Source organism: Pelobates fuscus, chromosome 13 (genome assembly GCF_036172605.1).
Source record: "Pelobates fuscus isolate aPelFus1 chromosome 13, aPelFus1.pri, whole genome shotgun sequence".
NCBI classification, from domain to species: Eukaryota; Metazoa; Chordata; class Amphibia; order Anura; family Pelobatidae; genus Pelobates; species Pelobates fuscus.
The window spans coordinates 27,962,694-28,026,533 of record NC_086329.1 but is presented as its reverse complement, the minus strand read 5'-3'; the positions used below and the strand labels follow the sequence as shown (position 1 = coordinate 28,026,533).

Genomic DNA, 63,840 nt, shown 5'->3' with positions numbered 1-63,840 from the left:
TGCCAACAATATATGTACATCGTCTTATAGCAAGTGGACAAGGAGGCTGTGTGATTGACAGCCAGGAAGGTGTGGCTATGGCTATAGAAATAATGTATCATACAATAAAAACAAGGTGTTGGAAAAAGTGAAAATCTGGTGCTGCTATCACCTATGTGCACCACTCAACACATATACAAATAAAACAAAGTGAAATATAAACAGGTGAGAGCACTCTAAAATATTTAAAAGGTTTTTACCAATACTTCATAGGACTTATTCCTGAAAATGAGATAAAAAGACCATAGGGTAATACAGTAAAACACTAATATTAAAACACCTCTTATTGGTCAAACTCACATTTGTCTGAGTCACTTAAAAGCTGACTCAGACTAAACAGCAGAGAAGAGCATCTGTATTGGTGGATATCTGTTCAGAATTCGGGATACTTCCTTTAGTGCCACACGGAAACCACTCCAAAAGACCCAGGATGCAGGATCACTTTAAGGTTACTTTATTGCACACAAATAACAAATTCTCTAAAAACAAGATGAGTCCACCAAAAATATCGCCACCTGACGCGTTTCGGCGTTACAGCCTTCTTCAGAAGCGGTGAATCACCGCTTCTGAAGAAGGCTGTAACGCCGAAACGCGTCAGGTGGCGATATTTTTGGTGGACTCATCTTGTTTTTAGAGAATTTGTTATTTGTGTGCAATAAAGTAACCTTAAAGTGATCCTGCATCCTGGGTCTTTTGGAGTGGTTTCCGTGTGGCACTAAAGGAAGTATCCCGAATTCTGAACAGATATCCACCAATACAGATGCTCTTCTCTGCTGTTTAGTCTGAGTCAGCTTTTAAGTGACTCAGACAAATGTGAGTTTGACCAATAAGAGGTGTTTTAATATTAGTGTTTTACTGTATTACCCTATGGTCTTTTTATCTCATTTTCAGGAATAAGTCCTATGAAGTATTGGTAAAAACCTTTTAAATATTTTAGAGTGCTCTCACCTGTTTATATTTCACTTTATAGAAATAATGTAATTTAAATCTTAAATAGCAAAGAATTAAACCGTGAGACAGCAATGGGGTTTTGGTCCTAACCTCCATGTTGTAATCTGCACCACTGTGCGGTGATGGCTAGCGTAATGTGTAACTGAAATATATAATGACCCAAGTCATGTTGTTGCACTTTGCAAGTGACTTTAAATTCGTAATTTTTCCCTTTAAGCCAGACAAGACAAGCATTTTCAGACCATGTTATAAAAAGAAAACTTGATGTTACTGTTGCCAGGGACCCAAAATTATGTACTTGGCGTGACCCATTCTTCAAACAAGGCTCAAAATTTCCACTCCACCAGGCATTGGTGAATGATTATTTTTAGCCCTGGTGACTGTAACCTTGATTCTCCAGGCTTGCGGTGAATAGTAACATTTGAAGCCTGACTAGGGGTGTATCATTTAAAAATTTACGCCCAGCTTCAATTTGAATGTAATAAAGATTAAATAAATTTTGCAATACCCCCAAATTATATCTCCTCAATATCGGCTTCCATTGCACTAGTGAAAGGAGTGATACCAAGTTTAATACTTAAACTCTGTTGTGAGCAGTCATGAGAGACCTATGTTGTTTGCAAATGGACCCACTTAACTCTCAAGCTTTTCCTGGACTGACTTTTGGGTGCACACTTATGGGTAAAGAAGCTTGAATCTAAAGTTTAGAATGCATTATATGTGAACATTGCAAACGTACATTTAAAAAAAAAGTAAGTTTATGTAAAACCAGTAGCAATTAAATTGCTTGGTGTTAAAGGCACACTATAACCACTTCATCTCTTTGAAGTAGTTGTAGTACCTTGAATCCCTGGCACCGTACCGTCAAGAAAATACTGTCGCTTAGAGAATACAATTTCAGAAAGACTGTATTTTAAGTGATATTTTTCTCCTATAAATTCTTTGGTATTTATGACTTTGTGATTTTCTAATGTTTTAATTTTGATCTATATGAAATAAATATTGTGGAGACAAACATTAAAAGTACATCTGTCAGTTCAGACTAAATTTCCTTTATTGCCAGGAGTGAGATTGTGCTTATCTTGATACACTTGTTTTATATTTAACTAATTCTGTTTGGGATTCTGGCTTATGTTTGTTTGGCCCTAAACATATTGAGTAGCTAGAGAGGTTTGTGCAATTACATTGTTACACCTATAACGATATCAAACTTAGACATGTCACAGAACGATTACTTATTAAAGCATAAAAAATTATCTTTATTATGTTAATGTTTATTTTATTTCGCGAATTCAATTAGGATTAGTAGTTCCCAATTTTTAGTATAAACTTTAACTATGATAATTGTATTTTTAAAACATTTATACATCATATGACCATTTTCTATGCTTGATTAAGTATTTGTGACCAATCAGATTTAAGACGATGTTGTATATAGTTTACGCCAAATCCCTGGAACGATGGCGATTTGTATACAATACATACAATGTCAAGTTTCAGCGTTTGTTTGTTTTTTTATTTATTAATTTTAGATCACATATTAAATTCCATCCTTATCGCACAAGAGTAACAAGTTAACTGTTCGTTGAAGCCCTTAAATAGATTTTCTAGGCACTATATAACCCCTTTGTGCCACTGAAGTGGTTATAGTGCCTGGAGTCGAGTGGCGCCTTACCTCCTCTCAATCCCCCTGCTGGGTATGGGTGCTATGGTTAAGATGGAGATTACACTCTACCTTGGCCATACCAATTCATACCAGCAGTAGGAGCTGTGATACACTTTCAGCCATTCACTGTCACCCATCACTACTCAGGCTAATGTTGGAAGCGTTAACCCGAGGAGTAGAGCGGTACTGTGCTACCAGGGAGCCATATTTTATAGTTTTAAACCATTCATAAAAAGTTTACACTGAATGACAGGACAGTACCCAGGAACTCCAGGCACTATAACCACTTATTCTCATTGTAGTTACAGACCTACCAACTATCCCGGTGTAAATGTCTTATTTTTCTAGTTTCGGATTAACACTGTCAGTTTGTTCATTTAAGAGAAAGCAATAGAACATAGTCACACATGACCAAGTGTGCTAAACATGGTTGTCTGGTGTCTTGCACTCAAAAACAAAATCTGGTTATGGTTGTAAAGTTGCCAAAGGCTTTTTTTGTTTTTGTCTTGTCATTAGTTTTGTTTTTGTGGATAGCCCAATCTCTGAATGTAGAACACGATGCAAAACTATGTCCATGGCTTTTTATATAAATAGGCACATAAAAACAAACAATATACACATATATAAAACTGTACACCATATACATAAATTGGTTCAGTGACGTGTAGCAGCACAGCATCTGCTAAAACCATGCAATGCAACATGGCATCTCAGGCTTTCTAAGCAGAATAATCCAACAAGAATCACAGGCTTTTAGGCTACCCTGGGTAATAGATGCTGTTGAGAGCTGGAGCTAACGTTTCAGTCGCTTTATAGATGTCACTGATTCTGTTATGTACTTACTACAAAGTTAACATTTTTGTTGACGATTCCATCTTAGATCTGTTACTGTGTTTAAGAATGCTTGATTGCTGATCAGGCAGAGCAACAATAAACAAGTTCATCCTGTAGTCTGACTAGCAATGCAAATGACAGGGTGACAAACTAAGAATTAAATGTATTTCTGAATTATACATCTCTTCTACTAATCCTATGACTTACTGGAGAAATGTGTAAACACAAGCTAGGTTTTGGTTATCTTTTTAGATAGCTGAAACCTGACGTACGCCCTTGACTGTACTTCAGCACATGACTATGTATCAAAGGAGACTCCCTGAAAACTCCAGAGTATATTAACACAAATTCAGCCTGAAATGGTATATACACTAAGGAACACGGAATGCACCATACAGAGTAAACCTTTCTGAATTCTAGCTCACTTGACAAGCAGGGACTCAAACCACCGTAGCCTGTTAGCACACATAATATGAATGCAGTTTTTGTTGTAAGACATGGTGGTTTCTCCACTCCTAGCTAGATTTACCAGTTAGAAGACGTGTGTACACAAAAAGATGGTTTGTGACAAAATAATTTAGTCATTTAGCCGCAGCTCTTGCCTTCGCGCTAATTTGCAAATCCAGCAATTGTACTTGGTAGACATCCAGTCTCTGACTTGCAGCCATGCTTATTTTCCGGGCGGTTCATTGTCCAATACATACTTTCGAAGCTCTGCCCTTAAAGTTTCAATTCGTCTCTGTGCGTCTTTCAGTTGAACCTTTAAAGCTACGTTTTCTTCCTGCAGAAGTGATCGTTCCTTTAACATTTGGAAAAAAAAGAATTCAGTTTAGATGGGTACTAGACAGTGGTGGTGGTGGTGACCTCTTTTAAAGCTTTTTGCAAAGGATTTTTATTGTTTCTGGTAATTTATTAAAACACTGTATTACAGCTACCCCTGAAAATAAGGTCAGAGTGACCATTTTCAGGGATACCTCCAATAATTTTTGTTTGACACCATCTCATTTGTCATACTTTATACAATATGAACATGGAACAAATAGATCTGACATGCTATGCTTTGTCTTGCAATCAATTATCACAGCATCAGAAATGTACGTAGGCATGTATACGTTTTAGAATATGTGCCTGGTGGGAAATTAGAAAAGTCTTTCAATGAGATACCTTGCTAATCGATATGTCTGGAATCTGCTGATGTTTTAAGGTAAGCAAAATGCTAGCGGATCGTAAAAATTTACAGTAAATATAACAGTTTAAAACCCGGGAAAATCCTTTAAAGGAACACTCTAGGCACCAAAACCACTTCAGCTCATTGAAGTGGTCTGGGCGCACTATCCCTGTCCCCTTAACCCTGCAATTGTAATTATTGCAGTTTTTGATGGGACTTAATTGCAGGCTATAATAGCAGCATAAAATGTCTCAGACTTTTATATCTCATCCTTTTCCCGGATTAATTACTGTGCATAGCTATAAGCTGCAGAGCTGCACAAGTAACATGGGAGGGTTTAAAGGATACCGATTTTGAGAAATGCGGGATGCTGCTGAGTGATGAACAGTGCACAAAAGGAGGGTTTAAAGGGGCATTCTGTGCACCATGAAGACTTCAGCTGCATCTAGTAGTTACATTTTAAAAAGGCCATGGGGTTGTGCCCCACTTTTTTTGTTTTCCCCAAATCGTTCAATTTGAGAGAAAGAAAAGGCACACCCATGCCATCATAATCATCCCCTCTCCAGGTAACTTGAAAATACAAGTTTATACTTTCACATTATCTGTGTCAATTCCACCCAACCTTAAGAGCTTGAATGACAGAGTAAGATCAAGGTATCTAGTTTATCATGAGTCAGTGTCATACCTGCTCCAACTCTTGAACCATTGATTTAGCGGCTTTCCCCTCCTCTCTTGCTTTACGAATAGAGTCCTTGTTTTCCCATTTGGCATAGGCCTTCTTCCTGACAAGTACTGGACTGGGACAAGGTGATGGATTTGGGCTGAAGGATGGATAGAGGTATGTAGGATCCGGTGATTGGTTCCAGCAGGGTGAGGGTATCTGTAGATGTGGACTTGTTGGCTCAGCATCCGTCTGTGTCTCTTTGTGATTTCCAGATTGTTGCAGCCTCACAGAGATCTTCTGGGAAGAACTTCCCATGAGCACGAGTGTACGGTCCTTGCTGATCTCATTGTGGTCATTGTCTCCATTTACGTATGAAAAAGATTCCTCATCAGCACCTACGCAGTCTGAGACATTAAACAGTATGTTAGAAATAAGGTTTCTAAGCTGTTTTTCTGGAATTGTAATTCAAACTTACATTTAAAATTTGCTTAGTTCTTGCATGTTCTAGAAAAGGTGTAGGCAACCTTCGGCACTCCAGATGTTGTCCAAAACATCTGGATTGCCGAAGGTTGCCTACACCTGTTCTAGAACAATGAGATGCATAATAAGAAACAGCCCACCTTTCATCTACCAGTTTTTAGCAGTTGATATCTTAACCCCTTAAGGACCAAACTTCTGGAATAAAAGGGAGTCATGACATGTCACACATGTCATGTGTCCTCAAGGGGTTAAAAACATAATTTAAAAATTGTACCATGAATGCAAAATACACTCTCTCAACTAAAAACTTAGATCTGCAAGTGTTTCAACTAATATGTCTATATAGTCACTAGGAATGAAGACGCTCGCCAAGAACCTACCTCACTGACTTGTTTTCAGCTGTAGTGTTTTGTTTTGTCTTGTCTTTTTATTTAATGTGTCTGCTCATTAAAGTAAAAAAAAAAAAAAAAATACGATTCCGTGTCACATCCCAGACCTGATTCTTTAGATATTGTGGATATGCTGGTCCTTTAGGTATGCTCAATGTGTGCCAAAATATGAACAGTCTGTGCTATTTAAGTAGATATGACAAGCTGGTTGTCTGTAAATCTTATCTTGTAGCAAATTTCTCCACAGTAAAAAAAAAAAAAAAACTTAACACATTATTCTCTCAGCATTTTACCAACATTACTCATCTAAAGAAGAGAGGATGTTCTATCCAAATGACTTACCATTTGGGGATTCTTTGCTGCCCATAGGGAAAATATTGGTTTGGCCATTCTCGGTAGAGGAACTGCTGTCTCCCATAAAAGGTTTAGATCTTTTATGGCATTCAAACACCACCAACTCTTTGCACTGTTTATGGCAATTCATCCCACAATCTGAAGAAATACAAAAGATATTGCAGTTATATCAGTCCTTTTGCTGCTCTATACAACAGCAGCTGTTACAATGAGTCCATGGACCCTGGCAAGAACATCTAATGGTAGAAATTGTGTAGGTCTGTTGCGTTCTATGTGGATTTAAGAGAATTCAAATACAGTCACTTTGAGGTTTTGGTTTGAAATTGACAACTCTCAAATGTGTTTCTTGTCCAAGTTTCAAACCAGTTGTCAAGAAGCACATATGGATAGAGTGGCAATCAGTACCTGAAAGAAAGCAAATATCTCTCTATCACTACAGAATACCAACCTTTGCATCGGTATCCTTGCTTGATTACGCCCCAAAGCTGTAAGACATAAGAGATTTAACAATATTATCATTCTGTTATACATGTGTTTAAACTCAGACAGCAAATACTTCTACCATATTTGTATGCCCGTATGTAACAAATAATGCATGCTAAACCCCATTCAGACTAAAGGCCAATTGCACTTACACATAATCGGATAAATAACTGTATAGCCCAGATATTTTAGAACTACAACTACCATAATGCTTTGCATGCCTTTAGAATGACAAAGCGTCATGGAAGCTGTAGTTTAAAAACCTCTAGGGGGTCTACCTTTTGGGCATTTCTGCTTTATAGAAATCTGCAACCTCTACATTGTAAAGTCATTTGAGCAGGGTCCTCATCAACCGATTGTTCCTGTAAAATTTTGTAATTGTCTCATCTATTGTACAATTTCCCTCTTAATAATATTTATTTCTGAGAGCTGTGGGATAAGCTGCTGCTATATAAATGGCAATAATATTTATTTATATAGATATGTCCAAAGCATGTGCAATTTTTAATTACTTTGGTGAATATAAAACCAATAACCCACCAGAATTTGGCTATTAAAAGGCCACAATCACAGCAGACCTAAAGTTGCATGACTGACAGCATTCAGGGTTGGTCACTAATTGGGGAGTGTCAGCGGTTCAAAACTGGCATTAAATTTGAAGTTCACTTTTAATTCAAATTATCTGAATTTGAAACTACAGAATGTTTTAGATTGGCTATTTTGGCCTCCAATTTAAAATATACTTTGTACACTGTACTAAATAACAGTTTCTACAGAAATCAAGATATTTTTGTCCTGTAAACCATTCTGGTTGAGCAAGAAATCTTGGGCTGGGTTGGTAAGTAAAGTATTTTTAGATTGATCAGTAAGCCCTCAAATAACAGACTACACAAATAGCCTGTGTGAGCCTAGGTGAACAAAGCACTGTGATACACATGAGTTCATAACATAATCACCTTTGAAGAGGGTTTGTTACTTCCCCTATTAGCCTACTAAACAACAGGGGAGCTTTTACCCAGATGAGGAGTGCAGCAAAGGAAAGCATAAGCCACACAGACCACTTTTGAATTTGGACAATATTAGGGACTTGGTGTGCCTGGGCATCGGCTTGAAAAGTGCCTCTGCACTCTTGAGTATTCCGGTTATGGCATGAATGCTAGTCTACTCCGAGTATGCTTAGATCTATGGTTTTTAAATTAATTTGCATTATATGCCTTGGCTGTGCCAGGACAGCCTAGCATATGACAAATGAAAAACCATTATATCTGCCACTGAGCAAGGCACTATCAGGTGGCTACTGTAAGAATACTACTAGAAGTCCAGATGACCCTACAGTCCTTTCTGAGCCACTCATGTTTATAGTCACTAAGTATTAATGTTTGTTACCATAATCTATCTGCACTAATGTGATAATTAAGAGCTGTAGTACTGGCTTGACTCTAGAGTAAAACTAGGAACGAAATTCATTATAAAGGACAACCACTTGTTCTCAGCATTTCCGTAACCCAAAGCTTTTATTGCCTTAGGTTTATTTCCTTAAGTACCAATGGTAATCAGTGCCATTATCCCAATCTAGTCCTTGAAACACTTTCCCTATTTTTTTAGGGTGTACAGGGCATGTAGAGTCGGCTCATGGTAAAGCATTGTTTGTCCCTATACACCTAATTATTATGACATAGGTCTGTGGTACTTAACCGTTTTCCATAAGGATTCAGACTACTAACACGGCATTAGTTTGTTGACCTATTGTTCAATTCACTCTACAGCCCATTTGTCAACCGTTATGGTATACAGTAATTCTGCCGTCACCATCATCACACTCTTTCCAGTATCAAAGGGTTCTTTGCTACACGTAAAAAGGTAATGACCAGGTTAATTTTCCAATTTGCTAGAGGCATGATGAATTTAAAAGGCCTGTTCCAGTTCCCCCCTCAGCCCATATTTGTCAGCATATACACCCATTGAACAAGTTGCAAAAAAAAAAATAAAAAAATAAAATAAAAACCTTATAAAAAAAATTAGACGTGTACTTTATAACTGAAAGTAATGATGGGACGGGTATGTTAAATTCCTTGGAACTAAACTTGGTAGATCTTATTACGGGGAAACATATAACGCTTGAATACTCACAAATCCAGCGCAGTTGTCACAGAAGGTTGGGCGTAGATATGTGGTCTCTTGAAAGTTATGGAGAAATCCCAGCCCAAGTTTGGAACAGATAGAGCTGGCTCGCATAAAGTATGCGGTGATCTCTGGTCTGCTGATCAGGCCCTCCCTGTAAAGATATGACCATATGATAGCAGTATGTGGTTCGTCCTCCATTGCATTTTGTTTTTTTTGTTAAGTGTCTGTCTTTTTAATAAACCTATTCACAATGCTTTTCTATGATATGAATTAACAGTGTTTAGCATCATCATGGTGTGTGATGACAGTGAACTTAAAGGGACACTCTACTGCTCCAAAATCAATAAAAAAAATCACTGTTTAGCAGATATACTCCAAATGAAAACTTGCATGTGTATAATTATGCATTTTTTTTCTTTTTTGATGTATCTAAAACAGCTCACAAAACCTCTCTTGTCTGCTGCCTTTGCAAGCCCTCCCCTTCTAACCCTGCCCTGACTTTCTGCAGCTGTCCAATCACAGACTTCCCAATGCAGCTCAATGAGAAGTCATTGCAAGGCTCTGGGCAATTGCTGCCTTGCGTTCAGTGCAACTAAGCTAACCAAACCAGAAAGTAACAGGACCTGGTGTCTGACATCCAGGAGAGGTGTAACCAGTATAATCAAAAAATATATATATTTTTAAGTGTAAATTTCTATTGAAATCTGCACTTTTTGTAAAATTAAAGACCTTTGCTTTTTGATGTTAAGGAAGAAGCACCTCTACTGAAAGCCACCAGAGTCATGTTTTGGGCTCCTAGCATATAACCACTACAGCGCTGTTCGCTAACTTTTTCATTTCTTACCTGCTATCGGCCGAGCCCCATTTACTGCATGAATAAGAGCCAGAAGCTTTTAACTCTGAGCCAATAACAGTGATGCAACACTTCGCTCATTGGCTGCGAGTGAGCAGCTGATGCCTTCAGCCAATGAACTGAACCTGGAGAGCCAATGGAAGCTCATACTAGGCGCTCTCTGGCACAAATTGTATGACTACTTACATGTGTGGGGGAAGGCGGGGAGGTGCATCTGTGTGCTGTAGTGCTTATAGTGTTTGGGGTGTTTCTTCAAGATAAAATAAATCTTTGTTCAAACCGTTTTTTGAAGTAAAGATCACTTCAAACTAAATTATAGATCAAGCTAATCTAGATATGATCAAGTTCGATTTTTCTAAAGCATTAATGACTGAAATACCGACTACAAACGATGAACTGCTCTTATTCACTGAAATAAACTCGTCTATATATCAGCGAGTTTCTTTATAGAACACACACACCTCACGATAAAAGAAGGTTGACTCCTAATATTGCATGTTCAAACTGTAATTCTGAATATTAACCTTTTTTTTTTAGAAGATTATATATTAAAAAGATTATATGACTTTTAAAGAGCAATTCTAATATAGATTTTTATTATTTATATAGCGCCAGCAAATTCCGCAGCGCTATTCTTACCTGTCTTTATCCATGACGCAGAATGAGAATGGGAAGCTGGCTGCTATTTTTTCAAAATCTTCCTGAGATATGTATCCATCCTGATCCAGGTCATAATTCTTAAAGACAGACTGAACAAAGTATAAAAAAAGACAGAATTCATTATCCACCTGATAAGGTCTGCAGGTTGCTTTATCAGTCAATAAAGGTGTATGATAGTACATTGCAATGGATTTTCATGAGATGTATTTGATAAACAACTTTTTTAATAGTCAGTATCCGCTCATATTTAAACAAGGAAATGATGGGTTAAATTTGGCGACATCCAAAATTACCTAAACCATAAGGTTTCTGAACGAATAGATCTGAAAATTTTCAGATGCACTTGTTTTCAGAATGATAGCAAATGAGGGACTTGTTTATTAAGCAACGGAAACCACAAAATTAAGGAAAAAAATTGGGTCCCCCCTTCACCTCCTCCCCTCCCCCTTAATTTTGTATTTTTTTGTTGGATTGCCATAATCCAGGGTATGTAATTAGGGTGCTGTTTAGTATATAGCTCTCCTAATTTGGAACCCTTATGTGGGATTGCCCTACTTAGAATATCAAATAAGTGCACAGAATATTTGGTATCCTTAATTTAGGGATGCGGTCTACTTAAAGGGACACTCCAGGCACCCAGACCACTTCAGCTAACTGAAGTGGTCTGGGTGCTGTGCCCCTATTGCACTTAGTGCTGCAATGTTTACATTGCATCTCTAAGTTTGCCCTCTGTGGCTGTCTATCAGACAGCCACTGGGGGGTGCTTCCAGATTCATAACAGACTTTTGGTCAGTTATCGGACGCTGGATGTCCTCAAGGACCTCCAGCATCAGATTTTCCCCATAGGAAAGCATTAAATAATGCTTTCCTATGGGGAGTTACAATGTGTGCACACAGCCATTGCCGCACATGCGCATTGGGTCTCCCCCACCGACATCAGAAGCATGGGCGGAGCCCTACCCAGCGGCAGTGGATTCAGGTAAGCAGCTGAAGGGGTTTTAACCCTTTCAGCAACATAGGATAGGGGGCGGGAGGGATGGGGGCACTGCAGGATCCTGCAGTGCCAAGAAAACGGGTTTGTATTCCTGGCATTGGAGAGTCCCTTTAATAGCACCCTAATTTGGTATCCTCAAACCAGTAATCCCACAGTAGTACTAAATTAGCTGAGCATCAGTGCGTCAAACACCTCCTTGGTTTAAATCTTATGGTTAAATAAATCTGGGCACTGAAATTGTATAAATGTTTCTTTCTAAGTCATTGTATCTTTTGTTTATGTTGGGGAGTCCAGGTTCCCTCTAACGGTTACACTTCAATATGTAACTGCCTAATTTGTGGATTAATATATTTATCACAGACAAGAGATAATCCCGAGAAAGATGGAGAGATAATGAAGTCCTATACATTCTAGACTACATACATGTACTGTGTATACTGGGTTATCAGGCAGACAGACTAGAACATGGTACTTACATCCACCATCTTCTGAACATGTTTGCTTATTGTTTTGGGATCCGGTTTAGGGGACACTCCCGACGCCCAGACTGCCATCACTGGTGGCTTGCAAGGTGTTGCTGGCTGCATGGAGAGACGTCAATGAATGAACACATTCCTTAGAAAGCCCAGTACAGCAAATTATAATCTCATAAGTAACAATTGTATATATTTTCTTTCTAAATACAGAATAAAAGTATGTTTTGCTTTATACATAGTTGTAAGCATCATGTCTAAATACTCATGCATTACCAGCAAAATTTGGAAGTGCTAGAAAACGGATTCATTATGGAGACGTCAAAATGTTGCAAGGAATTCTGGGTATTGCTAATGAACAATCACTATGCATCTTCCCTTTAATAATAACACAACTTGAATTGTCAATGTTGAATTATCAGCTTGTACAGGAAACTCATACTGTACTGCAAATGGCAGACTTTTTTTAGAATATGCCAAGGCTATAATGTAATGTGATAGATCTCAGTTTATAACAGTTTGTACAAGTGAGAGAACACTGTTGGGATACAGCTACTATAAATGTCTTCTTTTCACACTCATATTTCACCTCATTCCCAACAGATGTACAGTCGTTCCACCAAACTGGGTCAGGCAAGAGTTCTTGCGATTCTTAGATAAAATGAACTACACAAGTCAAATAAAGGTGGCTTAACCCTTCAGAACGAGGGCGAATAGAGGCTATGGTTTTAGAAAGAACACACCAATGAACCAAATGGATAAAATGTTGACTATATTCTATGAGAATCTGTTTTTCTATTGCCATCAATATAATTATGATAAGTTTCATATGAAATGAGATTTCACATACTGGTGCTCGTTGATTCCTTGGCTCCCGTGCATACGATAACTCATACATTTCATCTTCGGTGTAATATAAATCCAGAGAAAGCTAAAAGGTACAACAGAAAACAAGGATTAGTAAGATTACACCAGCTTTCCATTGTAGAGCTATTAGAATCAAAGGATGGAAGGAAGGTTGGTCTTTATATAATCAAGTCATGTAATAGATCCTATATGCTTTCTGTTATACTGAGGGATTTTTCATCCAAGACCTAAGGATCACAAGTTAGTGTGCCCTGTCACCGGGGGGGGGGCACTGGTTTAGATCATTAGTAATTTTGATACCAAAGCTACCGAGCCAGAAAAAGAGCAGAGTTGCTTTTTTCCAGGTATTTTAATTTAAATGTGCAATTCCCAACATGAATAACCCGGTAAATCTCCATTCTTGTGTGAGTAAAAGGGAAAGGCATTGGTGTCTTGAAACTTATCCCCTGACTCACTTTGAAGAAGTTACACAAGACTGTAAGAGCCGAAGGAAAAAGGTGCAGGAGAATAGTCTAATTTTTGTAAAACTCTTGCCAATTGACAGCCAGTCAACATGACCTAGATTGTTTTAAAAGGGCACGGTCACCGTACCTGCAAAATTTGTATTTCATAAAGATAAAAGTTGAAATTCTAACTCCGTCAGTGATGAGTATTGTTCCTCCACTTGACACTAGGCGGCACTACCGCCATCAAGAAGGGTCAATGCCCAGCCATCGCCAAGGAATTGGCTCTATCGCACGTGTAAGAGCACAGCTGAAGCACCAGGAGCAAAAGAGTACAGGCAGGAAGATGATGGTGGTGCCCGCGAGAGACATGTTCAGGTAAGTTAAAATCACCTTTTGTAATTAATTTTCACTCCTCACATATACATATTTATTTAATACAGGGATATGTAAACATAATCTGAAAATCTCAGGAAGTGATAGTTTCCCTTTAAAATAGGATAAATGGTGGCTAAATAAAAATCTCCGTTCTTCCCCTATCCTTTCTCCACTTTTATATTTGCAGTTTCTTATAACATTTGCAGTCAGAAGAGGCCACCTACCCTTCTGTTAAAACTTTCCCAACTCCCTGTCTTTTCCATGAGACAAAGTCCCCATTTCCCCAGTTATGTCTTTAGACTCACTGTGAGTAAATGCACGAGGTCCATGTTGGCATCCAGAGGTGGAGGAATGTTTTGTAGCTGGACGAGTTCATTAATATGGTTAAACATAGAGTGCAGCTTGAGCACATTAACCTTCTTATCTTCCAGATAATCTGGCATGGCTTCATGCATTGAAATGAGGTCCTTCAAATGTACCCCAAGAATGGGAATCTTGAAATTGTTGCACTCACTGTAGGCTTTCCGGTAATTGTCATAATTTCTACAGGAGGTCAGCAGATCGGTCATCTCATTAAGGACCTGTAAGGGATAAAGTTATTAGTTAGCCAGGTCACATTAAAAAGCCAAACCCCAAGAAAAGATTTGTTGATGGGACACTTGTCGACAGCCTTAAAGACAAAACAACATACAAAGGTCATGAGTTGAATTCCCGATTATGTTGTATTGCTAACTATACATAACAGTTTGTACTGTATGATCTGAACCTGACAAGCATGTTATTGGTGAAATATTACACTATTTACATGTAAACCTTGACAAAACATGCTACCATCATGTATATTTAACATTTGTCGAATCCCGGTTGGACGTACCTTGCTGACTTCATGAGGTATGTGTGCACTGGTTTCCTTGAGTCTGGAGATAGAACTGTGACAAAGACCTCCAACGACCGCCATCAGGGTGTTGAAATTCTGTAGCTGTTGCAGTTTCTGTGAAGAGAAGTCAAATATCGTTTTCAGAATGAGAACACAATAAGAACACAGTAAGAGTGACTGGTATTAGAGGCGATACATATCTGTCACAGACCTCTCTCACAGCTCAGATATTGTCCAAAGAGCTTTTCAATAAGGTAGGGTGAGAGAAATCTGGTCCAGGCCAGAAGGTGGGAAATTAAGGGAAACGTGTTATTTGGGGGCGTGGGTATATGACATCTTTTACTTGACTAGGGCCTTGGCCATGCTAATTGTGATAGTGATAGAGACAGACAGAATGTTTTTGTTTTGTTTTTTTTAAATAAATACAGGTTTGAAAATACCACAACTCCAATTAGATTTGGTGACTATTTAATCTATCATACAGATGAAAAGAGAAGAAAATACAGACCAGTCAGAAAGATAAACATAAAATGTACACAAGATACTCAGAGATAAGACAGATAAAGAAAAATTAGAAGAGTTTGTGCAATGTGTCAGGATTTTACTATAACACTCACTTGCGCCACGTGAATGAATTTGGTGAGGACCTCAGCACGAAGCTGTGGAGTTGGTCTGCTCAGAACCATTAGCTGAACCCACTGAGAGATTCCGTTACACAAACCAATAGAGCGTTCCATGGTTGGAATATCTTTCACACAGCCATTTGTGATATAGTTCTGGAAATCAGAAAACTGATGGGACAAAAAAAAAAAAAACAGAAAAAAAATTCTAATGAGATGTGACTTCACAAGAATGGTCAGGATTTCAAACTAAGGATAAAGTAGCCAAACTGGAAGAATATTTTTTCCAGTTGAGCTATTATGATCTTAAATCTGAAATTCTATCATTTGTTTTATTAGTTGTTGCTAGTGTGCTTGTCACAATGCCAGAAGCAAGGTACATTATTAATAACAGCGCAACAGACATGTTACCTATTGGCTTACAATCAACAACAGAAAATGGTCACTCACAGAGATTCTGCGGAAGGATTTATACTCCAAATAGGTCAGATGTTCGGCCAGTTCTTCTGGCTCCAGATGGTCAAACAGCAGAGATACTTTCCTCTTTTTGCTACAGTTGGGTTTCATTCTCTGAGTCAATTTTCTAGACCAATCACGAGAGTTTCTAAAAGGCAATTCAAAAACAGAGAAACAGGTTGTCTATTCGTATAACTACTCCACACATAGGAACTCCACCTTTTCAGTATCACAGAAAAATCACTCACATTTGGGAAGTGTCAAGCAGACGCCAGTGAGACTCATCTCCTTGGTTTTTCACAAGGTCTTGAAACTCCTCCATAGTCTGCGTGAGCTTAGAATCCACCTTGAACATGATCCAGAGTTCCGTAAGCCAATATCTAAAGACAGTAACCAAATAATTATTTAGCATTTTTCAAAGCACATGCTGGAGAGGATGTAGAAGACATCACCAACAAAAAGAATCTTCCTATACAGAAAAAAAGTATAGAAATAGGATACATTACATATATGGGTTTGTGTGAGCTGGCTAGGGATTCTCATTTCCTTAAACCAATAGTGTTTAAAGCCACTCCAAAAAGCCTACATTTATATGGTTCATTGGCACTCTATGCAATTTTTCAAATGTTGAACCGTAGATGGCCTGGGCTGTCATTGTCAAATATTGTAGAGTTGTTTAAAAACAGAATTAGATCAGGAATTCTAGACGACTGTACAGCAATTAATACAAACTAAAAACACACACATCTTAATACTGATTAAATAAGAATAATATTTGTGTATTCCTTACCTTACAAAGTAGCATATTTTGAGACAGAAAAGCAGCGCTCTCTTCTGCATAGAATCCTGATATGTTGGGACATTAAGTTAAGGGAAAACCAATTGCATATATAGTTCATATAAATATACTCACATCTTGCCTGAGATATATATATATATATATATATATTTAGAGAGAGAGAGCGCGCTATCGAATACGTTAAACATACACACTATATATCAGATGCAGATCATATTGACTTAATAATTTCCTTGATAGGTATCCAGATTCTGTAAAATCTTAATTTTTAAAAAATAATTAAATCCATATGAATACTATGTTCTATGGCCTGGTACACTCTGTGCAGCCTCCCTTATACAGGGATGTATAAAATAAGCACAGATCAATCAGAATCCAGGTGTGTTTGTTTGAATTATGTAGGGGTCAACATGATCTCGAAATATTTATTAAAAATATAAAGAGGTCATCAGGGGCGGACTGAGAACCCTCAGGGCCCCCGGGCAAAATAAATCAAGGGCCCCCTTACAGGCCCCACCCATACTCCGCAGCAAGCGCCACCCATGTCCTGCCTCCATGCACCGCCTCCAGCCACACCCTACACAATCTTTAGACACAAGGAACAAAAGTGCAATAATCCCTTCAAGGCCCCAGTAGAGACTACAATTGAGGGCTAATGGGCCATGGAGGGGGGTCTTTCTAGCAGAGGCTATCTCAGTGTCCTTTAGAGAGTGTGTTAGAAAGAATCCCCTCCAGGCCCTATTAGAGACTACAATGGAGTCTAATAGGCTTGGAAGGGGGTCTTTCTAACAGAGGCCATCTCAGTGTCCCTGCTGGAAACAGTCGCCTCCAGGCCCCAGTAGAGACTACAATTGAGGGCTAATGGGCCATGGAGGGGGGGGAGCATTCTAGCAGAGGCTGTCTCAGTGTCCTTTAGAGAGTGTGTTAGAAAGAATTTCCTCCAGGTCCCATTAGAGACTACAATGGACTCTAATGGGGCCTGGAGGGGGGTCTCTCCAACACTCTGGTTCCTATTCACAATATAGCAACACAACATAGCTGATACCTAGGCCAAGTTGGCTCCTCTTACCTTAATTACTGTTGCTGGCTGGCAGTCTGTGGGCTTGCTGGAAGGCTGTGGGCTTACTGGCTGCGGCTGGCAGGCTGTGGGCTTGCTGGCAGGCTGTGGGCTTGCTGGCTACTGCCGGCAGGCTGTGGGCTTGCTGGCTGCGGCTGGCAGGCTGTGGGCTTGCTGGAAGGCTGTGGGCTTACTGGCTGCGGCTGGCAGGCTGTGGGCTTGCTGGCAGGCTGTGGGCTTGCTGGCTACTGCCGGCAGGCTGTGGGCTTGCTGGCTGCGGCTGGCAGGCTGTGGGCTTGCTGGCTGCGGCTGGCAGGCTGTGGCTTGCTGGCTGTCAGGCTGTGGCTTGCTGGCTGCGGTTGGCAGGCTGTGGGTTTGCTGGCTTTAAGCCTAACTGGTGGCCTGTAGGCTGGCTGGCTGTCTACTGGCCAGCCTGTGGGCTGGCTGGCCTGTGGGTTGGCTGGCTTGCTGGCTACTGGGGCACTCGTAGATTATTCAAAGAAATAATCCATGCACAATAACCACTACTACTCTGTGTAGTCGTTATGGTGCCAGGAGGGCCGGGCCCCCCTCCCAGGGTAAGTAGTCAAACCGTTTAAGAACAGTTTGACAACTTACCTGGGGTCTGCTGGGATATGAGGCTGTAGTAAGGTATAGGAGCAGTGGTGCAATGTGTAAGGGGTGCAGTGTGTGTGAAAGGTTCAGTGTGTGTGAGGGGGTGTAGTGTGTGAATGTGTAGGGCAATGTGTGTACGAGGGGGCTGTGTATGTGTGTGGCAATGTTAGTATGGGGGGCTGTGTGTGTATGGGTGGGCAGTGTATGTGTGTGTGTGTGAGGCAATGTGTGTAAATGTGTATGGTGTGTGTGGGGGCAGTGTGTGTGTATGGGGGGCAGTGTGTGAATGTGTATGGTGTGTGGGGGCAGTGTGTTTATGGGGCTAAAGTTCACTCTCACCACTGCGACCACCAGGAAACCCTGGTGGTCACAGTGTTGAGAGTGAACTCTAGCCCGTAGCTCCAGGGCTAGAGTTTACTCTCGCAAGAGCCGTAACGTTGCCGTGGTAACCGCGGCAACGATCTGTGCTCGCGCAAGAAGGACCCAGAGGAGCTGCAGGCTGAGCTCCCGGGTCCTCTCTTCCTCCCTCCCCTGCCGGCTGCCCGCACGGTGCCAGCGGACAGGGGAGGGGGCAATTGCCCTCCTCTTACTCCCCCCTCCCCCTCTTCTTACCCCCTTCTTACTCCCACTCTCTTCTTACCCCCTTCTTACTCTCCCCCTCTCCTTACTCCCCCTTCTTACTCTCCCCCTCTTCTTACTCCCCCCTCCCCTTACTCCCACCTCTTCTTACCCCCTCCCCCCTCTTCTTACCCCCCTCCCCCCTCTTCTTACTCCCCCTTCCTCTTTTTACTCCCCCATCCCCTCTTCTTACCCCCTTTACTCCCCCCCTCTCTTCTTACTCTCCCCTCTTCTTACTCCCCCCTCCCCCTCTTCTTACCCCCTTCTTACCCCCTCTCTCTCTTCTTACCCCCCTCCCTCCTCTTACCCCCTCCCTCTCTCTTCTTACCCCCCTCCCTCTCTCTTCTTACCCCCCTCCCTCTCTCTTCTTACCCCCCCCCTCTCTCTTCTTACCCCCCCCTCGCTCTTCTTACCCCCTCCCTCTCTCTTTTTACCCCCCCTACTCCCCTCTCTCTTTTTACCCCCTCTCTCTTTTAACCCCCCCTCCCTCTTTTAACCCCCCCTCCCTCTTTCTTTTAACACATCTCTTTTAACAACCCCCCTCTCTCTTTTAACCCCCCCTCCCTCTCTTTTAACACCCCCCCCTCTCTCTCTTTTAACTCCCCCCCCTCTCTCTTTTAACTCCCCCCCCTCCCTCCCTCTCTCTTTTTATCCCCTCCCCGTAGCGTGGCCGAGCTGCTCTGCGTCCGCGGTGCCGGCCGGAGTGATAGGAAGGTGCACACACACTGAGTGTGCACCTTCCTGTCAGTCCGGCCGGGTACAGGAAACAGAAACTCCTGTTCCGCGCGGAACAGGAGTTTCTGTTTCCTGTACCCGGCCGGACTGACAGGAAGGTGCACACTCAGTGTGTGTGCACCTTCCTATCACTCCGGCCGGCACCGCGGACGCAGAGCAGCTCGGCCACGCTACGGGGAGGGGAGGTGAGAAGCTGCAGCCGCCTGAGCGCTCATAAGAGAGCGCTCAGGCGGCTGCAGCATTTAAAGGGGCGGCCGGGCCCCCTGATGGCGGGCCCCCCTCCCGGCCGGGCCCTCGGACCATGTCCGAAGTGCCCGACCGGTCAGTCCGCCCCTGGAGGTCATACAAGTTTTCATGATACTTTCATATCACAATCTATTTCGGAAGATTTCCGTATTTCGGTTAAATATGTTTAAAATTAACATATTAATGCACACTTATATGACAAATGCCTGGACCTTGATCTGTTCGTACAACAGTCAGTAGTTTTATGAAATATCCACAAATATCCGCAGTAAGTGGAGCATATTCTGATCCCATTATAATTGTACCAAATTGCTAAATTATTTTAAGAAAATAAAAACATTTTTAAAAACAAGCAACGCACACAAATACTGTACATTTTTAAGTGAATGAATGGAATGCAAGCAAATTGTGGGATATTCCAAACACTTTTAATATCATCCAGCAAAGAAATGGTTCAAGATATTGCCCATGATCTGCAATTAAAAGGATATAATGTCCGGAGCCTGCGAAGCAAGTCTGAAGATGGGATCAGGAATCCATGCATTGTGATCAGGATTTGTAGTAACTCACTGCTCTGACACACATTCCCATCAGTATCTGAAAATATAAAGGGATAGCAGTCACATTACGTGGTACATGAACGACAAAGCACACATTGTCAACATATTAAGGAGGAACGGTCTCCTTCACCACAATTCCAAAAAAGAACCAAACTTTGTAATCCGTAAGCTCTAAATCATTGCTACAAGGTGGATCCTCAAAGGTACTTTGTTTATTAAAAAATACACAACGTAGTAGAAAAAATACTCGCAGACCTCATAGGAAATCCTAAATCCTACGTGATGAAATCCTAAATCAGGTAACAAAAATCTGAAAAAAATCAAAGTTCTGGTTCCAAGTACCTGTGAGAAGGCGGGGGGGTGGGGGAGAGAGAAGTAATTGGGTTCTGAATGTATTTAGCGTTCACCCCAACGCTTTCTCAGCAGTTTTTTTTCGACTGGAGCGTGCGGATTACACAATGTGGTTCTTTTTTGGAATTGTGAAGATGGGATTTGAAAATATGGAATCTGCACCAGAAGCCCACTGTGTACAGAAGTCATTACTAGAGACAAGTATAAAACAAACTTACCTCCACTAAATTTCAGTGTGAGCAATGAATGAATATTCCCGAGATATTGCACGCAGACATGCGTGGCATATTTTCTCAGGATCCCAACCTTACAATTTGCACACACAGAAGCACGAGAATAAGTTCATTTGTAACAAACACATGGCAGTACCAGGAGAGCCATGCTTTGAATTCAAATGTACATACAGTAAAAGAAAACATTACAAAAAAAAAAAAAAAATCAGCTATTTATTTACAAAATATTTTACCAGGAAGGATACATTGATATGTCTCTTGTTTGTAAGCTTGATATAGCATCATTACCTCTGAAATGACAGTTTAGTACAACACAATCCTCTAGAGCCTTTTAACATTGATGGCTCCTTAGAAAACTACTGTCAGAGTTCTCCCTTCCTGTTTGCACACTTGTTTTGGGTGCTGCGTAGCTGGCTGGTATCTAGAGTAGTGACCTCCAACCGTTTTTGGAGCCAGACACACTTCAATGAAAGAAAGAATTGATGCATCATTTTTTTTATTCTTCAAATCTACATTTTATGGACTCCATTTAACCTTTTAAAGTCCAGATGTCAATGTTTTTGTGGCACACTTTCATTCAGGAAGCCACATCATATTGGTTAAAACCCACTGGTCTAGACAAGGGGACACTTAGCAACTTTAAGGCTTCCCTTGCTATTCTGTTTAACATCTGTACAACACCGGGACAAAGTGATAAGACTTCACATCCTCCCTCGGCTGCCATGATCGAGTGGGAAAAAAAGGATCCAACTCTTTGACCTTTTTTTTTTTTGAAGTATAGAGTACAAACATCTCAAAGGTCAGTCATGCAGATGTCCATGGTTATTAAAAGCAAAGTGTGATGAAAGAGGTGATAGGATTAGTTGTCTGCAACAGAACATTCAACCAGAACAAATCCATGCCAGCAAGCCATTCTCACAACCAGAAAAAAACATCTTGTCAAAGTAACTGCAACAGTGGCCTTGGCTTGCTTGACTTTGAGTCACAAGAGAAGACAAGGACAGTGTCAAGGACAAGGACCGTTCCTCCAGGGTCCCCCCACCTCCTCTGCCCGGCCCATCCAGTTTTATTTTGTTATGTTCCAGGTATCGGGATAATAATTCTTACATTGCCAACTGCATTAATATTTAACCTTCCTTGCACCAGATCTCGATATGCACACCTCCCAACAAAACAGCGAGGATGTGGTAAGGTGCAAGACTGGTTTGAGAACTTTTAAGGGCCTCACCAAATCCTCGCCCTTTTAGTTTGTTGGATTTATTTTCCCAAACCTTTTTTTTTCCCATTAACAATATTTGGAGGAGTCGAACCGCCACATGGCCAAAATTTGTCAGAAAATTTAAAGCCTTTTTAAGGATGGCAAAGTAGTTTGGCGAAAACAAAATGCTTTGGTTGTGGTCAAGTCTCAATGTGCAAAGAGAAGAGAGCTTCCCTCGTCTTACAGTCCTCTGTACACCGTGCACAATTTTAGATGCACTGTCCATGGGGTAAAAGGATGTGAAACAAATTGGAAGTAACATAGAAACATGGAAAGTGACGGCAGATAAGAACCATTCGGCCCATCTAGTCTGCCCAATATTTCAAAATACTTTAATTAGTCCCTGGCCTTATCTTATAGCTAGGATAGCCTTATGCCTATCCCACGCATGCTTAAACTCCTTTACTATGTTAACCTCTACCACTTCAGCTGGAAGGCTATTCCATGCATCCACTACCCTCTCATACTTCCTGATATTATTTTTAAACATTTGCCCCTCTAATTTAAGACTATGTCCTCTTGTTGTGGTAATTTTTCTTCTTTTAAATATAGTCTCTTCCTTTACTGAGTCCCATGTATTTAAATGTTTCTATCGTATCCCCCCTGTCTAGTCTTTCCTCCAAGCTATACATGTTAAGTTCCTTTAACCTTTCCTTGTAAATTTTATCCTGCAATCCACGAACCAGTTTAGTAGCCCTTCCCTGAACTCTCTCTAAAGTATCAATATCCTTCTGGAGATACGGTCTCCAGTACTGCGTACAATACTCCAAGTGAGTTCTCTCCAGTGTTCTGTACAATGGCATGAGCACTTCCCTCTTTCTACTGCTAATACCTCTCCCTATACAACCAAGCATTCTCCTAACATTTCCTGCTGCTCTATTACATTGTCTGCCTACCTTTAAGTCATCAGAAATAATCACCCCTAAATCCCTTTCCTCAGATATTGAGGTTAGGACTCTATCAAATATTATGTACTCTGCCCTTGGGTTTTTACGTCCAAGATGCATTATTTTGCACTTATCCACATTAAATGACAGTTACCACAACTCTTACCATTTTTTACATTTTTCTAAATTATTTGCCATTTGGCTTATCCCTCCTGGAAGTAGTGTCAAAGTTAAACACAGATAAGCAGTGACAATTCTTTAATGATTCTGCCTTTTGCAGTCAAACCGTAAGAAACGTAGCCCGAATCCTACTGCAATGTAGCTACTGGGTATTTAAAAATGCTCACAGAGCTTCTGCAGGAAGTCACCGAGCTCTTTCACACCGTTCTTCAAACTTCCTCTCCACCTTTCGTTCTCTTTTTTCACTTCACAAGAAGTGGCTTTTAGGAGACACGGTAAACTGATCATGTATGAAAAAACAAAAAAACGAGGAGGGTTAGAGTAGCAGTTAATATTTCAAAAACATCTCAATATAGTAGTAACGTGCATGGAGCTTCATGACTAAGTATTCAGCCAAGGCTCCTAAAGCCCAGTTTCTGGGTGTCATTAAATTTACATGCTGTTCAGGTCTTTACTGATGGGAAGTTACGAGTTACAATCTGGAAGCAAAAATAGATTAACATTCATTTTTCACACCATACCTTTAACGTTAAACTTTAAAAGGCGCAAAATTGTTTTATGAAGATATAAAAGTTAAAGAGTAACCTTTCTAAACTACTCACTAGAACCCCCATGTGTATTTATTTTTTTGTCATGTGACTAACTGTGGACTACATCAAATGAATTATGCAGTTTCTGAAAGCAAGCTGTCTGTTGAAGGTGCAAAATAATAATTTTGTAAGAAACCAAATGGTAGAATGTGGTGGTGAGTATTTATGCAAGGCGATGTATTAAAGGGACACTATAGTCACCCAGACCACTTCAGCTCAATGAAGTGGTCTGGGTGCCAGGTCCCCCAGGTTTTTCAGAGAAACTGCTATGTTTACATTGCAGGGTTAATCCAGCTTCTAGTGGCTGTCTTCCTGACAGCGGCTAGCGGCGCTTCTGCGACGCTGAATGCGAAAATCGCATTCAGCGTGCAGAACGTCCATAGGAAAGCATTGAGAAATGCTTTCCTATGGGCGTTTTTAATGCGCGTGCAGCTCTCGTCGCACATTCGCGTTCCACTCCACTCGGGAGCTGGCGTTCGAGGAGGAGGTAAGGTCACCGGCGCAGAGGGAGCCTGGCGCTGGATTAAAGTAAGCCAAGGGGGTTATATAAGGTCAGGAAAACGAGTTTGTTTTCCTGACACTATAGTGATCCTTTAAAAGGGATTCAGTGGGGAAAAAAATCCACACAGAGCTGCAATACATACTGCTGAAAAAGTCCATCGGGATATTTCAAGATTAGTTCAAAGTCATGTAACTATTTAATTTGACTTTTTTTAAATGATTGCGGTTTTCTTTTCTGTTTTTTCAAAGGGGATTTTATTTGTCTGGTAAGTGGCAGCATCTAAAAATATACTCTCTTTATCTGCTCTATTTTAAGTTCAAAGGGACAAAGAGGGATACTTTCATTTTAGGAGTGTAAGTGGGGGTGTGGCTGTTCTGAGCTATTTTGGGGGACTTACTAATGACAATTGATAAAATATAAATGTAATTTAGAGCAAGAACAATGTATCTTATTTACACAGACTGATTTCTAAACACGTTTATTGTAGTTTAAAGACACATTACTGGGAGCTTGATTGCTGTGGAGCTCTGTTCTACACTCAAACACTTTTCGTTTTGATTTGAGCCCAAAATAGGGACTGTCCTATCCTAAATAGGAACACTTGGGAGGTGTGCATTAATTCAGCTGGGAGAAAGGAGCGCAATGTCTCCCCACCCAGTAATTCTAATGCAATATAAAAGACACATAACACTGTGGTATTAATGAAAATAATCCAGTTTCAAGGGGTTTTGGTGTCCTGGTTTAATAGGATGTCTCTACATTTGCCCTAGTGTTCTCCCTGAAAATGTTCCCAATGTATCTAGCCCTGCAAAATAGCCCTGCAAAATTTGCTGGCTTTATAAAAAAAAAAGACAAACAATCTATGCCAGATGTGGTTTCACATCTCACAGCATCTTCCAAGCCAAGTGTCTTTATTTTGGAGGGACAGTCCTGGTCTGTGAACAAAATCCTCCGTTATTTTATTTTCTGCCCCCAGTGTCCCTCTTTCCTAAAGTTCTGGATTTTCGATGTTGGTGGGTATGTTTTACACTTCACGGAGGACCTGAGACGCAGTTGACCAGATGGATTTTAAATCTCTGCAGACATTGACCCCTATTAATGAAATAATGGATTATTTTCTTCTGTTACATGTTATATCAGACCCATGCCATAACCCATGGAGATGTTCTCCGACGCTCAGAATAATCAGAGGGGCAAATTCTGAGCTATTCTGAAAATAAAATGCCACTTAAGCACATTAATCTCTTAGAGCATCACGTAACGGAAAGTAAAAGCTAAATAAAAGAGCAGTTTCTCCATTTCAGTTCTTGTATTCTGTCAGGTTAGCAGCGGGTTTCCTGCCTCTTTTCCATTCAGGGAAAGTTGTTGTATGAAGTCTAATGTGGTTGCAATTTTCCTCCATTTTCCTTCAGAGTGGCAGACAATGGAAGCTTGCTTTTGTTAATTTTCTTCCCACATTTCCCTGCACAGAATCAGTCCCTGGGGGGTTTCAGCTCTCCAGGTAACAAATAACCCCCCCGCCCCCCCATCTTAAAAACAATACCCAAGGACCGTTATTAACTAGCAATATCGCAGAGTACAATTTATTTATTTATAAAATATTTTACCAGGATGGAAGAGAAATGTGACAAGCGATTATTGTTGTGACAAAAATCGCACATGAAAATTAAATGTGCTTTACGGAGATTTATTGATCATGCAGCACATTAAAAACTAAAATCTAACACTTTATTCTAGAACAGTGAAGACTATCTTGGTATCCTAAATGTCTCAGAATTAGGTTTCCAGCGATGCTTGGCCAGCAAGGCTCTCTGGACATCATGGGAAATGAAGTAACCAAACATCTAGGGGGGTGGCAAGGTTTGCCCTTCCCTGCCACTACAATTAGGTGTAGTAGTTATGGTGCTTAGATTGTCCCTTTAAGATTGTTAGAATACTGTGACTAAACAGTCTTACATTCTGCCAAGATCAAGTATGTTTACCAAAGAGTTATAAAAGCCACTAAGACTCTAGGGCTCCCAATTAATTAGAGAGCATCACTCATTTCAGTAGCTGGCAGTCACCAAGACTTTGAGAACCAAATATCTCACAAACAATCTAAAACAAATCCAAAAAATGTGGCTAATGTACTAAATAATATACTTGTATATCTCTCACCCACATCCTAGTATACTATATACACTATACAAACCATGCAAGCTTACAATCAACCAGCCGCCAAAAAATAAATAAATAAATATATATTTATTTTAAAGAAAATGGCAATGTTCTAGTAAAATACAATTATGGTTATAGATATAAACCCAAAAAGGCAATAAAGCAGAATTCTAAAACCTACAGTGCTTCAGTTATTTGGATTCTAGAACTACAGGGACCTGATTGCATTCACAACAGGGTATGTCAAGAAAATATATATATATATCAAACCACAAAGGAAGAGCGCGCACCTGAAAGTTGAAAATGTAAAGTATTTAATGATGAATCTCAATGAACAAACAAAATAAGGAACCTGCACTTATCTGGTCCTGGTACATCCAGACCTATGGCTGGCTAACTCCACTCCAATGGTAAAACAATAATTGTAGTCCGGGCACTATGGCTGGCTTACTCCACTCCAATGGTAAAGCAAGAAATGTAGTCCAGGCACTCCGGATCTCTTATGCGGCAGTTTTATTTGAAAATCAGGAAAAACATGCAACATTTTTCAAGTCTGAACACTCTCTCTCGAAACGTTGTGTGTTTTTCCTGATTTTCCAATAAAACTGCTCCATAAGTGATCCTTAGTGCCTGGACTACATTTATTCTTTAAGGAGCAATAAACCGGATCTGGGAGGACAGTGTGGAGCAAGAACGAGACCTGGATGACATCTTCATCGAAGGCCCCCCCTCCCAAAGAGGTCATTGTCATCCAACCTGGTCTCAACGCAAACCCCACAAGATTGTAAAAACGTTTATACAGCATTGTGGACTTAGATCTTAGGATGTAAGGGACCTCATATTTTAATACACATTTGATGTATCCCTATTATGTCTTTACTAAACCTGCATGCTCTTTCTTCTGGAATGTAACCTATAAAGTGATAATTACACCTTTTAGTGTCATAAATAAAGTTTGCATAAGTACAAGTATAAGGCAACGCCTTAATTCCTGGTAGCAGGAATTATCTTTACATTATGATAAACGCTCCAAACAAGTGTGGTATTAAACCAAGATGTTCTAATACCTGAACATGTGGCAAAGGCCTTTTCTTTATCACAACGCATCTCTCGGTTATTAATACTCAGTAAGCCATAACCACAAACATCTCCTTCGCAATGCCCTGCTCATCTTTCTCAACTAACCACAAATGAGAAGACCTACTAATCCTTCACAAGTGAGCTGCAGACATCAGGACTATTGCCACAAGGAGTAATATATCCTCATTCAATGATCTTATTGAGCACACAGTAACAGAGATTGTAGAACCCTCCAGAGTCCACAGATAATGAAACATAAATCCTTACAGTTTTGGTGTATAGAACATGCCCCTGCAGTCTCACTGCTCAATTCTCTGCCATTTAGGAGTTAAATCACTTTGTTTATGAACTCTAGTCACACCTCCCTGCATGTGACTAGCACAGCCTCCCTAAACACTTCCTGTAAAGAGTCAGCTACAGTTTATCCATCCTTTATTGCAAGTTTTGTTTAATTTAGATTGTCTTATCCCCTGCTATGTTAATAGCTTGCTAGACCCAGCAAGAGCCTCCTGTATGTGTTTAAAGTTCAATTTACAGAGAAAGAGAAAAAAATGTTTAAGGTAAATTACATCGGATTGAAAGTGAAACCAGTTTTTTTTTAATGCAGGCTCTGTCAATCAGAGTCAGGGGAGGTGTGACAAGGGCTGCATAAACAGAAACAAAGTGATTTAACTCCTAAATGGCAGTGAATTGCGCAGTGAAATCTGAGAGACATGATCTACACACAAAAACGGCTTCATTAAGCTAAAGTTGTTTAGGTGACTATAGTGTAGCTTTAAAGTACACCACTTCAGCAAAGTATCATCTTGAAGAATGATGGAGCGTTATTAAGAACAGGCAAGTAAACCAACCTCTCAAACTATGTGGGCTATTTACTGGGCATCTCTTTTATTTCACAATTAATTAAGTCTGCTTATAATTATTCCTCGTGTTGAAAAATATCAAAGCCACCTCATTCTGGGCTTAAAAGACGCACAACATGGGTATTTTTCAATGTATGTGTGACTTTGGACAATTCATTTGTTATGAAAAGAGAATAAGAATATTGTATCCATAAAACAAAAATGCCACTACAAAGACCAATTTATAACCACAAGGTTACGTTTATATCCTCCTTATTTATTGCCACATTAATTAGTCCAATGTTATGACCGTATCAATGTAAGTTCCTCAGGGAAACATTTTGATAGACGCCCTAAACTAGCAGAGGTCCCTGCTTGCCTCTATATGATATTCTACCCAATGCATATATAATGTTAATTGCTTCAAAGACCAATCAACAAAGTGTCCTAAAATAAAACACTATTGATTAGGCACCGATGAAGTGTCCTGCTTCAAAAAGAATCTGGAACTGCGACATTTGAGTTCCGTATTCAAAGGTTGGTGTGAGATAAAAAGATCTCAAATTATAGAACAATTTGAACACATACAGATGAAGTCTTATCCAGATCCCCAATACAACCTAAATTGGTCTCCTATAGCTAAAGCAATTATACAAATGTCATGTCAATGTAGTACTAATTCATTTCACTTAATATCATATTATGCATAGGAGTCTAATTACTAGTCCCAAATTCCGATTTATATATACAATTTGACCAGTTTGATGCATGTAGCGAAGGATACAGGTTTCTTAAAATATTGAACAAAACTCTTTATCATGGTACCCAGATTTCCGCTTTGAGGAGAGGTATTTATATGAGATCTATATCCGCACTGAAATCAGCGATTCTTGGTCCTAAAGGGGCTACGACAAATGATGGCAGTGACAATTACAGGTTTCCTTTAATAAAAGCAGGGCTATATAGTGCTATCAGAGCTAAACACACAGGATCTCTCATACGGACAGAACGTGTTTTGAAGGCCTGATTGTGATTTTAACAAACATTGGCATGTGGTTCTCAAGGGGTTAAAATAGACATAGATCCTCTTGCAGGATGCATTGTATTTTTATGATACTTTGAAGGATGCATTTCCTTTACAAGCTTCCTCTTACAAGTAATTCAGAGCAAGCAGTGTGCTATATAGTCTTTTCTAACTCTGCTGTTTCTAGAAGTGGGTTGTAATCACCAAAGCAACAGCTTTAGCATTGTATTGCTGCTGGAGAGGACAAGATAAGTGTTGCCTTGTGCATGGTATAACTTCTATCTATCAGGAAAGAATCCAAAAGGAACAGCCACGATTAGAAAATGGAATTCTCTCTCAGAACAAAACGGACACAAAATTCAGGGCAGCACTTTACATGTCATGTCTATCAGTAATCAACATGTGGAAGCGGTGTGTGTGTGTGTGTGTGTCCGGCACGCATGGTGGCTTTTGCAAGCCTTGAGAAAATTGGTCTTCTTCTTAACTCTGTTTAGATCAGAGAGATGTTCAACCCAGACAGATTCGTCATTATACATTTTTAAAATGTGATAAATATCAGCAGTCAAAATATCGAGACAGCAAATGATGAAACAATACGTTGACTCAAAGCGTGCTCGAAGCACCATAACAACTCACTGGAGACTTCATCCAATCCAACTTTGGGGGCACAAATAGGCTGAAAGCACTGCATTCACCTGCCCCTTTCAGTGTTAGCCTATCGTATACTCTAATGGTCATACAACTTTGAGAGTCTAAGTCCATTTCTGTATTAGCCAAGTCTCTCCAGAGGGGCTAGGCTTTAGATGCTGAGAGAGACCCATTTTTGGCAAACTGCTCAAAAACAGTTTGACACTAACTTTTGATGCACCATAACCACTAGATCTTCTTGTAGTGATTAAGGTGCAGAGTGCCCCTTTCTAGTAAACTTTTTAATATGAGCAAGGTCGTCATTAAATCTAAAGGTCAGAAATTAGCCAATCAAATGTAAGACCATTGTTAAACTTGTCCCTAGAGAGCCCTAATCTCTGTTTGACATTCAGGGTTTCTCTAAATAACACACAATCCAAAGAGAAATACAGTGTTTAATTAAGCAATACATTATCCAGACATTAGGTGACCCTGAGGCTCATAAGTTGTTCTAATGCCTGTAAATCAAATTATGTTGTGGATAATTCTCCCGTAACAATGTTTCTTTGCTAATCACTGTTAAATTGAAAATGCAATGACATACAAGAAGATAATGGTTTCACTAGTGTTTAATGTAAACAAGACCAAAAAAAAAAAAAAAATGAGTCAGGATTCTGAAGAAACTCGGCATATATGGTTGTTGCTAATCTAAAACAACTATCATCCTCAACCATCGCACAACTGTTATTAAACTTTAAAGGGACGTCTCAAAATGTGTCCAATCAGGACCCACTTAGGAAACAGTAAAACAAGGTAAACATTACTTTGTGAATGAGGATCCTTTGTTTTGCTACAAAACTATATCATTTTTTGTTTATCCCCCAGCATTCTAATCATAAAATTACAGCCAACACACAGATTAAAATGGATCATCAAAAACTCACCAAAGGTTTGAATACATATCTGTATGAGGTCATCCAAGGTGGCTCCTTTGGAAAGCTGTCCAAGAGGCATCATCACCCTTAAAGGAGTGACGGTCGGCAGCTTGGAGTTGGATGCAGGCTGGAGGATATGCTTCAGCTCCAGAGCCAGTTTGGGGATGGTAGTACAGCCATGTGCAGGTCTACTGAAGAAATAAAAAAAGAGCTAGACTGAGCATCACAGCAGCACTTATAGTGGTGTCATTGGACAGGAGGAAACCCCTCCAAATACATGATAGATAGATAGATACTTGGCACTGCCCTCTCCGAGTCACTAATATAACTTGATTTGCTCCTAGACCCGCATTGAATGTATATAAAAGAAAAGGGGTGCACTCTTAGGTCTTTTTTACCATGTTTAATTCAAATAAATGAGTTACATATCACAGAATATCCTTGATCAAGATTTTCACTCGTTCTGGCCTTTTTTTCCAAGACCGAATAGTGCACTGCTTTTCAAATATATTTCGAATTCGAACATTTAAAAAAAAGTTAGATTAAGTTAAAACACAACAATTACACCCTGCAGAAGAATATTTTGCTTTCCAAAGCAAACTTTAATCATTTATTTTATATAATTGTAAATAAGAAGAAAAAAAAAAAAGCTATAAATAAATAATAATGTATACATTAATTGTACTCTAAATTAAGCTATACCATCCTAAACCAAAAAGTCAGGCAAAAGACAGTGGATGGTTATTGGAGAGTGTCTGCAGCCGTTAATCTGCAATGGTAGAATTAGAATACATTGGATAATAAATGGTATAATTAGCCATTGAGTAAAGCATGACTGTCTGCAAGCACCCGACCTGAATAACCTTGATAAGTACAAACTATCTCAAAAGTAGAGTTTTTGCCAGTTGTTTGATTGGTTTTTACCATCTGTAGGGAAATGAAAGTTGCAAAACATCTCATATCTGCTTTTATTTATCTACACAACTTTCAATATTAATCACGAGAGTTATTTGCAATAATAGACGTGTTCTGCAGAGACCAAGCAAGGAAAATAAGTAAATACATTTAAAAAACAAAAATCATACGGTCATGTTTAGTGATGGCGAACATTTGACATGTGAGATGCCATAGACTATGTTTTGCTACCTGTGTATCTCATACCTCCCAAGAGTCCATAATTAGGAGGGACAATCCCTATTTAAAGTCCAAATCCCTCTTATGTTATAAAGTTTAATTTTACTAAGCTAGAATGCCTCACATTCTCACACTCGAAAGTGATTTTATTGAAGACACCTAATTAGTGGTATGTAGAAGTCATATTTAAAAATTAAATAAACCTATATTAGACTGCAAGTTTAAATGCAAGGCTGCAAAAACTTACAATATTTGTTTACTTGCCGCACAAACTAGGTTATTAAAACTTTATTGTCCAAAGCATTACAGAATTTATCAGCACTATATAAAATAATTCTAATTCTATAGAATACAACTCTTAATATTAACCCCTTAGTGACCAGAACGTTTTTACATTTTCTTACCGTTGAGGACCACGTCTCTTTTTACATTACTGCGGTGTTTGTGTTTAGCTCTTACTCATTTACTGTACCCACACATATTATATACTGTTTTATCTCGCCATTAAATTGTCTTTCTAAAGATAAGATACCATCATATAATATCATTTACTATAAAAAAGATATATAAAATATGATGAAAAAAATTTGAAAGAAATACTTTTTCTAATTTTGACCCCCAAAATCTGTTACACATCTAATTTTTGTCCTGAGTTTAGACATACCCAATGTTAACACATTCTTAGCTTTTTTTTGTGCAAGTTATAGGGCAATAAGTACAAGTAGGACATTGCTGTTTCAAGATATATATTTTTTAAATTTATCAATAGTGACATTGTAACACTGTTATCTGTCATAAATCTCTGACAGATCTCACACCTCACATGTACATATTTTTTTAAAGTTGACAACACAGAGTATTCAATATGGGTATGTCCATTTTTTTTAGTAGCCACTTGGTCACAAACACTGGACAAAGTAAGCATTTATATTTGTTTGTTTGTTAAAAATGCAAAAAACAATTATGAACACTAACTTTGGCCAGTGTTTGTGATTAAGTGGCTACTAAAAAAGACTGAACATACCCCATTTGCAATACCTTGGGTTATCTTCTTTTGCAAATGGTATGCCATCATGGAGTAATTCTCATTCCTGGGCTACCATAAGCTCTCAAAAGCAACATAACCAATCTGGCAAATTTCAATGTGAAAAAACGGAAAATCAAGCCTTATATTTGACCCTGTAAGTTTCAAAAACTCTATAAAACCTCTACATGGGTTTAACCTCTACAAACATTAGTGTTTCAAAACAGTAAAACATATCACAACAATGATATCATCAGTGAAAGTGCTGTTTGTGTGTGAAGAATGCAAAAAACGTCACTTTCACTGACAATATCATCGCTGTGATAGGTTTTACGGTTTTACAATATTTGTGTTCAGCGAAGTCTCTTGAGTAAAACAGTACTCCTTCATGTACAGGTTTTAGGGTGTCATGGAAAGTTACAGGGTTAAATACAGTGCTAGCAAATTAAATTATCTGGCTTTCGGCCTGGGTGGTCAGGCAGGTCCCTCAAATTGCAATCAACAAAATTAATTATGTAAAAATATTACAAAAATATGCACGTAGAATTTAAATATATATACATATTTATATATTTGAAGTCTACGTGCAGGCCCGGACTGGCCATCGTGACACAGGATCTCCTCTGCCGATCTATGCAGGGTCCGTGCTATCCGAGCCTGGGCCCTGCTGCATTCCATGACGGCCGGTGGGGAGATCATAGATCTCTCTCACCAGCCCACTTAAATAGACATGCGGCTGGGGAGGGAGCAGCTCCGCCTGGTTCATCTAGCGAGACCTGGAGTGTTGCCATGGCAACGCCCCCGATCTCGCTAGAGTTCACTCACCACTAGCTCCATGGCAGCACTGTCCCTCCCTCCCAGGCTAAAGGTAAGAAGGGAGAGGAGATACAACACTCTCACACACATAGCACCAGCGGAGGAACAGCGGTGATCGGGTAAGTAAGAGGGAATACCACGGACGTACTAGGTACTTCCGAGGTCCTTGAGGGCCGTTTTTGTCGGACGTACTTTGTACGTCCACGGTTTGGAAGGGGTTAAAGAACACTATAAGGCCAGAAACACAAGCATGTATTCCTGACTCTATAGTGTTAAAAAAATACTCTCTCACCCTTCTTGCCCCCCTGAATATAGTAAAATCATACCTTTATTCCAGTCTGCTGCTGCTTGCTTTGCCCCTGATCTGTCTCCTTGGCTGACATCATCAGAAGTGGTGATCTCAGCCAATCATAATGCTTTCCGATAGGAAAGGAGGCAAATCAGGGGCAGAGCCAACACAAGCCTAACACAGCCCTGGCCACTCAGCATCTCCTCATAGAGATGCATTAAATCAGTGCATCTCTATGAGCAAAGTGTGTGTTCACTACCCCAAGAAGCATCTCTAGTAGCCATCTGAGGAGTGGCCAGTGGAGGTGTCCCTAGGCTGTAATGTAAACGCTGCATTTTATCTGAAAAGACCGTGTTTACTGCAAAAAGCCTCCAGGGACTGATTATACTCACGAGAACAAATTCAATAATAAGCTGCAGTTGTTCTAGTGACTATATTGTCCAGTTAATTTCAGACGATACTGAAATTTGGATTTTTCTAAAAACCAATTGCTCCCTGCCTCCCCTCCAAAAAACAAAACAAACCATAAACACACCAAGGTAGATAAAGTGAGTTTAACAAATATATTACCTGGACATTGCAGGCATTAAAATAATACATGAAATATATTACATGAATAAAATAAATAAAAAGTTATGGTATAAGGTGTTTTTAGAATCCTGGTGTAATACGTTTTTAAGATCAGTTAAATCTAGCATTAATGGTAAAGGTTTTTGTTTACCTCCCTCACTATGTGCAATTATCAACAACTAAATGCTAAATACATATAATAGCGTAAATTTAATACAAAGTCTGAAATTCTAATGGCAAGGTATTTTATAAAAAATGTAGGCTTATGAAAGCCCACGTTTCAATCACAATAATAAATAAATAAAACATAACATGCCTTTTCACAATGGTCCATATGTATCAAAACTAAACATGTGCTATCATGGGACAACATGATACATCTTGAGAGATAGTCTGTTGGTTATTATGGCAATTTCTCTTTATTTAACACTTTGCCCCAGACTACAACCTCTTCTCCCCTGATAAATGTTGCTATATAAGAATAAAGTGTTTAACCAAGAAAGGTACATTCAGATTATTCTGGTTTCCAAGTACATCCTGGGTATGTTCCTATTATCCAAATTAAATGGTACTCATGTGTAATTTCTTCTTAAGAATCACCTTACAACGCTCCTAAGATACGATTTTGGTCAAACTGGGCTAGAAAAACCGATCCAACTTAAGCAGACATATTGTTTACAAGTTTCTGGAATTATTCTAAAGTTTGTAATTACTATAATTATTATACTAGAAAACAAATCTGCTGCTATGTTTGTTACAGCAGTAATACTATAAGTTGTTATTCTCATTTCTAAACGTTCTTATCCTCATAAATGTTTTTTAAACCAGCTTCACTGTCACAAAGACATGAAGCTATATTGCAGAGTCAAAAGTAAACAGACACGACAAGAGGTGGCCAACTGCTAGGAGCAGCTGTCATTCTCTGTGAAACTTGGATTAATTAGCTGAAAGTAAGCTTCTGTTTCCACATACTCCCTGCTGCCAATTCTTTAACACCCTTCAGACATTGGTTTGATGTATATTTTATTTCCCATTGCCTTCCTGCTCAATAGATCCCATTTCTGGAAAACATTCTAAAGTGCGGCCCATAAGAGTTTAATTCATATTCTGTAACGCAATGTGCCTTTTGGACACATCTAGTTTCATTAAACATAAATTTCAGCATTTTAACCATTTACCATTTCCGAAAAAGTACTTGATACCGAAAAATGCATCCAGAGATGACTCAATTTATACTCTCCCCCATCTTTGTTGGTTATAATGCTAAAGCCAATAGAGATATACATTTCTCTTCCAAAAGCTACTACTACTACTACTACTACTACTACTAATACCTGGAAGCGTGTTGAAATTGACAACTCACCCCCCTCTTTTCAAACAGTAAAAAAAAGTTTCAATGGGTCCCAACATTCCTACAGTCAGAATAGAGGAGGAGTAAATGGGCTCTACCGTTTCACTTTTAGAATTACATTAGCAGTCCCGTGATAAACATATGTGTAACATCGGATGGCGAATCTGGAACGGGACAAGATATATATATATATATATATATATATATATATATATATATATAAATAAAAGAAAAAGAAAAAATCCCATGCACTCACGCTTAGTAGTTCCTCATTAGCCGGGTGCCAAAGCCTGGACTCCAAAGATGTAAAGAAATGCCAAAAGGTAGCTGCTCACCGGTCTTTTAAAATTCAAATATTTTATTAAATCACATTAAAATCTGCAACTAACGTTTCAGCCCCCGCTCGGGATTTTCATCAGGGTCAAATATGATAGGACAACCATATTTGTCCTATCATATTTGACCCTGATGAAAGTCCCGAGCGGGGACTGAAACGTTGGTCGCAGATTTTAATGTGATTTAATAAAATATTTGAATTTTAAAAGACCGGTGAGCAGCTACTTTTTGGCATTTCTTTTTTATATTTATATATATATATATATATATATATATATAGATAGATATTACATATATAGAATGGAGCATATGGCATTTTATAATAAAACATGTTTTCGATACCTGAGAGTGAAAGTACTGCATTAAGTCCAGATTTAAATAAATACTCTTTGAATTGATTAACTACAAACACGTACATATATCTCCAAATGGACATATTCAGGATCAATTTGGCATTCGATAAGTGTGACAAAGTGACATTTTTAAACTGTTGCTATATCGGAAAACAGAGGTACCATTCATCAGTAAAAGTAGTGGTCTGTGGTCTTCCATTGTTATATAAGCCAAGTAACCGGATATTAAAGAATGACAAAGAGGATGAGAGATTCAATGAACTGATCAAGAGACAGAAGTACTATTCATAAGTAAAGAAAACCGTGATTTGAAAAGAAAAAAAACAAAAACACATGCTAGGTTACAGTAGCTTATAGTCTTTCCCCAAATTCTTCCCTTATGTTCAGTTAAGAATAAATTGTGATTATTTTGTCAACAGCCTATATTTAACTCTATGCATTGAAGATTTAAATCATACCTGCCAACCCTGTGTGTATAATGTACGATTATAAAAATACTAAAGAAAAAAAATATTTACATTTATCTCAATAAACCTATATGTCAACAGAAATTGTACAATATGCTTGATTTATGAGAATTTGCATTCCCAAAAATACCAGAAAGTTCCATTCAAAATACTACGGAGCAGTGTTTATTTTCAGTGTCATGCCTACAGCAGCACTTTATCAAATGTTCCCAAACACATCAAAAGGATTGCAGCGCATTGGATACCATATAATCTTGAATATTTCTGCAAGGAATGAATGACTAGAAGTTAATGTAAGCTGTGGGTTCATAAAAGAAAATGAGTGAAGAGTTGAACTGAGCTGACTTTATTAAAAGTTAAAATACAGAAGGATGGACATAAAGGGAAATAAATAGAAGGGACGCAGCTTAAGAATATGTTGGCTAGAGAGACGATTGAGGGAATGAGGCAAAAACAAGTGGAGAAGAAGGAGGGACTAGAATATAGGAAGGTTTGGGGATAAGTAGACAGAGGGCCCTGGTACAACGGAAAGGGTGGTAAAAGGAAACTGCTATAAAGGGAGGAGGGAATTTAAAAAAAGTTAGGTAAGAGAAGGGAGATGGCATTAACAAGGGAGTGTTAGTGGGGCATCCAGCTAAGAGACATGGGTGGATTGCAAAGAAAGATATGAAAAGAAAAGAACGATAATTAACAGTAGAATACGGGAAGAAGCATATAGAGCAAATATAGATAAAGAGAGACAATAAGTATTATCCTGCCGAGGGCTTTAAAGTTAAAATAACACTCCAAACACGCTGAGCTTGTTGAAGTGCTGGATGTGTACAGTGTCCTATTTGTTTCATTTCATAAAAGTGCAATTAAATGCGAAGACACACACTTCCGCAAACACACTTGTCTTTGACAGACTACTCAATACATGGTAATACAGTTTAGTTAGAGTCACGAGGAATAAGCCAAACTAGCAGCGTCTAGGATAACAGTAACAAACTGGACTGAAATAGACGACATATCACTGGTCCTTCCAGTGGACAGGTTTGAGGTACAATAGAGAGGAAATGTAGTCAAACACAAGCCTAGGTCTGGATAACAGAGAGACAGCAAAAACGAGAACTAGCCAGAATCAGGTAAACGTTAGATCAATAGTTAAAAAACTAATGTCAGAAACGGGTTACAGAGAAACTTAGAGGCAGGAACTAAGCCAAGGTCAATACCAGATATGTAACAATGAAACAAGGAATGCACTAAAGGGTACTGAGAACAAACACCATGCTAGGGCACAGTAAATGGGGCCAGAGGAGTTTAAATACGGTTATGTGTGCTTTGATTGGTCCACGTCATGCCTGTGACCCCAGAACGTGTGTGAACAGGGACGCCAGACTGACGTGGACCAACCTGTGCCAGGAAACAATGTTATATCCCCTGTGTGTCTTTAAGAACACGCTCCGTAAGCAAAAACATTCTCAGTGCTGGGATTTGAGCCACACAAACAGTTATTTCATTTGGCACGAAGTCCATGCAGAGGTTCCTGATCAGTTCTAGGACTGGGTAAGTATTGTTACAAGAAGTCTGTGATTGGACAGCCATGCACACACAGCTGGCATGAGAAGAAGCCTCTGACTATTTCCTGGCACAGACAAGAAAGTCTATAACGAGGAAAAAGGGGAGGTCTTCCAGTAGCTGCAGATACTAGATCTGCAGCTACTGCAAGCCACAATTTTATATACCCACAAAGAAACCATGCAAAAAAAATATGTTTTCTTTGTTGGTATATTTACTAAATGTTTTTTTTGTTTCTTTTTCTTTGATGGAGTGTTATTTTAATTCCAGCTCTGATGCTTCATAGATTGTCTAACTTTATCTGCATGTTTATCACCTGTTTAATATTATTCAGCATTCACCTGATCAGAGTTCAGCATTCACCTGATCAGAAAAGCTGTACTGGGATTTATTCCTTTTGTAAAAAATAACCTCAAACACAAAGTTATGTCTGAACTCAGGAAACGTCTAATAATATTGGCACATCATTGCCATGCCAACCCCACGGTCATACTGGCATATCAGTTCCTTGTAATAGGAAAGGCAAATAATTAATCACGCAGAACAAACAGATATAAGCACCCGTGCTAACATACCTTTCGACATTTCATACGTTATATGTTGGAGCATTTAGGATGTGTGACCAAGGTGTGTAATAACAGAGAATTAATTGTTCAATAACATAACCAATCTATACATTTGTATCATAAATTCATCCCAGTAACATTGTATCCGAATGTATACATCTTAAGCCCATACAATTTCGGCATCCTACTGCATTTAGGCTTAGTGCTCTAGTATTCTTATTAGCATGTACACAATGCCAGAACATTCTGCACCACCTTACAATTGCATGGAGGGATATAAACACTGCAAATAAATTACAAGTTTAACAGGATCAGAAATAGGAGGTAATGAAAGGAAATGACCAACTCCAGAGAGCTTTCAACCTAGAGGAAATGTGAATAAGACATATATGGAAATGGAAACAAGAGGAATAACATGTCAAAGGGGAGCAGAGATTATAACATCCGTGCAAAAGCTGTAGAGTGAAAATGTGAGTGAGAGTGAAAGTCACAGAAGAGCCAGTAGTGTGGAGTGAGTCAGAGGACACTCTGGTGTTAAAAGGACACTATAGTCACCAAAACAACTTTAGCTTAATTAACCCCTTAAGGACCAAACTTCTGGAATAAAAGGGAATCATGACATGTCACACATGTCATGTGTCCTTAAGGGGTTAAGCAGTTTTGGTGTATAGATCATGCCCCTGCACTCTCACTGCTCAATTCTCTGCCATTTAGGAGTTAAATCACTTTCTTTATGCACCCTAGTCACACCTTCCTGCATGTGACTTACACAGCCTTCCTAGACACTTCCTGTAAAGAGTCATTTAATGTTTACACTTCATGCCATTTAAGTAGTCTGGGTGCACTGTCCCTGTTCCCTTTTGTTTTTGAGAATAAGACTAAGACTGTCTCTAGTGGCCGGCTACCAGACTACTGCAGTTTCACGGAGTTTGACTTTGTGAAACAACACTGGACATACAGGGTCAAGCAAAATCCCATAGAAAAGCATTGAGTCAATACTTTCCGATGGAGAAGGCCTAATGCACGTGCTCGATGTGCCCCCCAACAGAAAGGTTTTTATTTTTTTTATTTTCATGGGGCAGAGGGATCTTTTTATTCCCAACATTAAACTATTCCTTTAAACTTTTTGAAGAAATATGTTTAGACGGTGTACATAAAGCACATTATCATGAGTAGAGTTGTAGACCGTTTGTAGGCAGATATCCGGATTTTTATTTGGAAAAGATGCAAGGTTGCCAAGAGTGAGTGTAAAGAGAAGATGGCTTAAACTAAACGCTGGGGGGGGGGGGAGGGGGGGAGAGAGGGTTCCAACTGTAACAGGTAGTGGAGAGGATGAGGAGAAAGAAAAGTAGACTATGAACAAGTGCTGAAAGGGGCAGTGAAAACAGGGAAAAAAACTCTCATGAAGTCTAAGGTGTGACTGTTTTAAGAAGGAACATATGACAAAAAGCAGCAGTGAGGTTGAGAAGAATTAATAGAGCATAACGACCTTTGGATTTAGCCGTGATAAAATGGCTGTGTCACTTTGGCTATGGATATTACAGCAGAATCCACGGAGCAGAGACCAGATTGGAGAGGGATGCATTTGAGAAAACAGATTTGAGACAAAAGGGAATCGTGATACGGCTTGGTAGAGAGAAACATTAGCTCAAGAGCTGACTTTTTTTGGATGGCAATGACAATTATATATGTTTGAGGAAATGGGGACAACATCAGAAGAGAAATATAGATTAAATATATTAGTGGAGGTTACAAGGGGGGAAAAAACATTAGAGTTCAAAGGAAAGTAATCAAGGGGATACCTGATGGGTGAGTTGAGAAAAGAGCAAAATCCTATACTGGCTGTGGAGAAGGAATTTAAAGGGACACTACTATAGTCACCAAAACAACTTTAGCTTAATGAAGCAGTTTTAAAGTATAAATCATGTCCCTGGAGTTTTATTACTCAATTCTATGCCACTTAGGAGTTAAATCACTTTTGTTTCTGTTAATGCAGCCCCAGCCACACCTCTCCTGGCTGTGACTGACACAGCCTGCATGAAAAAAAACACATAGGTTTTATTTTCAATCAGAATTATTTTAAGTTTTTATCTCCTGCTTTGTAAATTGACCTTTAAACACACACAGGAGGCTCCTGCCAAGGTCTAGCAAGCTATTAGAAGTGTGGGAGGTAAGGAATTCTAAATTAAACAGAATTTGCAATGGGAAATTTTCAATGAGCTGAAGTGGTCTGGGTGCCTCCATTGTCCCTAAAAATAGTGTAGTGAATATGGAGTATGTAAGCCATCATTAAAGGTGGTGTTTTATTTCGCACACCACTTTCATATCAGTATTTGGTTTGACACATGACAGGAAATTAGAGTAGCTTTCTGGCAACATGACAGGAAGTCAGTGCATCGCCATAGTTACACGTGTAAGCAGGAAGTAAATATTGGGATATTTGGAATCCCAACTGAGAATGTTAATATTTGATTAAATATTGAACCATACACCTTGTATATTTGTAAACACATTATAAGTATAACAAAATAATTTGTATAATACAGTGTTTAATCTCCACAAACTAACTTTGCTAAATAAAAAAAATCAAGTTTAATAAAATATTTTAGCAAATATGAACATACCCATTGTCAAGATGAAATATTCAGCAATCTATCTTCCATTATCAATTATTTACTCTGAGTATCAAAATGTGTTTTTCAGTTATTTTATTTGCTTGTTCAATGTATAGCACTGCAATGTGTTATTAACCCCTTAAGGACCAAACTTCTGGAATAAAAGGGAATCATGACATGTCACACGTCATGTGTCCTTAAGGGGTTAAATACCCCTATCATTTTTAATGTCAAATAATTGAACCAAAACAGACCATGCTGGGTTTAGAGCTTAATTGGCCCGGTACTGAAAATCATGATGGGCCTAATTACAGATTTTTTTATCATTTTTTTTTATAAGGGAAACAAACTAGTTTTCCTGACATTATAGCTTCCCCATTGTGCGGCGCTGAAGGGGTTAATAACCCCTTCAGTCACTTATGTCCCTGGCCGCTGGCTCAGCTCTGCCCACGCTCCTCCCCTGCCGATGTCCACCGGCGGGGGAGACCTGATGTGCAGGCGCAGCAATGGCCAGGCTCACATTAGGATCTCCCCATAGGAAAGCATTATTATGTCTGAGCGGATATGGTCTGGGTGCCTACAGTGTCCCTTTAACTAGAATGTCCTAAAATAACTATACTTCCACAGGTGTTCCACAACTGATAAAGTAGTCTCAATTTGGTACCCGTGTCTTGCCTGCCTAGGTTATTTGTTATCCTGTTTCTTAGTACTCCAGAAAAATCTCTTACTTTGCAAATGTTGTCCCCCATGAAAGCAATAGGAGAAAGCATGATGCTGCCGAGTGTGCTAGTGATGCACCGTGCATAGGTGGAGGAATGTCAGTAATTTATAGGAGGAGTGTCTGAGATATATTTATATCCTTGGAATCAATATAATCGGAATCCCAACTGAGAATGTTAGGCAATGTTTCAAAAAATATTTTTATCTCATTCTCTTTTGCTAGATCCATGTTTTACAATGTATCTTTCTGTTCATTTTTTGTACGTTCTTCTGTGTTTGAATAGTAACTGTAGTCTGCTTAAAATGGGAAAAGTAGTTGCTCCAAATAAAACAAAAAATAACAATAAATGTCTATTTTTAAGAGCCCATGTGGCATTTTTCAAAATGATGTACACACCCTCTGTATCACGCCCTCCACATCTTAAACCTGTCTCTACCTGAACTCATCTTACAAACAAAATTTCAACAATAAACTTTGAAATCTTAATTTGTCTATTTCCTTTTATTCTTACTAGCACTCAGAAACGGACTTCTGGTATTCAGTCTGGCACAGAGTAAGAGGAGGAAGAGGATGTGTTACATACTGGGTTGTGAGAGAGGTAGAAACAGCATGGAAATTTGCATAGTACAACTTTCAGTTAACTATTTGATGACCAATTTGCTCCCCTGCATTCTTAGTGATAATAATCTGCAAATGCCCTTAGAGGAATTTAAAAACAAAAAAACAAAAACAAGCAAAACAATAAAAAAAATATAGCCACATGCACCGTCACATTGTTAAAGGAACGCTCATCTCAGTGCCCCCTTTTACCATACAGTTGAAAACATTGGCGTTCAGCAGGAATGGCAACATTTCTATTGCAGTATTAAGCTGCCTCTAGTGCAGGTGTAGGCACCCTTTGGCACTCCAGATGTTTTTGGACTACACCTCCCATGATGCTTTGCCAGCATTATGAGTGTAAGAGCATTATGGGGGATGTAGTCCACAACATCTGGAGTGCCGAAGGTTGCCAATCCCTGGTCAGTCTAGTGGATGTCATATTGACAGCCACTAACAGTAAAATAAAGTAAAACTCTGCTATTTTGGTCAGGTGGTCTCTAGAGACCATCCGATTGGTGCAGCACGGTGACATTGATGATCTCAGCCACAGAGATGATGCTTGAGCAGGGAGATCAGTGCGATGAAGGGGGAAAAGAGGTAAGTAAACTCACTCTTTTTTAACCATGACAAGGCTGGCCCAGTAACCTTAACAGTGACTAGGGTACTATAGTGTTAAAAATACACAGCTGTATTCTTTTTCAAATTATTTTAACATTTTTCAAAACAATTTCAAACAGAAAAAAAAACAAAACACAACAACTAAATTGGGGAGCAAAATAGGAAGGGGGTAACAAACCTAAAAGGAAGGGGGGCTTCCTTTCATAAAATACAAATTTTTATTATCGTATTATGTACATAAGGATAGTGTTTCTTTAATGCATTTTATTGTAAAAGTTGGTGGCTGAAGGGAGATTCACAATTATTTAATTACTATAATTTCTTCCTTTTTTTTTTTAAGGTAAGGTTTCAATCAATAGTTGGGGAGAATTTGAGTTTATGTTGATGACAAGTGATAATTGCCAGGTGCACAGCCCCATTCAAACAGAATACACAATGTGTGCCATCCTTAAAGGGACACTATAGTCACCAGAACAACTACAGCTTAATGTAGAAGGTTCTGGTGCGTATAATAGCTCCCTTAAGGCTTTTTTCATGTAAACAGTCTTTTCAGAGAAAAGACAGTGTTTACATTGACCCTAAGGACACCTCCAAATGGCCACTCTTCAGATGGCCACCGGAGGGGCTTCCTGGGTCAGTGCTGACCAAAAAAAAGCTGCCCAGACATTCAGCGTCCCCACGCACTGCACGCAGATGCAGAATTTTCCACATAGAGATGCATTGATTCAATGCATCTCTATGAGGAGGTCCTGATTGGCCAAAACGGCATTTGGCCCTGCCACCTATGGGAAAGCATTTGATTGGCTAAAAAGCAGCCATTTTGATGATGCCACAAAGGGGGCGGAGCCTGCGCCGGCAGGCCTGCGCGGCGCTGGAAATAAGGTGAGCTTTAAACTTTTATAGGGGGGCTGAGGGGGGGTAAGCCACCTAAATGGGTTTAGCACTATAAGGTCAGGAATACGTTTGGTCATATACATGACCCTATAGTGATCCGTTATGTATCATATGATGGAAAGATCAGTTTACATGGTGCAATCAGTAACTGACTATGGTGGAATATTGCAAATTTTGGGCTAAATTAGAAAAATATTCAACTCCGCTGCAATTTCATTTATATTATTGTGCCACAAAATTAGAAAATTTCAAAGTGTGTGAATTATGAGAAATTCTAAGTGAACGTCAAACATTAGGCCAAAAAAAATCCTTCAAATCTGCTAATATTTCAGTTCATTTATATTGGCCTAAACGTTGAAAATGGCATTGAAGTCCTGCCTTGAAATTCCCACTTTAATAGAATTACCCTGTTAGTGATGCCGATGAAGTCCAAAATGTATAGTTTTTAGTTTCATGCATTTTGTAAATCTGTAAAAACGTAACATTATCCACTTACTGTGTTCAAACGGATACGGTTTACTTATACATAAAACAAATAGATTAAATACATAGAATAATACTACAATGTTTAGAGTTTGCGGTCCTCAGAATTCACAGTCAGAGGTGGATCAGAACTAAAATCTGACAATTTAGACAATCATAGTGTAAGGGGCATTAATGGTATTTAATTATCCTATGCAATGGTCTTAAGCACCAGGTCCCTGTCCAAAAAGTCCAACAAACCAGTCTCTGGGGACAATGTATTCTAACTATATTAAAATAAATCTGTAGATGGCAGTAATCAACGCTATTCTAATTCTGTCTGCTTTATAGGTGATCAGCAACCTTGAAGAAACTCCGGAAAACCTTTATAATGTACAATACACTGAGAGGTTGCCAAACAACACACACACAGGAAAGACATTCCATTTTCCTTGTTTTATAGAACGCTGCTCCCATCACCCTCAGCCAATGGCAGCTGCAGTCTGTAATGCATGCAGCTTTTCTGGATGTCCTGCATATTCAGGAGCTGACTACATGTTGGATGAGAATGTCCCAGGAGATAGAAAAAAAAAACCCCACAACATGCAATCTAAACATATATTTTCAATTAAATATCCATGTCCCTATAGTTTAACCTGGACATTGCATTTCTGTCCTGAACTTTAGAAAACAAACATAAAAATGTTCTACTTCTGATCCACTATACCTCGTATTACATAGTAATCATTTCATATTCAGCATTACAAGCAATGGCCATGGTTACAAAGCATTAGCAGGATCCTATGTCCAAAATCACAGCTTATATCATATCACTGGTGTGTTTGTATTGAATGGTCTTTTTCCCACATTGTACAGCGCTGCGGAACATGTTGGAGCTTTATAAATGCCAGTAATAAATAAATAAATGAATGCCTGTAAAAGAATAATATCATAGATCTCTAACACTAATCAAGCAGTGAGTGACTTTATACAGAATATAACTCGGGTACAAGCAATAGACACCCCCCTCATTGGAACATGGCTTATAATAATATCACACACGTTGAATTGTGCATCTACAGATGTGTCCAGATTTTATTTTGGAAATCATTATTAATACAATGTATCAGTCCGTGCTCCTGTGCCCCCAGAGACACAGCCAGCCCAGTGAGGGAGGTGTGATCCAGCCACATACAGAGTGTAAGAATGATCTGTTAGTACTTACGGTAGGTCCTTCTTTTTGCCTACAGTGCCCATGAAGAATATGTTGTTGTATCCTCCTGAGTGATCTGCAGTCCCAGCACTCTGTCTGTACCCCATCCTGGGAATAAAGGCTCAACCAGAGGCTGATTATTGGTCTACACCCAAACACACCTCCCTGTGCCCAGTTCTGCAAACAAACTCACACATCATGCACAGAGATCTTCTAATCCTTCCTCCCCCCAAATAGACCTGGGGTTCTGCAACAATGCAATGTCTATGATAACCCCCTGCTGTCTGAAGGTTCTAAAGATGTAACAGCACTGATACACAGAACATTAAACAGAACTTCTCCCCTTTACTTCTGACAAGTTAAACGGATACCCAATGCCTTCCCCCTCCCATTCACACACACTCTCCTCCCACTCAATCACACACACAATGATGTTGAATTAACCCTTATGTGTCACACACACATTCACAATGTCAGCAAGTGACTTGCAGCAAATCGATACATAGTAAATCCAGAATGTCACCAGCCTGACTTGCAGAAAATCTATATACTGCATCCCCTCCCCCCTGCTCTCACAGTGCACCCCACCAAACAGACATTATAACGAGGTGTAATTCTTTACTTCTGTATCTACACTGAAATTCAGAGGGAGAGCAGGGATTTGATTGTAATTTATATCCATGATAAACAGAACACAATGTATTGTACCAGTGGTCTCCCAGCCTGCTCCTCATCCATACTCCATCCTTGCGCCAGCGGTTTTGCTGGCTCATATTATGGTGCCACATACATTGGACTGTCCACTGCAAACTACGTTGGGCTCACGCTCACATTTTATAGGAGATACTACACGGCTAATTTTGCTCCATCTAACCAACGTTTCCTTTATTCAGTACACTTTCGGGGGTACTAACTGCGTAAAAAATCATTACAGCTCGGGTGCTTTGTTCTGATTTGTGTGTATAGATCAGGGCTCAAACGTTTCACTTGCCATTAGCCCTGGCAAGTAGAAATTCACCCATGATGAGTATGCCATAGACCAGGGGTGCTCAGTAGGTCATTCTAAAAGCATGCAAAGCATCTTGGGAGTTGTAGTTCTACAACTTCTGATGATCTACCTCCTGGGCACCCCTACCATATACCCTCCAGACTTGCAGTGGCAAGTAGCAAAGCCTGGCTAGTGGTGTAGTACATTTTGTTGGGTGGCGTTTTTACACTGCAATAGGATATACCAGGGTGAGGAAACTAGGAAGGTCATTCGCAAAGAACTTCTCGTGAACTTATTACTTCATCTTCTAATAGAACACTATAGTGTCAGGAATACAAACACGGCTCCAATCGCACTGAGAAGGTGATTTTTCTCACCTTTTCTCCCACAGCGGTCTCGCCGCTGCTGGCCCCCCCTGTCCCTCCATGGCTGAGACTATTAAACTCAATGATCTCAGCTAATCCAATGCTTTCCCACTGAACAAGGAAGCACCTCTAGTAGCCGTCTGAGTGACTATCACTAGAGGTGTTACAAGGCACCAATGTAAACACTGCATTTTCTCTGAAAAGGCAGTGTTTACATTGAGAAGCCTGCAGGGACTTCCTATATACACCAGAACCTCTAAATTAAGCTGTAGTGGTTCTGGTGACTATAGTGTCCCTTTAAATTCTTTATAGTTCAATAACACTAAAGATCCTCAATAATATTGCCTCAAAAAACTTTTTTTTAAAAAAGATGTAAAAACAAACACGAGTTTGAAATCCAATTCAACCTGTAGCAACAGGTTTTTATTGTCTCAAGCATCTGAAAACACGTTTTATTGACCATATTGGAGAATAGGTGCTTTAAGGTTGTCTTGGGTAGCAATAAATGCATTCACATAGATTCTTATTTTCACATTGAAACTTAATTAGTTTGGCATAAAATATCACAAAATGTGATGAACATTTTTGTTAATTCAGTACACTTATTTTACCCCCGTCAGTTTAAGATATGTTATTTATGAAACATACTTAATTGGATTCAAAAACAAAACAAAAACAAAACAAACAAACAAAAAAACAAGCGACATGAGCTGGCAGAAATCACCCCAAGAATTAAAAGAAAAACACAGTAAGAATATTTTTTTTCTCTCTTTTTAAGTGTCTTTTTATTGCGTAGAATAAGGCAGTACAAATAAATATACAACTGGCATCAAAACACAAGTGAACTAAATTTTTTACAGTAAGTGCGCCTCAGCAAAGGTCAGCTCATAACGAAGATAAATGTATACAAAAGGCTTAGATCCATCTGTAAATAACCTCAGCATACGCAAAATATCCACACTATGCCCTGTAGACACAATTGTTCAGCGAATTAACCGTAATCTCTGAGTAAACATTAAGAAAGAACAATTGTAGACATAATCAATGTGACGGAACATTCTGCCTGCTTTTCAGTAAGGTGCAATACTGCACCAGGAACCAGGAAGGGTGACATATTCAGAAAGTCCCATATGTGACAAGTTTCAGCTGCTAGAGATGTGCAATAGTAAAAATAAATAAAAATAAAATAGTTTTGTACCAATTTGTTATTTTTTTTAATTTCAGTTCATTCAAGATTCAGAAATGTTCAGTTTGTAACAAAATGAAATTAAAGGGACACTATAGTCAGCAGAACAACTACAGCTTATTATATTTGGCTTGGTGAGTATAATCATTCCCTTCAGGCTTTTTGCAGTGATCACAGTTTTTTTCATTGAAAATGCAGTGTTTACATTACAGCCTTGTGATACCTCCACTGGCCACTCCTCAGGTGGCTGCTAGCGGTGCTTCCTGCGGCAGTGCTGCCAAGTGTGACTGACATTCAGTGTCTCCACCCTCTGCATGCAGACACTGAACTTTCCTCATGAAGATGCATAGATTCAAAGTATCTCTATGAGGAGATGCTGATTGGCCAGGGCTGTGTTTGACTTGTGCTGACTCTGCCCCTGATCTGCTTCATTGACAGTCTCAGCCAATCCTATGTGAAAGCATTGTGATTGGCTGAGAGAATCACTTCTAATGATGACAGCCAAGCAGGCAGATTAGGGGCAGAGCCAGCAGCAGACTTGACTAAAAGTAAGATTTCACTATATTTAGGGGGGAAAGGGGGACTAAGGGTGCTAGATGGTAGTTTTAACACTATAGGGTCAGGAATACAGGTTTGTGTTCCTAACTCTATAGTGTTCCTTTAACCCCTTAAGGACACATGACATGTCTGACACGTCATGATTCCCTTTTATTCCAGAAGTTTGGTCCTTAAGGGGTTAAGGTCAAAAATGGTTTTCCAAAATTCGGATGCCATTATTCCAAAGGATACTGAAGTAAAAGCAGCTTAACCCCTTAAGGACACATGACGTGTGTGACACGTCATGATTCCCTTTTATTCCAGAAGTCTGGTCCTTAAGGGGTTAAAGATACAAATTAATAAATAAAGGTATTTTTCTTTTTGTATATTTCATGCTGCATACGTAGCTGTGAATTGCTTGTGTGTCCACTTATGGTATATGTAACACATGCACTCTTTTATTAATGCAAAAACTCAATTAAAAAAAATTATACAAGGGGGGCGGGGCCTGACATCCAAGATGGCTGGGGGTGTATTCCACTAGCTTCTTCTAGCTTGATCTAAAAACAAGCGAATAACCCACTGAAGATTTCTAAATCTAGCTCTACACTAACGGGAGATCACGTTGGCCATAAGCTGCAATATACTCAGCCTGCTCCAGGGTGTCCCGACGGCTGAATACTGTGATCCAATTTGCGGTCTACTAAAGCGGACGGTCCGGCGGTAGGGAGAGGTGGCCGATCTCCTGGCTCAAGTCTGACAGCGGAGTCTCAGCAGCCCTGTTACCCCTCCCCCCCGGACCGGTGGGGGATATTCCTGTCTCCACTGGGTACAGCTACATCCCTGCAGTGACGGAATCAGAGACCACGTGGGGCACCTAAGATGGCGGCCATGCTGGAGGCTCGACAACCTCACACAAGCATAAAAGGCCAAACATGGGCAGTAAATCTTTGATGCCAAATTCAACAAGATTTGCCAAGAGTTTTGGATCCGCATAAAGAGTCGCCCTTGGCACTCTACCCTCTTTGCAGCTGCAGAAAACCAGATAGCTGCTGAGACTCCTCCATCTCCATCCAGGTGGAAGGTCTACTCAAATGCATGGAGGGGTTCCCGGAACACGCCCCACCTTTGTGGCCGACGCGCGTCAGCGCGGAGACAGGCACAGACGACCATGGCAGCTCATGCACAAACGCCATGGCCGAGGACAGTTGCCGATCCAAAGCCACACTACACTGATTGCTATACCCCGCTGACGTGCCCCTGCTTGGAGCGCCAACTTTGCAAGTGCAGTCCATGTGCATCAAGGTTGTCCCAGAGGCTCGCTCCTATGGCACGCTATTGCCGGACTCATGTAGACACGCAGCAGGGACACAACTCTAGTCGGGGATGGGGGGTTCCCCTTCACAACTTGGCACATGCAGGCCTCCATTGTTGTGTTTCCTCAACCTTAGGTGTAGGCTAGATGAAAGCAAGCTTACATGGGCAGCACTCACCTAATCCCGATCACAAACCTTTTGGGAACCCGCTATGTTTTGTTGCCCACCAGATGATTTTATGGTTCCCTACATCAAGTAAATCACATGTCTCTCAACACTCACTCCTGTACGTCATGTTGGATAACTTATAAATGCTGATTTTCAATTGCAAAGCTTCTGTCATATGTTAATGTGAATGTGAGTGCTTCTGCTATCGTGGCATTGCAGACATACTTGTATTTATCAGCACAACAAAAATAAAGAACTAAAAAAAATAAAATAACTATACATGGAAAAAGAAGCCTTAATTTTGATCTTTCAGCTGTTTAGTAGATAAGTCCCTAATTTGATATCCTATCCAAGCGTGGTATTGCTTTTGAAAAAAATTTTTTTTGAGGATACCAAATCAAGGAGCTATTTGCCAATGTGGTATGCTTAAATAGGGCAATCTCACATAAGGGACTCCATTTAGGGAATTATCTACTAAACTGTTGAATAGCAAAAATAAAAGCCTATTTTCTTACATGTGCTCTTTCAGTTGTTTAGTAGATTAGTCCCTAGTTTGGTATCCTCAAAATAGCAACCTCACATAAAGCAAAATAAAAAGCCCTCTTCCCTAAATGAGCTATTTGAGTTGCTTTGCAGAGAAGTCCCTAATTTGCTATCTTGAAAACGAATGGTTAAGAAATTATTTATTTGTATTCAGTCCAAATTAATTTGTTTCGGTTTCTCCAAATTTGGCTCACAAACAAAAACGAATTGGACATGTCTAGTAGCGTCCACTTTTTTTGGAAAAACTCTGAAACACCAAAACAGTCTAAATATCTTGAAATTTTAAAAAAATGTTATTAGCAACTTCCCATAATGTAAATTATTGGCCAATAAGGGAGTGCTTGCGGTCCCATCTGTAGCCATATCATTAACCCACAGACGTTGCATCTCTAGCTGTAAGAATTGCATCATAGTTTAGGGAACCTTGAAATGTGCAATGGGGTGTCTCGATGTCCTCAATATAGCCCTTTAGGATGGAGACTTCCTCCCTCACTAGTAAGAGCTATTTTCAAGTCTATTTGGAAAAAGGTTCCAAATAGGGCACACATATCCAGCATGAGCACCTTTATGTCACAATTATTTGCATAGCGCCACCATATTTCACAGCACTGTACAATAGCTAAAACAAGACAAACCATTCTAACAAAAAAACTAATTTGACATATGGGAAATGTAGGTGAAGAAAGAAGGTCCTGCCCAAACAAGCTTACAAATACGCAGAGGGAAAGGAGGAAATCTGGATATACCTGAAAAGGATAGGAGGGGTGTTTGGGAGGAGAAAGCACAGCAGAAGAAGGTTAAGGGAGTTAAAGGAACATGGAGTTAGGAATTCCACATACCTGGTGTCCTTTACATTGGGGTTTAGGGGTAGGGGGTTAGATCAGGTGGAGCAGGACTGCAGACTAAGATGAAGTTGTTAAAGTGCCTACAGTGTCCCTAAGAGGTGAGTGAATAGGCTTCTTTAAAGAAGTTTGTTTTTCAAGATTTACAGGATTGTCTGGAGTACTGCAGAGATTGGGAGAGTCGATTGTGGTGTGGAAGGCATTCCATCAGGTGGGAGTCTGGGCAGGGCAGGCCAAAGATGTTGTGCTGCCTTGGTCCAAAGATGAAATGCTGTCCCCCACCCATACCAAAACCATAGTAACAAAATATGCCCACATCCATTATGTTATGCAGTGCATATATTGTATGTAGTGCATGTAGTCTAGATCACACCGGACCAGGGGGCACAATACCTGTGTGACCATCAGGAGGGGATCACACTGCAAAGCACTCCCCTCATGCCAGTCTCAGAATCCAGCATGGCTGAGCATGGACTGTGGGAGAGGAGCTGGTTTCCCTCTCCACAGTCTGACAGGAAGAACTCACTGAGAACGCCAACTGCTTCCTGTCAGACTGGGGAGAGGGAAACAAGCTCCTCTAGCCCGGTCTGTGGCTCGGCCATGCTACAACATGGAGGTGAGCTGGCACAGGGTTGGTAAAGGAAGGGCTGAGGGGGTTAATACATGGAGGAGTAGGGGGGGTTGGGTAAGGACATATGGAGGGGCTAGGGCCCTAAGAAGGGGCTGAGGGGTTTATCAGATACAGGGAGGTGCTGGGGGTTAAGGAGACATAAGGGGGTTAAGAAGACACATGGAGGTGCTAGGGAGGTTAAGGAGGGGCTAGGGGGTTAGACACATGGAGGGGCAGGGGGAGTTAAGGCACAGAACGGGTTGAGTGGGGGAACGAGGCGCACAGAACGGCTGGTGGGGAAAGAGGCGCGCAGAAGGGCTGGTGGGGAAAGAGACGCGCAGAAGGGCTGGTGGGGAAAGAGACGCGCAGAGGGTCTGGGAAGAAAAAGAGACGCGCAGAGGGTCTGGGAAGAAAAAGAGACGCGCAGAGGGTCTGGGAAGAAAAAGAGACGCGCAGAGGGTCTGGGAAGAAAAAGAGACGCGCAGAGGGTCTGGGAAGAAAAAGAGACGCGCAGAGGGTCTGGGAAGAAAAAGAGACGCGCAGAGGGTCTGGGAAGAAAAAGAGACGCAGAGGGTCTGGGAAGAAAAATACGCGCAGAGGGTCTGGGAAGAAAAAGAGGCGCAGAGGGTCTGGGAAGAAAAAGAGACGCGCAGAGGGTCTGGGAAGAAAAAGAGACGCGCAGAGGGTCTGGGAAGAAAAAGAGACGCGCAGAGGGTCTGGGAAGAAAAAGAGACGCGCAGAGGGTCTGGGAAGAAAAAGAGACGCGCAGAGGGTCTGGGAAGAAAAAGAGACGCGCAGAGGGTCTGGGAAGAAAAAGAGACGCAGAGGGTCTGGGAAGAAAAAGAGACGCGCAGAGGGTCTGGGAAGAAAAAGAGACGCGCAGAGGGTCTGGGAAGAAAAAGAGACGCGCAGAGGGTCTGGGAAGAAAAAGAGACGCGCAGAGGGTCTGGGAAGAAAAAGAGACGCGCAGAGGGTCTGGGAAGAAAAAGAGACGCGCAGAGGGTCGGGGAAGAAAAAGAGACGCGCAGAGGGTCGGGGAAGAAAAAGAGACGCGCAGAGGGTCTGGGAAGAAAAAGAGACGCGCAGAGGGTCTGGGAAGAAAAAGAGACGCAGAGGGTCTGGGAAGAAAAAGAGACGCAGAGGGTCTGGGAAGAAAAAGAGACGCAGAAGGTCTGGGAAGAAAAAGAGACGCGCAGAGGGTCTGGGAAGAAAAAGAGACCCGCAGAGGGTCTGGGAAGAAAAAGAGACGCGCAGAGGGTCTGGGAAGAAAAAGAGACGCGCAGAGGGTCTGGGAAGAAAAAGACGCGCAGAGGGTCTGGGAAGAAAAAGAGACGCGCAGAGGGTCTGGGAAGAAAAAGAGGCGCAGAGGGTCTGGGAAGAAAAAGAGGCGCAGAGGGTCTGGGAAGAAAAAGAGGCGCAGAGGGACTGGGAAGAAAAAGAGGCGCAGAGGGTCTGGGAAGAAAAAGAGGCGCAGAGGGTCTGGGAAGAAAAAGAGGCGCAGAGGGTCTGGGAAGAAAAAGAGGCGCAGAGGGTCTGGGAAGAAAAAGAGGCGCAGAGGGTCTGGGAAGAAAAAGAGGCACAGAGGGTCTGGGAAGAAAAAGAGGCGCAGAGGGTCTGGGAAGAAAAAGAGGCGCAGAGGGTCTGGGAAGAAAAAGAGGCGCAGAGGGACTGGGAAGAAAAAGAGGCGCAGAGGGTCTGGGAAGAAAAAGAGGCGCAGAGGGTCTGGGAAGAAAAAGAGACGCGCAGAGGGTCTGGGAAGAAAAAGAGACGCGCAGAGGGTCTGGGAAGAAAAAGAGGCGCAGAGGGTCTGGGAAGAAAAAGAGGCGCAGAGGGTCTGGGAAGAAAAAGAGGCGCAGAGGGTCTGGGAAGAAAAAGAGGCGCAGAGGGTCTGGGAAGAAAAAGAGGCGCAGAGGGTCTGGGAAGAAAAAGAGGCGCAGAGGGTCTGGTAAGAAAAAGAGGGTCTGGTAAGAAAAAGAGGGTCTGGTAAGAAAAAGAGGGTCTGGTAAGAAAAAGAGACGCGCAGAGGGTCTGGTAAGAAAAAGACGCGCAGAGGGTCTGGGAAGAAAAAGAATCGCCGGAAGAGACGCGCAGAGGGGCCGGAAGAGACGCGCAGAGGGGCCGGAAGAGACGCACAGAGGGGCCGGAAGAGACGCACAGAGGGGCCGGAAGAGACGCGCAGAGGGGCCGGAAGAGACGCGCAGAGGGGCCGGAAGAGACACGCAGAGGGGCCGGAAGAGACGCGCAGAGGGGCCGGAAGAGATGCGCAGAGGGGCCAGAAGAGACGCGCAGAGGGGCCGGAGGAGACGCGCAGAGGGGCCGGAAGAGGGGGGGAAGAGACACGCAGAGGGGCCGGAGGGGAAAGAGACGCGCAGAGGGTCTGGGAAGAAAAAGAGACGCGCAGAGGGTCTGGTAAGAAAAAGAGACGCGCAGAGGGTCTGGGAAGAAAAAGAGACGCGCAGAGGGTCTGGGAAGAAAAAGAGACGCGCAGAGGGTCTGGGAAGAAAAAGAGACGCGCAGAGGGTCTGGGAAGAAAAAGAGACGCGCAGAGGGTCTGGGAAGAAAAAGAGGCGCAGAGGGTCTGGGAAGAAAAAGAGTCGCAGAGGGTCTGGGAAGAAAAAGAGGCGCAGAGGGTCTGGGAAGAAAAAGAGGCGCAGAGGGTCTGGGAAGAAAAAGAGGCGCAGAGGGTCTGGGAAGAAAAAGAGGCGCAGAGGGTCTGGTAAGAAAAAGAGGGTCTGGTAAGAAAAAGAGGGTCTGGTAAGAAAAAGAGGGTTTGGTAAGAAAAAGAGGGTCTGGTAAGAAAAAGAGACGCGCAGAGGGTCTGGTAAGAAAAAGACGCGCAGAGGGTCTGGGAAGAAAAAGAGACGCGCAGAGGGTCTGGGAAGAAAAAGAGACGCGCAGAGGGTCTGGGAAGAAAAAGAGGCGCAGAGGGTCTGGGAAGAAAAAGAGGCGCAGAGGGTCTGGGAAGAAAAAGAGGCGCAGAGGGTCTGGGAAGAAAAAGAGGCGCAGAGGGTCTGGTAAGAAAAAGAGGGTCTGGTAAGAAAAAGAGGGTCTGGTAAGAAAAAGAGGGTCTGGTAAGAAAAAGAGGGTCTGGTAAGAAAAAGACGCGCAGAGGGTCTGGGAAGAAAAAGAATCGCCGGAAGAGACGCGCAGAGGGGCCGGAAGAGACGCGCAGAGGGGCCGGAAGAGACGCACAGAGGGGCCGGAAGAGACGCACAGAGGGGCCGGAAGAGACGCACAGAGGGGCCGGAAGAGACGCGCAGAGGGGCCGGAAGAGACGCGCAGAGGGGCCGGAAGAGACGCGCAGAGGGGCCGGAAGAGACGCGCAGAGGGGCCGGAAGAGACGCGCAGAGGGGCCGGAGGAGACGCGCAGAGGGGCCGGAGGAGACGCGCAGAGGGGCCGGAAGAGGGGGGGAAGAGACACGCAGAGGGGCCGGAGGGGGAAGAGACGCGCAGAGGGGCCGGAGGGGGAAGAGACGGGCAGAGGAGCCGGGGGGGGGGGGAAGAGATGCGCAGAGGAGCCGGGGGGGGGGAAAGAGACGCGCAGAGGAGCCGGGGGGGGGGAAGAGACGCGCAGAGGGGCCAGAAGAGACGCGCAGAGGGGCCGGAGGAGACGCGCAGAGGGGCCGGAAGAGGGGGGGAAGAGACACGCAGAGGGGCCGGAGGGGAAAGAGACGCGCAGAGGGTCTGGGAAGAAAAAGAGACGCGCAGAGGGTCTGGTAAGAAAAAGAGACGCGCAGAGGGTCTGGGAAGAAAAAGAGACGCGCAGAGGGTCTGGGAAGAAAAAGAGACGCGCAGAGGGTCTGGGAAGAAAAAGAGACGCGCAGAGGGTCTGGGAAGAAAAAGAGACGCGCAGAGGGTCTGGGAAGAAAAAGAGGCGCAGAGGGTCTGGGAAGAAAAAGAGGCGCAGAGGGTCTGGGAAGAAAAAGAGGCGCAGAGGGTCTGGGAAGAAAAAGAGGCGCAGAGGGTCTGGGAAGAAAAAGAGGTGCAGAGGGTCTGGGAAGAAAAAGAGGCGCAGAGGGTCTGGTAAGAAAAAGAGGGTCTGGTAAGAAAAAGAGGGTCTGGTAAGAAAAAGAGGGTCTGGTAAGAAAAAGAGACGCGCAGAGGGTCTGGTAAGAAAAAGACGCGCAGAGGGTCTGGGAAGAAAAAGAGACGCGCAGAGGGTCTGGGAAGAAAAAGAGGCGCAGAGGGTCTGGGAAGAAAAAGAGGCGCAGAGGGTCTGGGAAGAAAAAGAGGCGCAGAGGGTCTGGGAAGAAAAAGAGGCGCAGAGGGTCTGGTAAAAAAAAGAGGGTCTGGTAAGAAAAAGACGCGCAGAGGGTCTGGGAAGAAAAAGAATCGCCGGAAGAGACGCGCAGAGGGGCCGGAAGAGACGCACAGAGGGGCCGGAAGAGACGCACAGAGGGGCCGGAAGAGACGCGCAGAGGGGCCGGAAGAGACGCGCAGAGGGGCCGGAAGAGACGCGCAGAGGGGCCAGAAGAGACGCGCAGAGGGGCCGGAGGAGACGCGCAGAGGGGCCGGAAGAGGGGGGGAAGAGACACGCAGAGGGGCCGGAGGGGGAAGAGACGCGCAGAGGGGCCGGAGGGGGAAGAGACGGGCAGAGGAGCCGGGGGGGGGGGAAGAGATGCGCAGAGGAGCCGGGGGGGGGGGGGGGGGAAGAGACGCGCAGAGGGGCCAGAAGAGACGCGCAGAGGGGCCGGAGGAGACGCGCAGAGGGGCCGGAAGAGGGGGGGGAAGAGACGCGCAGATGGGCCGGAGGGGGAAGAGACGCGCAGAGGGGCCGGAGGGGGAAGAGACGGGCAGAGGAGCCGGTGGGGGGGGGGAAGAGACGCGCAGAGGAGCCGGGGGGGGGAAAGAGACGCGCAGAGGAGCCGGGGGGGGGGAGGGGGGGGAAGAGACGCGCAGAGGAGCCGGGGGGAGAAAGAGACACGCAGAGATGCCGGAGGGGAAAGACACGCAGAGTGTCAGGGTACTCACCTGTTAGACAGACAGCCAGACGTGGTCGCTCCTGGAGTTCCCAACAGGGGACTTGAACCGGGGAACTTATCAGTCCTAGTCCTGATTTCTACCTCTGAGCCACAGCAGCTTTACACAGAGACTACTGAGTCCGGTCCTGTTCATCCTGGCATGGCTATACACCGGGGGCTGCACCTTGACTTGGCTGTGTCTCACCTGACTCTCATCGGTCATCAGCAGGGTATTTAAACCCAGCCTCTTCCTGTGCTCAGGGTCAAGTCTTTGATCTAGTGTTCCTGTGTCGTACCAGTGTTCCAGTTTTTCTGCTTCGTATATTTGACCTCGGCTTGTGACTATGTTTATTCTGACCTCTGGCATCCCTTGACTTCGGCTACTCCTCGTTGTTCCTGACCTCTGGCATCCTTTGACCTCGGCTATCCCTCGACTTCCTGTTGGTTCTGTCCTTGCCTGTCCTGCGTATTTGGTACTGCATCCTGCACAGCCCTCGTGCACAGACCCACAGGCCAGGTGAATTCTTACCTGACCACCTCGGCTTGTGGCTATCTGCAAGGGTGAGCAGCATATCTGCGCTACAGACTCCCAACTCAGGTAAGACCCTGACAAAAGACTTGACCAATATGGAGTCCGCAGAGATGTGCTCACCCTCACTCCAGCAAGTGTCTAGCCTGGTCCAGACTGTTTTGGAGTTGCAGCAAGAAATTTTTTCTCTTAAAGGCGCAGTACATCCAGCTCCGGAACCCTTTGTCATCATGCCCGACAGATTTGATGGTAACTACACGTCCTTTCAGTCATTCAGGATGGATTGCGAGGTATTGTTTTCTTTAAAGCCTCGAACTTACGCCACGGATTTCATCAGGGTCAGAGCGGCTATCAACCTGTTGTCTGGACGCATCAAAGTTTGGTCTTACCAAATGTTGCAGAGGAAGAGTCCTGTCCTTGTCAGCTGGGAATCCTTTATTATTGCTATGGACTCACAGTGCAGGACCACTAAGCCCAAGCCAGCTCCACCTACTAAAAAATCGCGGAGTCTACGTAACCAAGGAACCGAGTACTATCACCACACCCCAGTGATGCCCTCTTATGATCCAGTTCCCAGGAAAACTCCAGAGGTATCCTGTGTTCCACTTGACCCTGAGAAACCTATGCAAATTGGACGTGTCCACTGCAAAGTCACACCTAGGGAGAGGGACCGAAGGAGAAGCCATGGTCTGTGTTTTTACTGTGGAGAAGGAGGACACTTCATCACGCTTTGTCCTGTTCGCCCTCCTAGACCTCCAGCTCTCCGACTGGGTAATAATATCCTTCGTCCAGTGTACACCGCATATCAGCCTAAAGAGCTACAAGGGAGCCGTTATTCCTGCCCAGGCTTGGCTTCCATGGAAAATGCTATACCTCCTGCTCCAGAGTCGTCTGCATCTACTACCAAAGTTACTTCCTGTAGTACCACCACTACTTCCTGCCCACTTGAAAAGGATTTACCTATGGATTGTGTCATTGCTTCCAATGGCACTACGGTCTGTAAAAAAGACCTAGAAGTGTTCGAAAAAGCACTGCTAGCTACGAGCACTGTTCCTGCCGAAGTTGTGGAAGTTCTTGCCACCTGTACCCGGAACCTAAAAAACCTGGACAGATCGTCAGCCGTACCAGAAGCTGGTACTGGGAAATCCCGAGCTAATAAGGGATTCCATACTGAGGACTTTCACTATGGGGACTCGATGGATTCTGAGAGTGACTCTGGAGAGGCGGAGTATTTCGATGAGGAACCAACTTACGCCCAGAGGTCGTTTTTAAAGGGGGGGTACTGTCAGGGTACTCACCTGTTAGACAGACAGCCAGACGTGGTCGCTCCTGGAGTTCCCAACAGGGGACTTGAACCAGGGAACTTATCAGTCCTAGTCCTGATTTCTACCTCTGAGCCACAGCAGCTTTACACAGAGACTACTGAGTCCGGTCCTGTTCATCCTGGCATGGCTATACACCGGGGGCTGCACCTTGACTTGGCTGTGTCTCACCTGACTCTCATCGGTCATCAGCAGGGTATTTAAACCCAGCCTCTTCCTGTGCTCAGGGTCAAGTCTTTGATCTAGTGTTCCTGTGTCGTACCAGTGTTCCAGTTTTTCTGCTTCGTATATTTGACCTCGGCTTGTGACTACGTTTATTCTGACCTCTGGCATCCCTTGACTTCGGCTACTCCTCGTTGTTCCTGACCTCTGGCATCCTTTGACCTCGGCTATCCCTCGACTTCCTGTTGGTTCTGTCCTTGCCTGTCCTGCGTATTTGGTACTGCATCCTGCACAGCCCTCGTGCACAGACCCACAGGCCAGGTGAATTCTTACCTGACCACCTCGGCTTGTGGCTATCTGCAAGGGTGAGCAGCATATCTGCGCTACAGACTCCCAACTCAGGTAAGACCCTGACAAAAGACTTGACCAATATGGAGTCCGCAGAGATGTGCTCACCCTCACTCCAGCAAGTGTCTAGCCTGGTCCAGACTGTTTTGGAGTTGCAGCAAGAAATTTTTTCTCTTAAAGGCGCAGTACATCCAGCTCCGGAACCCTTTGTCATCATGCCCGACAGATTTGATGGTAACTACACGTCCTTTCAGTCATTCAGGATGGATTGCGAGGTATTGTTTTCTTTAAAGCCTCGAACTTACGCCACGGATTTCATCAGGGTCAGAGCGGCTATCAACCTGTTGTCTGGACGCATCAAAGTTTGGTCTTACCAAATGTTGCAGAGGAAGAGTCCTGTCCTTGTCAGCTGGGAATCCTTTATTATTGCTATGGACTCACAGTGCAGGACCACTAAGCCCAAGCCAGCTCCACCTACTAAAAAATCGCGGAGTCTACGTAACCAAGGAACCGAGTACTATCACCACACCCCAGTGATGCCCTCTTATGATCCAGTTCCCAGGAAAACTCCAGAGGTATCCTGTGTTCCACTTGACCCTGAGAAACCTATGCAAATTGGACGTGTCCACTGCAAAGTCACACCTAGGGAGAGGGACCGAAGGAGAAGCCATGGTCTGTGTTTTTACTGTGGAGAAGGAGGACACTTCATCACGCTTTGTCCTGTTCGCCCTCCTAGACCTCCAGCTCTCCGACTGGGTAATAATATCCTTCGTCCAGTGTACACCGCATATCAGCCTAAAGAGCTACAAGGGAGCCGTTATTCCTGCCCAGGCTTGGCTTCCATGGAAAATGCTATACCTCCTGCTCCAGAGTCGTCTGCATCTACTACCAAAGTTACTTCCTGTAGTACCACCACTACTTCCTGCCCACTTGAAAAGGATTTACCTATGGATTGTGTCATTGCTTCCAATGGCACTACGGTCTGTAAAAAAGACCTAGAAGTGTTCGAAAAAGCACTGCTAGCTACGAGCACTGTTCCTGCCGAAGTTGTGGAAGTTCTTGCCACCTGTACCCGGAACCTAAAAAACCTGGACAGATCGTCAGCCGTACCAGAAGCTGGTACTGGGAAATCCCGAGCTAATAAGGGATTCCATACTGAGGACTTTCACTATGGGGACTCGATGGATTCTGAGAGTGACTCTGGAGAGGCGGAGTATTTCGATGAGGAACCAACTTACGCCCAGAGGTCGTTTTTAAAGGGGGGGTACTGTCAGGGTACAGCCAGACAGACAGACAGCCAGACGTGGTCGCTCCTGGAGTTCCCAACAGGGGACTTGAACCAGGGAACTTATCAGTCCTAGTCCTGATTTCTACCTCTGAGCCACAGCAGCTTTACACAGAGACTACTGAGTCCGGTCCTGTTCATCCTGGCATGGCTATACACCGGGGGCTGCACCTTGACTTGGCTGTGTCTCACCTGACTCTCATCGGTCATCAGCAGGGTATTTAAACCCAGCCTCTTCCTGTGCTCAGGGTCAAGTCTTTGATCTAGTGTTCCTGTGTCGTACCAGTGTTCCAGTTTTTCTGCTTCGTATATTTGACCTCGGCTTGTGACTACGTTTATTCTGACCTCTGGCATCCCTTGACTTCGGCTACTCCTCGTTGTTCCTGACCTCTGGCATCCTTTGACCTCGGCTATCCCTCGACTTCCTGTTGGTTCTGTTCTTGCCTGTCCTGCGTATTTGGTACTGCATTCTGCACAGCCCCCGTGCACAGACCCACAGGCCAGGTGAATTCTTACCTGACCACCTCGGCTTGTGGCTATCTGCAAGGGTGAGCAGCATATCTGCGCTACAGACTCCCAACTCAGGTAAGACCCTGACACAGAGATGCCGGAGGGGAAAGACACGCAGAGATGCCGGGGGGGAAAGACACGCAGAGATTCCGGGGGGTAAAGACACGCAGAGATGCCGGGGGGGAAAGACACGCAGAGATGCCGGGGGGGGAAAGACACGCAGAGATGCCGGGGGGGGAAAGACACGCAGAGATGCCGGGGGGGGAAAGACACGCAGAGATGCCGGGGGGGGAAAGACACGCAGAGATGCCGGGGGGGGAAAGACACGCAGAGATGCCGGGGGGGGAAAGACACGCAGAGATGCCGGGGGGGGAAAGACACGCAGAGATGCCGGGGGGGGAAAGACACGCAGAGATGCCGGGGGGGGGAAAGACACGCAGAGATGCCGGGGGGGGGAAAGACACGCAGAGATGCCGGGGGGGGGAAAGACACGCAGAGATGCCGGGGGGGGGGAAAGACACGCAGAGATGCCGGGGGGGGGGAAAGACACGCAGAGATGCCGGGGGGGGGGAAAGACACGCAGAGATGCCGGGGGGGGGGGGGTAAGACACGCAGAGATGCCGGGGGGGGAGGGAAGACACGCAGAGATGCCGGGGGGGGGAGAAAGACATGCAGAGTTGCCGGGGGGGGGAAAGAGATGCGCAGAGGAGCCGGGGGGGGGGGGGGAAAGAGATGCGCAGAGGAGCCGGGGGGGGGGGGGGGAAAGAGATGCGCAGAGGAGCCGGGGGGGAAAGAGACGCGCAGAGGAGCCGGGGGGGAAAGAGACGCGCAGAGGAGCCGGGGGGGGAAAGAGACGCGCAGAGGAGCCGGGGGGGAAAGAGACGCGCAGAGGAGCCGGGGGGGGGGAAAGAGACGCGCAGAGGAGCCGGGGGGGGGGGGGGGGAAGAGACGCGCAGAGGAGCCGGGGGGGGAAAAAGACGCGCAGAGGAGCCGGGGGGGGGAAGAGACGCGCAGAGGAGCTGGGGGGGGGGGAAGAGATGCGCAGAGGAGCCGGGGGGGGGGGGGAAGAGACACGCAGAGGAGCTGTGGCAGGGAGAAGAAACGCGCAGAGGAGCTGGGGGGGAAAGAGACGCACAGAGGAGCCGGGGGTGAAAAAGAGGGGCCGGGGGGAGGAAGAGACGTGCAGGGGTGCCGGGGGGTGAAGAGACGCGCAAAGGGGGCCGGGGGGCGGAAAGAGCCGCGCAGGGGAGCCGGGGGGGGGAAAAGAGCCGCGCAGGGGAGCCGGGGGGGGGGAAAGAGCCGCGCAGGGGAGCCGGGGGGGGGAAAGAGCCGCGCAGGGGAGCCGGGGGGGGGAAAGAGCCGCGCAGGGGAGCCGGGGGGGGGAAAGAGCCGCGCAGGGGAGCCGGGGGGGGGGAAAGAGCCGCGCAGGGGAGCCGGGGGGGGGGAAAGAGCCGCGCAGGGGGGCCGGGGGGGGAAAGAGCCGCGCAGGGGGGCCGGGGGGGAAAGAGAGGCG

General features: G+C 42.6%; 1 protein-coding gene across 2 annotated transcripts; it reads right to left on the bottom strand.

The window, feature by feature from the left end:
- Nucleotides 1–3,403: 3,403 nt before the first annotated feature.
- Nucleotides 3,404–47,111, bottom strand: RASGRP1 (RAS guanyl releasing protein 1). Of its 2 annotated transcripts, none has more exons than XM_063439916.1 (17): nucleotides 46,668–47,111; nucleotides 31,079–31,260; nucleotides 20,335–20,440; nucleotides 16,564–16,626; nucleotides 16,022–16,153; nucleotides 15,768–15,921; nucleotides 15,315–15,488; nucleotides 14,695–14,811; nucleotides 14,126–14,401; nucleotides 12,983–13,063; nucleotides 12,136–12,240; nucleotides 10,645–10,754; nucleotides 9,159–9,303; nucleotides 6,994–7,030; nucleotides 6,534–6,683; nucleotides 5,344–5,726; nucleotides 3,404–4,289 (listed from the first exon to the last, which is right to left on the bottom strand). In XM_063439916.1, exons 1-17 carry the CDS (start codon nucleotides 46,760–46,762, stop codon nucleotides 4,161–4,163), a joined length of 2,439 nt encoding a protein of 812 aa, XP_063295986.1. In that variant the 5' UTR covers nucleotides 46,763–47,111; the 3' UTR covers nucleotides 3,404–4,160. The 2 variants fall into 2 exon arrangements, with proteins under 2 accessions (XP_063295986.1, XP_063295987.1); XM_063439917.1 differs by having other exon boundaries at nucleotides 5,344–5,717.
- Nucleotides 47,112–63,840: the final 16,729 nt, after the last annotated feature.

Bases quoted from the DNA above. Each gene is read 5' to 3' on its own strand.
- RASGRP1 (XM_063439916.1), bottom strand. From the start codon at position 46,762: ATGGGGTACAGACAGAGTGCTGGGACTGCAGATCACTCAGGAGGATAC. The intron at 12,241-12,982 runs GTATGTGAAATC...CTCTCCATGCAG, and splicing joins CAAGGAATCAACGAGCACCA to CCAGCAACACCTTGCAAGCC. The intron at 5,727-6,533 runs GTAAGTCATTTG...TTAATGTCTCAG, and splicing joins CAGCAAAGAATCCCCAAATG to ACTGCGTAGGTGCTGATGAG.